The sequence below is a fragment of the Hyaena hyaena genome, unplaced genomic scaffold (assembly GCF_003009895.1).
Source record: "Hyaena hyaena isolate Hyena2069 unplaced genomic scaffold, ASM300989v1 scaffold_1681, whole genome shotgun sequence".
NCBI lineage: Eukaryota > Metazoa > Chordata > Mammalia > Carnivora > Hyaenidae > Hyaena > Hyaena hyaena.
Window position 1 is genome coordinate 118529 of NW_024082309.1, and position 69766 is coordinate 188294.

A 69766-nucleotide genomic window follows, 5' to 3' on the forward strand; every position below is an offset into this window, starting at 1 on the left:
CTGGTAGACTGGAAGCCATGGGGGTACAAGAGGTACCTAGGGCAGCTAGTGCGGAGCAAGAGGGAGGAGACCCAGGATAGAACTTTGGGAAGCAGCAGCTGGAGAAACTCCGGGAAGAAGGAGGAAAATCGGAAAAGAATGGAGTGCCAGGGGCCAAGGCCAGAGAGGACCAAGAACAAGCTCTGGGTCACCAGTCCAGGGACTCAAAGAGGAAGATGTGCAGTCACAAGGTCACAGAGGCTCTGGCATGAACGGGCGAGTCAAGGCAGTGGCCAGATCCATGGATCGGGAAGTGTCTGAGGGATGCAAAAGCGGTTTTGAAGAAGAGGCAGGTCCATGAGAGATCCCAGCAGACCTCAGGAGGAATTTGCTTGCTGATGGAGGGGCGTCAGGAGTAGGCAGAAGGGTGAGCCCTGGAGAGCCTCAGTCCAAAGGGAGGGAGACAGAGGGGGAGCCTCTATTCTCTCCATGTACGCTGTCCTCACTACCCCAGAGCTGAGTAAGCAGGGAGATTTCCAGAGGCAGCTATCAGCTCCAGTGGTGCTTCCCCAATGTCTGGCCCCTACCCTAAGTCACTCCCATCTCCTCTCGGGGCTGGTATTCACACTCCTTAATGGACATGGCCAGAGCTCCAGGTAGTTAAGTTGCATGAGATCTCTGCTGGGCCAGGCACTGAGCCTCTGTCTGCTGGGCGTTGGCGGTATCTGGGGGGTCCCAAAGGAGAGGATGAGTGGCGCAGAGATGCTCAGGGCAGCGATTGGGAGTTACCAGTTGTGCGGAAAAAATGTTTTAAGTTTATTTATTTAGTTTGAGGGGGGAAGGGGCAGAGAGAGGGAGAGAGAGAATCTCAAGTTCAACCTGGGAGCTCAAACTCACGAACTGTGAGATCATGACCTGAGCCGAAACCAAGGGTTGGATGCTTAAGCAACTGAGACACATAGGTGCCCAGCTGTGGAGTAATTTTTGTCATTCTCTGGGACGTAAAGGCAGGACTCGGGTCAGGTTGCTCACCGTCATCTCCCCTGTGCCTAGCAATGTCTGGCACTTAGTAGGTGCTTGGTAAATATTGGCTGAGTGGTAGTGATTGGGAGGGCAGCTGGGGGACTCCTGAAGTCCTCTACCTTCTCTGTAGAAGCTCCCAGGGGGGAGCTGGTACCTGACCTCTTGGGAAACAGCAGAGCCACAGTGGGCACACCTTGAGCCAGGGTCTGTGGGGAGATGCCAAGGAGGGAGGGCTGAAGCACCTGGGTGCCACTCAGTCTTCCCTCTAGAGGGCCTCACTCCCTCCACTTGTGTCTGGGGACACTGAGACCCAGAGAGGGGCAGAAACATCCCTAGGGCCTCATGGTGAGGCAGGAGGTGAGCCTGGATATTAGAGGCCTTCCTGTGCCTTGGTTTTCTTATCTGTAAAATGGGCTGATAGCACAGCTGCTCACTCCACAGGCTTGTTGTGAGGATAAAATGAGGTAAGATGCATAAAATGCCTGGTGTTTAGGGTGAAAGCTTGGAAATGTTAGCATTTGGGCTAAGCCTCTGTCTCCATGCATTTTCACCGTAGGAGACTCACCTACTTTTGTGGCTTTACCTCCTAGAAGCCAATGGTTACCAAATGTGTAGCTCTAATGCAGACGTTTTTTCCAGAGCTCTCGACCCATATATCCAACGGCCCAGAGTCTTTCTCCTTACACTCATGTGCCAAGATCTAGAGGGGTGGTGTGCTGGGCCTTCCCAGAGCCGCCCCCAGGCTCTCTGTGCCAAGGACCACATCCACAGGGCTCCCAGCCCAGATGTCAAGCGTCCCCATCAGCACTTTCCTGCTTGCTGTTCCATCCTGAGAACCATCTGAGCCTCCTTGCCTCACCCCTTCCCTGACCCCTGCTCGTCCCAGGCCCTTCCTGTCCTCCCCTTGCCCTCCTCCCCTGCTCCCTGGGGACCTATCAGTGCTCACTCCCCACCTCCACAGCTGCTGCCACAGCTGGTCGCTGACGGAATGCGCAGCTGCTGGGAGCCACATGTGCAGAACATGCAGTCCGCAGCTACCCCTGGGGCCAAGCGGGGGTGGGGGTGGGACCATCTGTCTGTGTCTGTTCATCCATCTACACCGAGCGTGCCCATGCGCGCGGGTGTGCCCTCATACACACGCACACATGCACGCACGCACGCACACACACACACACGCACACACACGCGCACACACGCACGAGTCCTGACCTTCTCCAGGGAAGTTGGCGGACAGTATCGGTTTGGACCCCTTCTCTGTCCCTGGGCTACAGAGTCCCTGCTCATTCTTACAGGAATCCAGTGGTCCCAGCTTGGGGTCCCCGAGGGCAGACTGGCTGGGCTGGTCCAGTTTTCTTGTGCCTGTATCATCCTGCCCCTGTGTGTAAGCAGCACTCCCCACCCATCCCCCCTCCCCACCCCTGCACGCAGAGACTGCCAAGGACCAGAATGGCGGCCTGGGTGATCAGAGCCTCCCTTGCTTTTCCAGACCCGGGGGGAGGGGTGGGAGTGGGGTGGGAGTGGGGGTTGGCCCGCAATGGAGGAAGCCAGAGGCCTCAGACACATTCCAGAGCCCCCTGGGCAGCGCCTGAGGCTCCAGAGGAGTCTCAGCCCTGGGGCAGCGCCAGCGGCATCTGCCCTGGTTCCCACACTCTGGCCTCTGGAATCTCTGCGCATTTCTCTTCCATGTGTGCGTGATGTCAGCAGGACAAGGACACTGGGGTGGGGGTGGGGAGACTGAGGACACTTTGCTCCCTGAAGTCAGATGGCTGTGGAGAGTGGGAATGGAGGTGAGTCGTCCTCACCCAATAAAGAGAGGACGACTTGGCCTCTGGCTCCCAAGCTTGACTGGGTCCTGACACTGCCCGGCACATTCCCCTCAGAGCCCCCTGCCATCTCTGGGGCCTCAGTTTCCTCATCTGTAAAACAGAAACAAGACTAGCAGCTGCCTCCCAAATGTAATACGAAGCCTGTCGAATCTTGACCCTTGTGGGATGTGCTTCACGGTCTGGGTGCAGCTCACTCTCTCACCACTTCCCTGACCTCTGCCCCAGCCCTGCCATTTGTCATATGTTTTAGAACACACAACATAGGTTCATACTTCTGAGTCTGTATTCTGTCCATCTTGAAAGCTTTTCTCTTTATCTGGAAAATTCCTACTCAGCCTTCAGAACCCAGCACATGAGACCCTCTCCAGGAAGCCTGTCCAGCCTCCCTTGGGCACTGGTACTACTGCCTCTGCGTACTTCTTTGGTGCCCTCTATGGTAGCCTGATCTTCCTGTACTGCTACTGGCTGTTTACCTCCCCTGACCATGGCCCTCAGGACGCTGTCCCTCCTGGGGCTGATGGCCACTCTCAAGAGCCCAGGCTCAGCCCCCACAACGTGTGGGTGTCATGGACACATGACACTCGCATATAGGACACTCGATGCATGCCTGGCCCTCACCCCGATGCTACCAGGTAGAGCTTCCCACACATCTCCACTGGTCTGGTCTTCACAGGAAGAGGAAGCAGCATAGCCCTTACCAGCTGCCAAAGCCCTTCTTAAACCCAGAAAACAGCCACTGTTTCCATCCCCCCACCCAGGCCAGCCAAGTCAAAATCCCACTGTTCAGATGGGGAAAATTGAAGCCCAGAGAAGAGACATTAGTAGTAAAGACTGGATTAGAACTCAGGGCTCCTACCCTAGTCTAAGGCCCTTCGGCCCTTTTCCACCCCTAACTCCCTCTTGGAGTTTGGGGCTGGGAAGTGATAATGGGGTCAAGGCAGGGCCCTGTTGGTTTGAGCGGGAACCCTGGACTAGGGAAGCCCTGTCCCTCACCTCTGGCTACGGCTGGAATTTGGTTCTACCGTGCTCCTGGTATTGACAAGGAAACCCCACTCTATTGCACCAGTAGTAGTGATGGGGAACTTTAAGACCATCTGGCACAAGCTATCCCGGGGGCCAATGGGTGTGGGCCCTAGGGCCCAGAGAAGGTGTGTCTGCCCAGGTCTTCTAGGAGATATACCCTATGGTGAATTAGAGGTGCAAGAGATTTACTGGGGCAACCACTTGTAAGGATAAAGGGCGAGAACAGGAATACGCAGGAAGATCCTTTTGAGCATGATGGGGGCCTGACACCTGTGAAGCACAGGGAGCAGGAAGGAAGACGGGTAGGAAGAACCTCACCCTTCAGTACAGCTCTGACAAGGTCTCAGCCAGGCCTGGAGTAGGGATTCCCCATAAGGGGAGTCCCAACTAGCCTGATTCTAGTTTCTCCATTGTGCCCAGTCGCTGACTGGGGGCAGTCCAGGGAGGCCATGCTGTCTGCTTCCTGAAGGTCACAGCGGATCCGAAGTTACAGCAGCTGGAGGCTGTTCACTAAAATGACAGTCCTTGCCGCCACTTCTCTTGAAGGCACAGACACGTGATGTACCCTTCTGGCAGCGGCAGAGGGTCCGTGCTTTGCAAGGTCGCCTGGCCCAGTGAGCAGGTGACAAGTTCACGCTCCTGGGATGTGGCTGCACTGTCCTCAGCCTTATACGGAGTTGAGCTTGAAACCGCTTGGATCTTCGCAAGGGGACACTTTGCCAGAGGCATGAAAGAATGACAATTCAGAGGAAGTCAGGTGAAAACATGGTGTTTCAAAGGGAATAGCACTGAATCTAGAGCAGCGGCCTGGCATGAAATGTCCTTTCTGCATCTACTGGTGTCTGTCCTCAGACAAGTCCCTTCTCCTTTCTAACACTTGGCTTTCACCTTTGCAAGACAATGAGATTATCTCACTCATGTCTCCCCTGCCCAGATCCAGAACAGTAGGGAGAAAGGAACAAGTATTTTTGTCTCTGTAAATAAGGGTCTGCTCCTTACAGAGGTGCCCATTAAAGACCACTCCTCAGTGCTCGCTTCGGCAGCACATATACTAAAATTGGAACGATACAGAGAAGATTAGCATGGAGCTGTGCTTTTGTTTTTGATTTGTAATATTTGCCCTCTCTGCTATTCTGGTAGCATAAGGTCACATATGTGATTTTGGTTTGTGTTTTCCCTTCCATCTCCTTATATCAAAGGCTTCCTTATTATAACTCCTAATGGACTAAAAACTCTCAGCTTCACGGGGTACCCGGCTGGCTCATTCAGTTGAGCATCCGAGTTCAGCTCAGGTCATAATCTCACAGTTCATATGTTTGAGCCCCACGTCAGCCCCCTGTCAGCAAAGAGCATGCTTTAGATCCTCTGTCCCCCTCTCTCTGCCCCTCCCCCGCTTGCACCTCCAAAAAATAAATATTTTTTTTAAAAAAAAAAAAATAAATAAATAAAGACCACTCCTCAAACGTTCCCCCTGGAGTAACCCAAATGGCAGAATATTATTTGTACCACCTCTGAGGTTCAAGAGGACATATCTCAAACTAACAATGAAAGCTTAAAATTTTTTAAAAAATGTTTATTTATGGGGTGTCTGGGTGGCTTAGTCGGTTAAGCGTCTGACTTTCGCTTAGGTCATGATCTCACGGTTTGTGGGTTCGAGCCCCGCGTCGGGCTCTGTGCTGACTGCCGGCTCAGAGCCTGGAGCCTGCTTCGGAGTCTGTGTCTCCCTCTCTCTCTGACCCTCCCCTGCTCACGCTGTCTCTCTCTCTCTCTCTCCTAAAAATAAATAAACCATTAAAAAAATTTTTTTTAATGGTTTATTTATTTTTGAGAGAGAGAGGGAAACAGCACGAGCAGGGGAGGGCAGAGAGAGAGAGAATCTCAAGCAGGCTCCACACAGTCAGTGCAAAGCCTGAGGTGGGGATCGATCCTACAAACCGTGAGGTCATGACCTGAGCTGACATCAAGAGTTGGACGTTTAACCGACTGAGCCACCCAGGTGCCCCAAAAGCTCAAATTTTCTTGTGTGTGTTTTATCCTAAAAGTATACAGGAGAGAGTCAGTATAGTGTAGCACTTAAGATACAGACAACTTGAGTTTAAATCAAGCTCTGTGAATTACTGGCTATGGGCTTTGGGTGAGTTACTCTACCTCTCTGAGCCTTAGTTTCCTCCTTTATAAAAAAGGATAATTATTAGTACCTACTTCATAAGGTTATTGTGAAGATCAAATGAATCTATTTATATGAAGTGCATAGAACATCTATTCTATTTACTGTTATGATGTGAATTTGTCATTTATTCCTCGAGTTACCTGTTCATAAAAAATTTTTTAATGACTTACTGGCAAGTAAAACTGACCACCAATAAGGAAAAGGAAAGACAGGCAGGGAAAGAGAGCACTTAGCTCTCAGGTCTCAGCCTTCAGGTCTTTCAGCTTTGCAGGTTGAAGAGTGAGGCACAACAGAGGAGATACAATTATGTCCCTGATTTCTCCATCCCATTGTTCCAAGGCATAGTCACACCTCTTCCACGTTGTGGGGAGTTCACTCCCAAATCCAGTCCAAGATGGCGTTAGAAAGTAGAGGGTTGAGTTATGGCACCAGAGAGTTGAGTCTGTTTGCTCAAGACCTGGGCAGGTGGAGGTGTTGGACCACCAGCTCTCCCACCACCCCTCTGAACCCTGCCCTCTCCCTCACCTTAGACACGGCCCGTCAATGACAACCAGTATAAAGAGCTCTTGGTACCACTGGCCTTACGGACATTATAAAAACCTCACAGTGAGACTGAGATATTTCAGAACACAAAATTTCCATGACGTTCCCAAGTAGGTGACCTCAGGACCCCTCAAGGAATCTGCTGGATGGGAGGTGTGAGGAAGGAAGTGGTTGAGGAGTCACATTTCCCCTTATCCTTGGTGACTGGCTGGAGAACTTCAGGCTGGAGAATCAAGGAGGTACAGTCAGGTCTAGTCTTGCTTGGAGACAGAGGCATGGCTAAGATAAATTTGGAGATCCCTAGTTATACCAGGCTGATGGGACTATAATGGTATGTGGGAGTCAACCTCCAAGATGGCCCCCGCTTATCTCCACTTACTGGTGTTGACACCCTTGTGTCAACCCTCCCACACTGTATCAGGTTGGTCTGGGTGATCAATAGCAGATGGCAAAAGTGATGATATGTCACTTCTGAGGTTGGGTCTTAAAAGACAGTCTTTTGAAGTAAGTTTGCCTTGCTCTCTCTTGGATTACTCTGGGGGAAGCCATAGCTGTATCATGAGGACACTTGGGAACCCCATGGCGGGTAACTAAGACCAGAGCCATGTGAGTGAGCCCCCTTAGAAGCAGACCCTCCAGCCCTTGACAAGTCTTCAGGTGACTTCAGCCCCAGCCAACAGCATGACTACAACCGCCTGAGACACTCTAAGCAAGAACCACCCAGCTAAGCTGCTCCTAGATTCTGGCCCCAGAGACCATGAGATAATAAAGGTTTTTTGCTTCAATCTGCTAAGTTAATTGGAATAATTTATTATAAAGCAATAGATAACTAATGTGTCATAAGACTCCTGTGCCTTCGGTTTCCTACCCAGATGGGTGATCCTTTGGTGATCTTTTTAGAAGGGATATTCAAAATTTTACAACCAGTTCGGAAATGACCTTGGCTGCAAACAGCTGGCCCAGTCCTGTAACAGCCCTGAATTTGACTATTCAGTTATAGGCACATATGTTGACACCCATTTAGGGCTGGGGGACCCCAAAATGAAGCAGGAGATTCTCCTTTGGGCTATGGAGGAAAGAACCACGGGCCTAAATAGGATGCAAGGGAGAAAGTGATCTATCCCTTATGATATCCTGAGTTTTGAGAGAGCCTAGTTGAGGAGGCTGTATTTGAGATAAGTCTTGACAGGGCCTCAGCAGAGGGGAAGTCGAGGGCCAGCAGAAATGAGGGTGGTGGACAGAATGGTATAGAGGCATCGGCCCCCTGTCAGGCGGGCTGTGGAGGGCGCTGAGGTGCAGGAGGGAAGAAATGTGAAGGCTGAGGCTACAGTCTGAGTCATGCCCTTCCTCCTCCATCTCACACCCTCTCTTATCTCCTCTTCTTCCCCCGACTCCATCCCACCCTCCCTTGGTAGTCCCACATGGGAACACTGAGTCCATTGAGCCAAGAGCACTGTTGGGAGAAGCTTGCCTTCTGAGGGGTTCAGGCTGCAGAATCTCCCCTCAGGGTGGTCTTCAGGTGAGGGAGGGTCTACAGAGACACACTGGTACCCACAGATGGAACTGATGTCAGGCCTGCTCATGACATGAAATGTCACTGGCATTTCTTGAGAGGACCAGTCAGTGAATACAATTGTGAGGAAGGAAAAGAAGACAATAGAGATTTATTTTGAAAGTCGTCTATTTATTTGAATGGCTTTTAAGAGGCAGAAGCTCACGTGGTAAAATTCAGGTATAGGACAAGCATGAGGAAAGAGAGGGAACTACACTGTATCATGTGACTGGGTAAATGCTGTGAGCCAGACAGAGCTGGGGCCTGGGGAGGGCTGAGGGCAGACCGAGGAGGGGCAGAGCTGAACGCGTATGAGCTGCCTCACCCCCTCCTCAGACGAGGGAACTCACATAGATAACAAAGCGCATGCTCCAACCGCTTAAGGAGGCACTTAGGAGGTTTACCATAAAAAACCCCAAGGAGATTAGGTTGTAAGGAAGACCAGGGCAGCCCATGTTTCCAAAAGGTATAAATAGACCCATAAAGATATAAATAGGGCTTCAGTCAGGTAGATACAAGCACACTATGTATAAGGCTTCACTTTAAATCTTGTTCTATATTATGGGGAGCGGGGGCTGAGATGCTTTTAAGTAGAGACCAGAAGCTAAAGATACACATGCTAATAAAGAACTTGATGTGCACACAGTTTAAAACACACAGGGGTGAACTAGGTTATCTCCGAGGTCTCTTAAAGATCCTAAACTCTGGGAGCCTGAGGGAAAGACCCCTATGCACTCAGTCGGTTCCGAAGAACCCAGTCACTGGGCCTGGGCCAGAGGGTGCAGACAGGAGACTCCAGGGCTGGCTTGAGCCTGCAAGATGTGTTTTGTTTGGCCTGTGCCGTGCTTTCCAAATTCAAGACAGTTGCCAACATTTAAAAGTCCAGATTTTTAGCTTGTCTTGAAAAATGGGGCGGGAAGATCTGGCAACAGCAGCACACTTCCCACGGGGCAGCAATCGCGTCAGACAGCAGCACGTACACGTGCCATTTCACTAAAGACCCTGCCTCTCTTCTCTCATCTGTGCCTCCTGCCCGGCCCATGGAGGCCCTTGTGACCAGGCCCAGGCATCCTGTCTGTGGTGACCTCATGATTTTCTACTTGGTGGCAGCAACAAGCTCAGCCTGGAGGCCTTTACCCTGATTCCACGGCAGACCCATCTGAACAGTGGACCCATGAAGGCATTTTCACCCACAAGCCAGGAGTACGGGAGGCAGTAACCCCAGTCTGTAGAACTTCCGTCTGGCTTACAGGGACCTCTAATCCTATGAAGATGAGTAACTGAAAAGTTGCCAGCCATACGGCACTTTCATAAATTCAATCCCAAAGGCATTGGGGAGATACTTCCTGATCAAGGCCAAGGGTTAGTCACTTCTGGGCCAGACTAGAACACCCAAGCAGAGAAAGAAATCCCAGCCTAGAGCAGGCTGGGCCAGGGGAGCAGGGAAGAAGGCAGCTTTTCTGGTCATGACCATAAGATGACCAAGACAGCTGTGTGACGTTGGCAGGTTTTGCAGGTGTTTAGAAAACTCCACTCGTGTCATAGTGTGAATGACACCCTCTGGATTTGTGCAGTATACAATCTGCCCAACTGCACATGTTGACCCTGGGACTATTAGGGGGAAAAGAGAAACAAGTAGAAACGGTGAGGCAAATGCAGTCAAAAGGGGTGTCCTAGCACAGATTTTATCATTTCTTTCCCAAGGCTGCAGGGTGTAGGGCTGGGAGGCAGAGAGTTAGGAGCCAAGACCTTGTTGGCCAGAGTCTGGAAGCTGGAAAGAAAGATAAGTAGCCCCTATGCCGCACATGTGCAAATGCCCATGAGATGATGGGAATGGCCAGAAGCAGTCCCAGGAAACAGGGCTGGTCATAAGTATGGGGGCCCCAGGATCCCTAGTTAACAGAGATAACCGTCATGTCCACTGTGCGCACATACACACACATACACACACACACACACACACACACACACACACACACACACACAGTTGTCAACAGAGATATCTGACCCAATACACAACCGCATAAACATACATACATGCAGTTTTTAGCCTGTGGCACACACTCAGATGAATGTGTCCATACACACAATCACAGTGGTTGCTGATAAGAGCAATCAGCTTGTCACACAGGAAATGTTAGGTCCTTTCCTGCAGGAGTCTAGCACAGCACCAAGTAACACGGGAGAGGAAATCAACCAGTGAATAAAACCACCAACGCTGGCCAGCAGCAGAGTACTGGCCTGTAGTGCCATCTACTGGCCGCAGGGGGTGTTGTACTTTGCCTCAAAATGGTGAAACCCAGTCAGACAGCACAGTCTCCCAGGCACGGGGTCCAGGGAAGCCGCCAGCCCCAGGATGCCATCCCCCCTCCTCTTTGTGTTCTGCCTGAGTGGGGTGAGACCCCAGCCTCCTGAGTTGTACTACGGCATCAGAGAATGAACAGTCAGGGCCTTGCACGCCCTCTGGAAAGCAATGCCCAACACCAACAGGGATTTCAAAATGGTGTTTCATCTTGCATGCCAACTCCAGCTCCCTGGTAGGGGCCGCCGGAAGGCTGGGTTGCGAAGGCTTCTGACACCAAGTCTGGGCTTATGGGAGAAGGTATCATGATGGAACAGTGATGTCTACAGGTAGGACCACTTCCACACTTGTCGTTCTTGCAGCGGATCCCGCAACAGCGGTCAATTCCTAAACCTGCAGGGTCCTGGATTTCTTGTGATCCACAAGTCCACTGTGAAGGTACGTGTGTGTGCTGCTCACACCCGGATGGCACAAGACTATTGTGTGCTGACTTTTGCTGGAGTTTTATCTCTTGCTTGATCAGTAAGTACCGTTTGCGCCGCCTAAAGTCCTTGCTGAAACCCTCTTCGCGAAGAACTTGTTGCCTCCACAGAGCATATGGGTGACTTGTTAGATCAGAGTGCTGAAGTCAACACTGGGCACTTCATGTTATCCAAAACTAGTATTTAGCAAAACCCATCCATCCTCCAGCACTTATCACTTCCTGACAGGCCCCGTGAGGACAATGACACACTTAAAACAAGAAACCACGTTGGGCAGGTGCTGGACAGCCATCTGGACTCAGCCCTAGCCAGGGGTCCCGCCCCCTGGTCCTCACCGGTGAGTTTAGGAGGGCACACTCAAGTCCAATTTATGCCTCAACAACACTTCAAATCACAACAGGCCATGGGAGACTTGAAAATAGTCAAAACTTGAAATCTAAAATCCTCAAGTGCCAAGGGTCGGTTGCGCTCAACTTCAAGGTACTTAGCTGGGGCCTGCAATTTTCGGCAACCCTAATGATGCCCACTGATGGACACGGAGCCCCCACATGCTGCCCCTTTTGGCAGTGAAACCAGCGTCTGCCTCCACTGCGTAGGTGGAGGTGAGCTGGTCTCTCCCACTATGGGGCAGACTGGTGATGTCTGCCTTAGCCCAGGATCAAATAAATATTTCCAGCTCCTTGGTCTCTGTTGAAACGAGTCAACTCTGCTGTTGTGTGCAAAAGCAGCCATAGACATATGTGAACCAATGGGCATGGCTGTGTTCCAATAAAAGTTTCTTTACAAGAACAGGTGGTGAGCTAGGCTTGGCCCATAATTTGCCAAACCCTGCATTAGCCCAATACAAGGGTCTTCACGCTGGGTTCCAGGGAACTGGGCATTGGTGGGGGGGGATGTCTGGAGGTGCTTCAGGAGTTCTACAGATGTTTGGCTCTAATTTAAATTCCTTTTAGCTATTTAGGAAACCACACCAAACGTGTACCTACTCCTGTGTATCACAGTATTTTAACATGAGGGAGGTCAAGATGTTGACTGTTGGGTGAGCTCCTTTGTCATGAAGCTTCTCCGGTCACCTCTATGCTGTCTGGGCTGGACGGCAGAATGGCTAAGAGCCTGGGTCCCAACAGACAGATATGAGCTTGAGCACCAGTGCGGCCACTTACTAGCTGTGTGACTTTGGGCAAGTTACTCTCTCTAAATAGAGTGGATGATGGCCATTGTGCCGGGGCAGCCTCCTGGACGCCCCTTTGGCTGGACTGTGGGAAGACGGCGTTGTCACAGTGGAGGGGCCAGGGCAGCCGAGGCCACGGAGGGGCACTCAGAGAGGCTCAGGCCAGTGCTATCTACTGTTACTTCTTAATCACCAGTTTGGCGTACTGGTGCACACCAGTTACCCCAGTTGAATATCATTATAATGCCTGATCCACCTTGGGTTTGAACTTCTTGCTGGTTTTGATTTTTTCCTGGGATTTTCTGCTGCATAGCCACCACTCTGACTGGGCACTCAGGAAAAGGAGAGAGTAGCTCTGCAGTGATCGTAGCAGTCTCAGTGCACGGCCACAGGGCTTCTGTTTTTCTGTTAAAGTGGCAGTTTCCCCTGGGTCTGGGACTCGGGTTGGCAAGCATTTCCAGGGAAGTGTTCCACAGGACTTGTCAGGGAGCGGTTCTTTTGGCTACAGGGGTCCAGCATTTCAGGAGCTATGGCTCCTCTGCCTTAGTGCTGCAGTCTGGGGGTGGGCTTTGACGCTCAGCTGTCGTTTCAATTTGCTGGGTGAGACAATCGGCAATGCTGCTTGCCCTGGGGCTCCTCTTTGCCACTTGAAACAGTCAGACGGTGTGTCCGGCTGCCGCTTCGCCTGCCTCCAGGATTCTGGCCTTTTACTCTAGCCACTGAAGGCCATTTTCCAGGCCTGAGATGCTCATTTACGGTTTTAGTAATAGAATTGAGCCCTCATGTTGCTCACTGCCCAGGGCTGTCTATGTCTATTACTGGTGGCTCCAGTGAAAGCCACAGCTTTTACTGCACCTTATCGTTCTGCTTCCAGCATCGTATTTTTCTGCTTCCTGAGAGACCTAGAAGAATCAGGGTTGTTTATCACTAGGTCCTGGAGGCAGGACCTTTTGGTCCCCAGAATCCCTGGGGTTTATCTTAATTAGGCGCCATCTGGTACCTAATATACGTGTCTGCCCTGGTCACACAGCCTAGTACTGTCCCATGAACCTTGGCTGTGCCCAGCTGTGCAGGATGCTTATGGCTGCGGCTGGCTCTGTGAGCCCTAGAGGCTCATCCAAGGGGGCGACTCTGACTGGGGAGGACAGGGGGCCTTTTGTGGTCCAGCCAAGATCAAAGATGACTCCCTCTCTCACTTTCTTTCCTGCAGGCCATTCTTAGGTCTCACTGTCTCTGGCCAGGCTTGGAGCAGAGGGAGGAGCTCAAAAACCAGGCCCTCTGCCCTGAGGCCTCCTCTGTTGGCCAGAAGAATCCTGCCTGTCCTGTGATAAGGGGGTCCGGGGGTCTGCCCCAGGCACTTAGCAGAGTCTAGGCCTACTCCCCACCCTCAACTCCCCTGCAGCCTCCAACACCGAGTGAAAACCAGGCCCAGCACGTCTCTTCTGGCCCCAACTGTTGCACATTTTGAGAACCACCTCTGTCTTCTCACTTTTCTCTCCATCCTGGATTATCTTTCGCAACTACTACCCTGCCCTACACAGCCCAGAACCTTTACACATTCAGACCCTGAGCTGAGTCCTCAAAATGACAAAGGTCAGAAGGGCAGGCCCCACATGGCCCTTCCTCCCCTTTGCCCACCCTCATAAGCCATCCAGCTCTCCTGCACACACCTCCAGGTTCCTGTCCCTGTGGTGGCTCCTTAGGCTTTCTTTACAACGTGTCTGCTCACAGCGGGGATTCTTCTGCGAGCTAGACAACGAGTGGCTCACACAGATGGCTGCTCACCCTTTCTGGGTCTTCCTGAGGGACCAGCTCTCAGTGTCCCCACCCTCTTTTCATAGAGAAAGCCAGGCTCGTCAGCAAAGGAAGAGGCTGACTCTTCAAGGAGTGAGAGTTCTCCCCTGGAAGTGGTGACAAAGGCGCTGCAGAGGCTCCTGCAAGGGTCGAGGGTCCACCGGTGTGCTGCAGGGGGGCGGGGGGGGCGGTCACTGCAACCTGGAGTCCCTCACACAGCGTCCCAGGGACGGAGAGCTCTCCTAGTGCACACATCAGCTCCTTCCTGTCTAACAGGCCACTGTCTCAGACCCAACCTTCCCACGTTTCCCTGGGGGCAGGGTGGGGAGTGGGGGGGGGGTAGGGTGCCTTCCCTCCTGCGCAGGCAGGACTACCTCCCGTTTCAGCCCCTGAGCTCTCTGCCTCTGCATTTGGGTCCACAACAGTGAACCCCAAGCCCCACCTCGTTCCCCCACTGGCGGAGCTGCTTGCCAGGACAGAGGATGAGGTCATTGAGGGACTGAGGGCTGAGCTGAGGGGGGTGGGCAGGCAGGAACAATGGAAATTTGGCTGAAAGCAAAAGCAAAGGGAGCTAGCAGGCTGCCACTACAGCTCCCCCAAGGGAGAGCTTGCAGTGTCCCCTGCTGGTGGAAGGAGAGTTTGCGTGCAGGCTAAATTGGCTCCTCTCTCCTTCAAAAAACCTTCCCTCCCCCCTCCCGCAGTGGACCCCTGGTGGATGACTCGGAGTAGAGGGTCACAGGGAGCAGATGGGTCATCTTGTCCAGTGGTTTCCAAATGCACGGAATTAGAGGTAGGGTTGATGCAGACAACTGTGGAGTTGACCCATCTGACAAAGGCGAAGAGCCAGTGGGGGCTGAAAAAACAGGCTACATGCGCAGAGCAGGCCAAGTACCCCTGTGTGGGTCTGGGCCAGCCCAGAGGAAATTCATTCTAGAGACAGTGCTTTTCTCTAACTGCACAAATATACGATATGGACTAGCTGCGGCCCTGGCACAGAGCAATCTTACTAAACCAAGTTTCTTTAGTTAAAGGAGACTTTGAAAACCACCTGCAAGATGGGGGAACTGAGGGCTGTGGAAGGGAGGGACTTACCCAAAGCCAGACAGCTAAGGCCAGGTTGGAGCTTAGAAGCCGGATGCCTTCTCTCTCAAAGCCATGTTCCTTGCATTGCACTGAGCTGGTTTTTACCCCAGGCCCCTTCCCTTCTGACCTGGCCCCTCTGACCTGCCACCCTCATTCCCTCAGCTTTCTCTGCAGCCCAGCTACTCTGTAGTCTTCCTCTCCTTAGCTGGGATCATGACACAGTGTTTGCCCGAAACTGGGGGGCTGGTGAGAAGGCCGGCTCAGTCTGCACAATTCCCAGCAAGTCCCTCACTCGTGGGGACGTGGGGACGGGAGCCGTCGCACAGGACAGAGTGGTGACGAACTAGAAAGGTCTGCTGGACGACACAGTGAAGTAGGACAGGGAGCTGTGCCTGGAGCTGGCGGCTCGGCTACTGTGCGGATGGGGCCTGCTTCGCAGGTGCAGCCTGCTGGCGTGTCTGTGCCACCCCGTAAGGCACATGGGCGGCCACCGTGCCCATCTCCTGAGCCCCAGCCACATGGAACATCTGGTCATCAAAGAAGATGTGCGGGCGGATCTTCTCCAGGAGGGGGCCCTTGGGCGCTCCCGCAAGGAACAGGGCCTCATCCGTCTCCAGGCCCCAGCTGCGCAGGGTCTTGAGAGCCCGGGCCCCCGAACTGGCTGCGCTGCGTGCCGTCACCAAGTACGTGCGGATCGGACACTCCAGCCGCAGGCCCTTGGAGTAGAACTTCTTCTGCAGCCTACCCAGCGCCTCTAGAAAGCCCTTCAAGGGGCCCTACAAGAAAGCAAGGGAACACCGTGAGCTCATCTGTCTCCCAAAAATTTGCCGCCCTCCCTCCCAACCTCCTCCGCCAGCGGGGCTCCTCCTAAAGCACAAGTGTCTTGTTGTTTGGGACGGGAAAGCTTCTCAAGATCCCTAAATCTCCCAGTTCTGCTGGACCTGCTGGGACACTGTGTGTACCTTATCGGTCTGGTGTCCACACTGCTGTGATTGGGGATGTCTGTGTCAGAATAACCATACCAGAGCACCTGTTCCGCCCTATGTCCATCCACGTGCCCACCAGGTACACGGGTGTCTGTCCTGCAGCTGCGGAAGCGCAGCCTTCTGTGCTCATCAGCGGGGAGGATGTTCAAAATGTCCAGTAACTGTGGCATGGGCACCCTCCCATCAGAATGGACTCCAGCCGCAAAGCACTGGGACAGACAGACCAATGTGCACCTGCTCAATATCGACCCTGCCCCTTGGGCACAGGGGGCTCAGGGTGTCGCGTTCCAGCCCTGTGGGGTCAGGGAACAGATTTACTCTCCACTGTGCCTAGAACAGCAAAGCTGAATGAGGATGTGTGAATAAAGAGCCAGATGCTGATGCAGGGGAAAATCACAACAGCAGCTGGAGGTAAGGGCAGGTGGGCTTCTGATCTTGGAGACCCCTCGCCGGGTTGGACGAGGCTGTGAAACAGCGGTCGCTGGCAAGTAGTGTTCTCCTGGACCTCTGCCTACCACTTAGTGGTAAAACCATCCTGCCTTGGATTCCCAGGGGTTTCAGAGGGACCCCACAAGAATGCAAGTCAGATGAATATGCAAGGGCCACAACTCCAGAAACCTGTTGAGTTCTTGGAGAAAGAGATTCTGGGAGGACTGAGTAACCAGAGTTGTGTTAAAAGCACAAATAGGACCTCCCAGGAGGTCCGAAAATCCCAACACCTCTAACCTCAGGGGATTTTCACCAGGCTCCAGGCCATACTCTGCTCTCCAGGAGACTTCAAGCAGTATAAGGGGCCCTGAGCCTCCTGGCCAAGGGATGGACAGCAGGAGGTGGGAGGGCTGGTGTGGCCCAAAGCAGGGACGCCGCTCCAGACCCCACACTCGGCTCGGTCTCCTGCCCCCTGAGGAGCCATCCAGCTCTTTCTTTTCTTCAGTGAGGTAAACAGGGGCTTCTTGAGGACCTGGGAGACGACTCAGAGGGATGAGGGAATCTCAGAGAAGGGGCAAGGGCCCCAGAGAGAAGATGGCAGCTCTGGAGAGAGAGTGAAGCCTTTGGCAAAGGGAAGGAAGCTTCAGAGAGGGCAGGAGAGCTAAGAGAGAGAATGGGGGCTTCCAAAGGTGGGGGGGGGAACTGCACTCAGGTGGATGGGATTCATTGAAGAGGTAGAAGCTCATTAGGGGGAGCCAGGGGTCAGGGGAGAGGGATGAAGGCTGGAGGCCTGGTGAGGAGACCCGGCTGGATTCTGGGCTGAACTTGGGGTTTGGTTCTGGGCTCGGAGTTCCATCCAAGGGCAAGTTCTGGGGACCCGCCTTGCCCCTCTCAGGGGTTCTGGGGAGTGTGTGGAGCACCTGAGCCAAAGGTTTGTTCTCGTGGGCCTTCTCATGCTCGAAGAACCTGTCCAGCCCGTGGGCCTTGACGATGCGCTCTGACTCATCGGAGAAGAGCACAGCATCCCCATCGAAGGCCACGCGCAGCTGACTCTGGGACACAGCCACGTCCCTGCTGGGGCTGAAGATGGTGGCGGCTGCGATCCCTGGGCAGAGAGAGGCAAGGGTTGTCTGCTTTCATCTAGGCTACAGGGGCCCCTGACACCTGCCTTAGCTGCTTGGGGCCAAGAGACAGCTATCTGAGGTTATCCTAGCCCCACTGGCCTCATCCAGGACTCAGAGCAAGGCTAATGAGGGTTCGTTTTCAGAACATTTAAAAACTGGCCAATAAGAATAGACAGTGGCTTTTGCTCTGAGAAGGGCTTTGAGGGCCCTGGCCCATGTCAGGGTTTCCTTTTAGTTACTTCTTTGTGGGAAGGTCTGGGGAGGCCCCAGGAAACAGGGGTCATTCAGAGGACTCAGGGAAGCAACTATTTACCAATCAGTATGGAGAACTTTCAATTCTTTAATATCTAGTAAGGTCATGCTGGTATGGACCAGCTGAATGTCAGTCTTGACAGGAAGGAAGGGCCCCCCAGGTCACTACTGTCCTAGGTGCTCCTTACAGGCACCTGATGTTGACTTACTAGTGGCTGGGAAGGAGCCCCAATGCGGGCTTGGCCTCAGTTACTCCCTACTGTTGATTCCGGTGAGTCTCTCACCTTCTCTGGACCAAGGTAAAATTAAGGGTGTTTGAGCTCTGTCTGGAGCTAAGACCCCAGGCTGAAACCTATGGGCACCTCCAGTTCACTGCCACAGTGGCCACCAGGTATGCCCCACTCAGGCTCCCTCAAGGCAACATGGGTAACCATCAATGGCAGTCCCAATGCCATCCGATTGTGCACACAGACTCTCTGCAAGCCTGGCCTCTAGGGGTGAAGGATGCCTGTGGGAGCCCTGGCCCCAGACCAGAGCTGCACTGGACAGCAGGCAGCCAGCGCCAGGAGGCTGGGGGGGCCTGGGGCTCTGTGCTCTAGTGGCCATCTCTCCAAAGGCTGCTTCAGCCCTGCTCTTGGGGATCTACGCTCACAGAGGCTGGGCTAAGGCAGAGCTCCGGGAGAAGAGAGCAGTGCCAGGCCCCTTTCAGCAGCCTGAGGATGCTCTAAGTAGGACCAGGCCCTGGGGATCAGGCCAGGCACCTTCTCAGCGCCCACAACATGGGAGCCAAGATGAACCAGGACCACCCGACTCTGGGAAGGGCCTCCCTCCCGACCATCCCCTGCTTGCTAGCCTGAGCTCAAATTACAGACATACAGAGACACACATGCAGGTCAGGGCCAAGGCCCCAACCAGAGGGTGCGACATCTGCCTAGGGAAATCGCTTCTGGGTTCTGGTTAAAGGAAGCCTCTTGGAGCCCAAAGCAACTCAGAGGAGTGAGGCATCAGTGGGAAAGAAGCCAGGCTTCTAGGCAAAAGACAGCATGAAAGAAGAGAAAAGTGGATATATTGTTGGTTGATGGAGAAACCCAACGGTAGTGTTCAGGCTGAGGAGCCGTCTCAGGCAGGGGGACAGTCCCCCCTCCCCTGTGGGTCTATTTTCTTCCATGAGCAATAGGGATATGCACCCTGTCAGGAGGACCGAGACCGTGGAGGCCACCCAAAACTGCCGCTTGGAGAGAGACATGTGGAAGGAAAGTCTCTTCGGCAGTACTTGCCGCTGAGTCTCCTAACTTCACCTCAGCACCGGCCAGGCCAGCTACTGGAATGCCAACCACTTCCCAGACCCCAGTGCTCAGGATGTTCTAGACACTGACCTTCTTCCCACTGGCCCTGAGAGGCGGGGAGGCTGCTCATGGTCACACAGGACTCAGAACTACTGATCTGGAGGATTCTTAGAAGGAAGTAGCTTTCTGGGAGGTAAAGAGGGTTTCCATGGAAAGGGAAGGCTGAGTGATGCTGATGAGTAAAAGCACCCTTACCACGGTAGGGTAGGAGGTGGGAGAGTGGAATAGATGGCCAATCCGTGGAACAGGTGGGGCCTTATTCTCAGAGTTTACAGGCCAGGTCATAGGAATTAAGGAAGGTACTCCCTTTCCAGTTACCATGGAAACCTTTAGCACTTGCTCAGAGCTTTAGGACCAGGCCCCACACCCCTGGAACCCTTCTGTCGGACTCCCCCATATTCTCCCTTCCCAGTTTGACTCACCTTCATCAATGGCTTCCCGTACTTTTTCCGCATCTGCCGACAGGTAGAGGTTGGTGTGATAGGCCTTGAGGTAGCAGATGGGGCTATTCCCACCTGTCATGCAGAACCGCTCAACGAACAGGTCTGGGGAGGAGGTAGAGAACACCCAGGTGATGCCCAAGTCAACCCTCAGGGCCTCAGAGTGGTCCCTTGGGGTCCAGTGGATGCCATATTGGTTCTGACTGGTGGTGGGGCAGCAGACGGATTATCTGAGTGATTTTAGGCCACCATTCCCCTCTCTGAGCCCCTCCATCCTTCATTCACGAAACATGGATGGGCACCCAGGAGTGACTGCCTGGCTCAGGGTAGTATATTTTTGGCAGGTAATCACAGCACTACAAAAGGTGTGTCCCCAGCCTAGCCTGGCCCCCCTGGCCATAGCTGATTGGATAGGGGCGGACACCTGATTGAAGATGGGCCAATCAGATCCTCCCAGGCTGATGGTGACCTCCTGCCCCTGTGGGAGGAGGCTGTGAAAGATTTGGTGGTTGGTGAAGAGGCTGTGGCTCTGAGTTACTGAGTTACCCCATCACTACCCCAGTCCTGGTTCCACAATGGAACGGCTAATGCCCGGTGCAAAAGGGGCCCGTGAGGGCCCTGCTCCAGTACCGTAGATGGTGTTTCCTAATTACTAGGTGCCTATGTCTTAGGGTAGTTAAATATTTTGAACATCATCGCTCCCAGCAATTTGAAGTTAGGATTTTTAAAACGCCGCAGAAGTGCTGTTCGTTGCTTAAAACAAGAACTGTTAAACTTACAAATTTGGGCCATATTCAGGAAAAGCAGAGAAACTGAGTTTGGGAAGAGAGGTGTGGGGGAGGGAGGATGGAGACAGACTTTCCGAGAGAAGCAGAAATAAGACCCAGAGAGAAAAAGCCCCAGAGAAACTTCCAGTACTTGGATTCAGCGTCCTGTGGGCCCAATTTTACTTCCTGCGCTGTGGTTCTAAGAGACACCCCTTTAACCGAATAAGAAAGTGTCATACCCTCCTCAGCTTAGGCTGCTTCATGAGGGTCTATTACTTCCAATTCAGAGTTTGGACTGAGACACAAAGTCCCTTCACTCTGACAACCGCACCTAGTCCTCCTAGCAGCCTTGTGAGGCCTGTGAGCCCCATTGCAGACAGAGAAACTGAGGCATGGAGGCAGCAAGGGCCCTGCCCAATGCATAGGCAGGGGGCCCTGTGCAGTGGTGTGCTGGAAGCCGGCTTGTACTGGCTTATGAGAGCCTAATGTTTCACATTCAGGGATTTTTTTTTTTTTTTTTTTTTTTGAGGCAGTTAGATTGTTCTCTGTTGGCAATTTAAAATCAGCCATGGTGGGGATATTTATACCCTAAGACAGCAATGCTACAGTCAGGGTTTTTATTTGTCTGTTTTGTTTTCTTAAAGGGCCAGCCTACCAGCATACCCCAGGGTCCAGATTCCAGTTGGTATCAACTCCCTCCTGCAGCAGTGTGACCCTATCCCCCAGCGTCTAGTAAGGGTGTCCCATGGCCAAGCCCCTGATGCTCACCGTAGTGGTTGATACTGTTGATGAGACGGACGCCCACTTGAGCGTGGTTGTTGGTCACGAGGACGATGTCAAAGATGTCCTCGCTATCGGGGTACAGCTCCCGCAGCCGCCTGTTCACAGCCTCCAGAGCCTGATGGGAGAGGGGACCTTCTTGCTCAGAACCCCGGGACTGATATCTGGAGTTGGTAGCCAGGACTGGGGAGGAGGAGGGTGAGCTGGGATCTAATGGGTGTGGGGGGAGGGGGAGAGGGGTGGTCAGAGACTGGCCAGGGGTGAGATCAGTGGACGTGGACTGTCTCATCCCAACCTCAGCCATCGTGCTGGTTGACGGCTGCACAGGGGCGCCTCGCTGAAAGGGTGAGTGGAGGCTGAAATCCAGTCCGGCTCCACCCAGCAAGCTAGTTACCTGGAGTGGGGCAGCTGCATTAGCGCAGGGGATGGGGCAGTTTCTTCTTCCCACGATGGCTCCGACCCCTTGCCACGCTAAGTTCCTGCAGGCTGGCGTCTGCCCAGAGGGGCCCCCTTTCCTTACTCAAACACCTAGAGGTGCTATCTCTGATCCCCAGAAAGGCACTGGGTGGCACCCACCTTCACGAAGGGGAAGGCCGGCCCGGGGCTGAAGGGCTCATTCTCATGTTCCAGCTGGTAGCGCACATACTCCTCCACGCCCTGCTCTGTGTAGATGCGCTGCTCTTCGTCCATGCGGAACAGGGCTCGGGAGGACACAGCGATGGTGACGGCGTTCTGAGGCTTGGGCTGGGCAGGTGCGGGAGGAGGGCTGTTACTCACACTCCCTGAGGCAGGTTGCACGTGCCAGCTTCTCTGGGTTCTAGGGTCAGGGAGAAGACCCAGGCCCGGTCTCTGCCCTAAGGAGGCTCAGCCTTGAGCAGGGGCAGACCTGGGTCAGGACCCCCTCCAGCCAGGAACTGAGGGAGATCATGGCTCCCTACAAAGGGGCATGATATGGTGGGTGGGGTATGCCCTTGGGCAGTCGGCAGTCTAGTCAACCATTTGGACACAACGGAAAAATGAATACAGTGTATGTAGCCGGAGTACGTCTGATGCTCAAGACGGTCTCCAGATGGCTTCCATTACAAGATGAGAGCTATATGCCCCTTAGGAAGAAATAGTGCCCAGAAACATAGCAGTTATATAAGAAAATGTATCTCCAGCCCAGATCTTTCTGCTAGGCTCCAGACTTATACATCTAACTGCCCCAGTTGACTAACAGACACTCAAACTCAACATGCCCGAAGTTGAATTTCCACCATCCCCTGTACTTCCAAACCCGATCCCCCACCCCCTCCTCATCTCAATGCTCAGCACCACCATGGACCTAACACTAAGGCCAGAGCCCAGATGTCAACCTCAAATCCTCCCCATTCCTCAATTCCTCTCCCCCACCAATCAGTCCATCAACCAGTCAATCACCAAAACCTGTCAACTGTATAGAATTCATCTACCTCTTTGTGCCTTCCCTGCCAAAGTCCAGTCCATCACCATCTCCCACCACAGGTCATCCATATTGTTGTCAGGGGATGTTTTTCAAGTTCACATCTGATGATGCCCCTCCCCCTTTCCGTGTACCCACTCTTCTCAAATTCTGTTCCATAGCCTTGAGTATGGAGTAGGAAGCTCTTTGAGACAGACCTCTACCTCTCTCCACCGTCACCTTCCTGTTATCCCACTTTGTTCAATATGACCTTTCTCATGTTTGAGCATACCTTTCTGTCTGTCTCCAAGCCTTTGCACATGATGTCCCTTTTGCCTGATCTGCATTTTCCTTGACTCCATCTAGCTAACTTCTTTTTTAATGTTTGTTTATTTTTGAAAGAGAGAGAGAGAACATGAGAGGGGGAGGGACAGAAAGAGAGGGAGACACAGAATCTGAAGCAGGCTCCATGCTCCAAGCTATCAGCACAGAGCTTGCAAAACCCATGTGATCATGACCTGAGCCAAAGTTGAATGCTTAAACCAACTAAGTCACCCCGTTGCCCCTCCATCTAGCTAATTTCTACCCAAACTGCAGGTCTCAGACTACATGTCACCTGCAGAAAGCCATTCCTCGCTCCTAGTTTGCTACCTCTCCCATAGAGTTCCTTTTTTAGTTAAATCTAGCACAGCCCTTATTTAACCATTTCTAAACATTTCTAGACAGATCTGGGGAGGAAGCAAGAACCATGCTTAAGTTCTGAGGGAGAAAGAACCAGGGCTATCTTGTTTATTTATTGTATCTCTAGTACTTAAAACTGTGCCTAGCACATAGCAGGTGCTCAGCAAATCTGTAATGCCTCTGAACTCGTAAGTAATCTGTTTCAATGAGAAACAGTATTTGCCATAAGAAACTTAATATGAACTGGTAACTCCAGTGTGGTACCCTGATCTGTTCAGACTGCTTGACATATAGGAGGTGCTCAGAGAATACTTTTTTGGTTGATGCAAATTTTACAAACACATACTGGTCCTTTGTGCCAGGTCCCTGGGCTCTGCCTGGGAGTAGCCCTGGTAATGACTTGGCTCCTGCCCCTCAGAGTCACGGGCTGGTAGGGAAGAAAGGCAGGTAAACAGAGGCGCAAAAGGGGTTGGAATGAGTAACAGAACACAGGTGAAAGCAGAGTTTTGATGACAGGGTCCACAGTAGGCTGTCATAGGAGAGGAGGCATTTGCGTGGAGCCCAGAAGATGGAGTCCCGTGAAGGGAAGCATGAGGAGGTGAGCACGTGCACAGAGCATTCACAAAGGTGAGCAGAGACCAGGGCAGGTGTGGGTGGAGAGGAGCCCAGAAGAGTAGGCAGGGCCTAGAAGGCCACTGTCAGGGCCTGGAAGGGCCTCAGGGCTCCTTCACCACCTGCAGTGGAGTGGGGAGAGGGTGTGCCACCGCAGACACTATCTGGACCCTTCATAATCCGTGGGGAGGATTAGAATGTGGGTGCTTGTTGCAAAGGAAACAATCAACAAAACTATTACGCAACCGATGAAATGGGAAAAGATATTTGCAAATGACATATCAGATAAAGGGCTGGTATCCAAAATCTATAAGGAACTCACCAAACTCCACCCCCGAAAAACAAATAATCCAGTGAAGAAATGGGCAGAAGACATGAACAGACACTTCTCCAAAGAGGACATCCAGATGGCCAACAGACACATGAAATGATGCTCAGCATCCCTCATCATCAGGGAAACACAAATCAAAAGCACACTTAGATACCACCTCATGCCATTCAGAGTGGCTAAAATGAACAAATCAGGAGACTCTAGATGCTGGCGATGATGTGGAGAAACGGGCACCCTCCTACACTGTTGGTGGGAATGTAAACTGGTGCAGCCCCTCTGGAAAACAGTATGGAGGTTGCTCAAAAAATTAACGACAGAACTCCCCTATGGCCCAGCAATAGCACTGCTAGGAATTTACCCAAGGGATACAGGAGTGCTGGTGCATATGGGCACATGGATCCCAATGTTCACAGAATGTGGGTGTGTGCCTCTGGGTGCACAGGCAGCCAGAGTCCCAACACATCCATGTGACCTGAGCATTCCTGGAACTGTAATTCCCATTTTATAGATGAGGAAACTGAGGCATAAGGTGGGGGTTAACACTCATAAATGGACTCAGAGTCTGGCTGCTGCTGCCAGCACTGTGGGCCACGTACTCAACTCCACTGCTTCTCTCTGGAGTCAAGCCTGGGTCCCCATCAGTTGATGACACTGAGTGATTACCACGTGACAGGCATGATCCCCGCTCCCATGGAGCTTATGATCAACCCCCAAGGCAGAGATCTGTGCCACCCTTTAGAACAGCATTGTCCAGTGGAACTTTCAGTGATAACAGACACGTTCAGTGCTATCTGTGTGCATACGTGTGGCCACTGAGCAACTTGAAATGTGGCTAGTGAGACTGAAGAACTGGGATTTTAACCGCACCGGGTTTTAATCAATTTAAAGTTAAGTGGCTACGAATGGCTAGTGGCTAATGGAGCTTTAAACCTCAAAGGAGTAACAGAAGACCAAAGAGTTCCCCAAGCTCACGCGGTAAATCTCAGTTTGCATTTGACTTTTACCCCAACCAGGATGGTGTGTGTGGCCAGCAGGGCCAGGGAAAGGCAGTGCCCGGACAGGTGCCTCTTCTCTGGGGCTCACCAAGCACCTCTCCCAGTTGCCAAGCACCCTCGTTTGCGTGATCACGGGTTGGGTACCTCGCAATCCCCTTGGCAACTGTGAGCTTTCGAGGAAAAAAGGTAAGGTTAAAAGACCGAAAGGAAAGGGGTGATAGAGGCCTGGCCAGGGGTGGTAAGGGTGGGATAGGGGTGGTGGGAAGACCACTCTCATGAACCCAGGGAGGCTGCTGGCCTTCAGGATGGGGGCTGGGCTTGCTCACCCCCTGGGCTTACTGCCCCCAGGGACAGGCCCATCACTCCTTCAAGGACAGAGAGCCAGCTGCCCTCCCAGCCCCTTCAGGCAGGTTCCCAAGTCAGCCGCTCCAGCCCAGGCAGCCAGCCAAGGTCTCGCTCCTCACTTGCTGTCCCACAGTCCCTGCCAGACTACTGCATTCTGGGTCCCCCTGGCTGAGCTATTCAGACCCCATCCCATCCCACCTCTGGCCATCATGGGAAAAACATCCCAGTTCCCTTTCTTCTTCTATAAATGGGGAAATAGACTCAGAGAGGGGCAGAGTATTACCCTAGGTCACACAGCAAAATCAAGGCAGAGCCAGGTATGTAAGATCTCAAGTCTCCGACCTCTAACTTGGCCTCTGTCCACACAGCAGCACCTCCCTCCGTAAGCCCCTCCTTGATTGCTCCCAGATGACCCCAATCCCTTCCATTTCAGCCACTTCCTTGGGACCCTTGCCCCACACAGACTTCCCCTTACAGATTTGAGAGAAACAATGAGGGAAAGCCATGTCCTAAGACTGAGGGCAGGGCTCTCTTTCTCCTCGGAACGGAGGTCCCCAGGGCAGGACCCTTCTGCCAGCTCCATCTGCTCTCACACTGTACAAGTGGGATGGGTTCTTGGGGCCCAGAGGGCCTGAACTGCTATGAGAGATACAGAGAGGGTGGCCTCTCCATGCTCCAGGCAGAGCCGAAGGGACAGGTGAAGGGCTGGCCAGAGCTGGGGGAAAGCCAAGCACTTGGAGAGGCCCCAGGACCTGGTTGCAGAGGGAGGCCACCGCTTCATGTGTTGTCAGGCATACCTGGAACGGCTCCTCCAGAACGCAGAAAGGAAGTCCAGATTCCAGACTGGGAACTGGGTCAGGGAGACCCTTGCCCCACACCAGGGACTCAGCCTGAGAACACTGGGCTCCTGGGAGCCACGGTCCAGCCAGCTCTCTCTGCCTTCCACTGGTGCTGGGGGGCGGTGCAGGGGACAACGGAGGAGAGGCGGCCCTGCCCAGCCCGCCTGAGGAGCTCTCATTTAGACTGACTAGACTCTGCCTGTTGGGCCCAAGAGAGGAACGCAGCCAAAAGCTGTTATTTCTAAAAAGTCAAACTGGGAGAAGAGCTGCTGGAAGAGAGAGTGACAAGCTAGGTCTGGACTGAGGAGTCCCCTGACCCCATGAGGTGAGGGGCTCCTATGGGCTTTCAGGGCTTAAATATTTCACTCAAGCTTCTGGGAATGAGAATATGCTCTGATGGGGCCCAGGAGGCCTAAAGCCCCCAAAATAGCCTGTGGGAGGAGGGGCTGCTACAGGAAGGAGTGGGGCGTCCCAGAGGACCATGAGGCGTCAGGGGTCATGACAGACAACTGGACCTGAGCTCCCTGGTCCCATGAAGGAGATACATTGGTGAGTCCTGCACACAACCCCAGTCCCAGTCTCCATCCCCTGGGCCATGACCTTGACATTAGTCAAGCTTCCTCTTCAGGCAGGGACCAGCCTCCTCACTGGGCCACCTGCTGCCAGACTCAGCCTCTCCCATCCATCCCACACAGCCCCAGAACAATCTGCTAAAATGAAATGGGACCAAGTTAATCCCCTGCTGAAAAATCCTACAACAGCATTCTAATGGTCTTCACACTTTTTAAAAAGATTAACCTTTTACTTCGATGAACTCCAGGGCAAAACCCTAATATGTAAAAAAGATATTACTAGAGTTTATTACTATAAATCTTTTTTACTAATTTACTATTTGATTCAAATGTATTACATGTACATAATATATTATAATGTCAACAGGATATATTATAACAGAAGCGGCACAGTTGTATAGGTGATAAATTTGAAACTGGGGGTTAGGCTGCCAGTGCGGCCTAAATTTCATCATCTAGTTAATTTGTTTCTGTGTTTGTTGGTTTTTGCACAGTATTGAGAAAGTCCTGAGTCACACCAATAGGTGGTTGCAAATGGTAAAAAAAAAAAAAAAAAAAAAAATTGTATTGTTTAAACTACAAGCCTCAAGATACTCAGGGACAATAATTGCCAGCAATTCCAAGATAATCTTCTATTAAGCAGTTCACAGGGAAAGATTTATTCTGAGTTTTGCTTTAAAAAAATCAACTTGTAGCACTGTAGCATAAATTAGTATGTTGGGGGTATCCAAGGTGCTAAGACGTCCACATAGCACATTTGAGTGAATTGAGCTTTATTACACATTTTTAATCGGTTAAGAGGTAGTTGGAAGGAAAATGAAAATAAATTTGATCCACATATGTGCAGAGCCCCCAGAAACATGGGGTCCCAGTGGAACCTATTTTAAAACCCCTGACGCATTGAAGACCCAGCATCCTTAATATGGCACTCAAGGCCCTATGTGGGTCTCTGGCATTGTTCTGATGCATCTCGCAAAGATCCTGCCCTCTCCCGCTCTAAGACATCCCCAAGCCTTTGCCCATCCTGCTTCCCTGTCTGCCTGGGAAAAGCTGCCTACTCAGGCTTTACGGTGAGCTCAGATGCCACCTCTACAAAGCCTTCCTTGGTGGGCAGTCACTTGCTCCCCTATGCTCCCAGGGCACCATGGAAGGAGGGTCTTTCCTCTGAGCACTCACTATGTCCAGGGTCTCCCTCGGTGCACTCGGTGCACTGTGAGCTCCTGAGGCAGGGACTCAACCCAGTTCACCTCTCAGTCCCCACTGCTGAGCAGGGAGGGCCTAGCGGTGCTGCAGGGAATGACTGTTGACAGGGTGGGCCTCCCGGGGGAGGGTCCGTGGAGGGAAGCAGCAGGATGCTTTAAGGTCAGGCTGGTGCTGTTTGGAGGACGCCTGTGGGCCAACCTCCGTCAGGCCCCTTCCCACGCTGTGAGATCTGGGAAGCAGGGATGAGCAATGCCAAGGCGAATCTGTCCGAAGGGGAAAGGAGCTCTCTCCTCTGTGTGAGTATCAGAGGGCTGAGACCACCACGGGGGTCACGGGGATGTTAATGACCACTGCGATGGGAGCAGAGCCCGGAGCTGTGCCGCGGCGTCCAGCGTCGGGAGCCCTGAACACAGAGCTAAGATCCCAGTGCAGCTTAGGACGCGGCAGCGCAGTACCGGGAGCCCAGGGCGCAGGGCCTTGAGCCAGAGCCCGAATGCAGGCGCTGGGGGGCCGAAGCCCGATGCCCAGAGGGCAGGGACCTGAGCGCACAGCGGGGAGCCGGGTTTCCAGTGTCAGGTTACCCGAGCCCGGGGCGCTTCCGTAGGCGCCGCTGACCCGTTTTGCCAACAAGTGTGCTGTCCGCGCGCCCCTGGCCGCCCGCTCTCGGAGGAGCTGGGCCCTGATGACAGCATGGGGGAGGGGGTCCTGGCGTGGAACCCGAGCCCCGGTTAAAAAAAAACAACAACACGGGCGCAGAGCTCCCAAAATAAACGTGAGCTGGCGCCAACGGCCCGGCGCATTCTGGTGCTGAGGAGCTGCCTCCCCTCCCGGAGGGCCGCCACGGGTCCCTCTCCAGGGGGCTTACGACCCTCCCCCGGTGACCCTTCCCCTGCCCTCCTCCGTCCCCAGGCCCTGATGTTACCGATTTGGGTTTCTTCTTGGGCGCGAGATTGTCGTAGAAAGTCTTGGTTTCCTCCCATCGCGGGGCCGCCGCGGTCTCTGCCCCTGGCTTGGGCTCCCGGGGCTCGCGGGGCTCCGCGGGGTCCATGATCCGGCTGCGCCCCGGCCCGCGGGAGCAGGCGGCGGCGGGGACGCGGCGCTGGCGGGGCTGGACTGCAGCAGGGAGGCGCGTCCCGGGCGTGAGAAGGGGGCGGGCCGCGGCGGGGAGTGTGCGCGCACTAGCCCGCGAGCAGGGGGTGGGGCGGGAGGGGTGCTAAATTCGCCCTCCTCGCTGGCCTCGTGTTGCTCTTTGCCGGGTGTGTGCTGGGCGCCAGCAGAGTCCAGAAATGAGTGGCGGGGAGAGGGGGCACTAGGGAAGGTTTGGCCTCTCGGGCTTCCTGGAGGAGGGGACCTGAAGCTGGGCTTGCGGGCTGCCGCGGGTTCCGGCTTTCGGGGATCGTGTTTTTCTCTGGTGCTCAAGGGCACCGAGAGAGGAGAGGCCTGGCAACTTTTCTTTCCTAGGATGGTGATCCCCAAAGGAGAAAATGAAAAGCTAGTCTCACCCCTTCCGTTCCGCCAAAAGCTAACTCGCCTCTTTCCCCTCTGGTGCCAGGACCCTGGGGATCCGATTGGCCTTCCTTCTCCCAGACCCCAGTCCCTTCGGCGGAGGCAGAGCAGGTGGTGGTGGATCGACAGCCCCGTCCCTGAGCAGGACGCTGCTCCTAGCCGGGCACACAATAAAGGGCGCAGCTGGACAGCTATTCCCCACCAAGGTGAAAGGGCCTTTACAGTGCCTGGTGAGATAGGTCCCCTCATCCTGGTGGGGGACCCAGACCCGGAGACACCCCAGACTCTGAACCCAGCTTCTTGCTGGCCCCTTGAGGGCCACCAGAGGGCGCGTGCTCACAGGTTCCACGAGCAGAGGTTGGAGTGGTTAGTCACAGGCTGTGAAGCGACTGAATAGAGAGAGGGTAGAAAAGGAGCTTGGGAACCAAAGACTATTTGGACCACCACCCTGGAGTTCCAGGGCACTGTCTCCCCTTGGTGCAGAGCCTGGGGTGCAGCCACTAATGGCACCTATCCCAAGGTACAGGTCAGGAAGCAGACAAGGGGCATCTCTGTGTGAGCCTAGAGGTCTGCACAGGTGTGGGGGAGCGGGAGAACATACTGGCTTAGCCTGGAGAGCGTCTGGCTGAAAGGGGGCACAAAATGGAGGGATATGCCCAGCCTCTGCCATGTCCTGGGGGCAGCCAACCAAACCCTGTGTGGGAGGAAGGGAGAAGTAATAAAAGCTTTTAGGATTGGGGTAAGTACTTTAGCTTGCCCTTCTCCAGACTTGATAGACTGTTTCCATGGATGGCCCCGGACTCCCTCCAGTCTGACTGCCCTTTGGCAGAGTGACTTCGACACAGAGACCTGGGTCAGCCTTACCAAGCTGCAGCTATGTGCCACATAAAGCTAAGTGGGGGGTAGAAACTCTAAGCAGAATGAGCCGATCAGCAGATAAAGATGGGGAAAAGGTGTGCAGAGGGCAGCAGAGACCCCATGAAAGAGAAACCCACGCTGCCCTGACAGGGAGCTGCCACTGATCTAGACAGTGTCCCAAGTCCCAAATGAGGCCATACAATACTGTCCATCTCTACACCTCCGTAAGAGTCCCCACCTCCCTTCAACAAATGCCCCTCAAAAGCTGGCGGCTATTGGTTTTGTCTGAATGGCAACCTTTCCCACCTTCTTCTACAGTTCACACTTGCAAAACATGAGTATGAAGTGCATGAGTCCACTTGAATGCAGATTTTTTTTTTCAATAAATATATGTTGGGTACTGTAAATGTGCTTTCTCCTCTTTATGATTTTTTAAAACATTTTTTCTCTAGCTTTACTGTAGAATACAGTGTATAACACATACAACATACAAAATATGTGTCAATTGGCTGTTTATATTATCAGTGAGGCTTCCAGTCAGCAGTAGGCTATTAGTAGTTAAGTTTTTGAGGAGTCAAAAGTTATACGCTTATAGTCGAATGATGGGTGGTAGAGGGGTGGTCAGTGCCCTTAAACCCGCATTATTCAAGGGTCAATTGTGCTAACAGGCCCTACCCCCCTGCCTCCCTGGTCACAGGAGTAAGTACGTGAGCGAGACCTGACCAATCGGAAAGCCCTGTTTCCCTGGACACAGTGATTGAACAAAGAATGGGCATGCGACTGCAGCTGAGCCACTCTCCTGCACTCTTATAGAGGGCTGCTGGGAGATTTGGCTCTTTGTTCTCTGGGGCTATTAATTTGCGACGGTGTGAGCTAGGAACCCATCTTTCCCTGAGGCAGGTGAAAGAACACGAGAGAAGCCCATCTGGAGTGGACAGTGAGGTCACAGAGACAGAGAAGCAAGTGCAGAGAGGGAGAGAGGGCACAACATTGAGCCTCTGGATCTATCAGTGCCTGAATTATCAGTTACAGGAGCCAACAAGCCTCCCTTTATGCTTTAGCTTGTTTGAATCGGCTTCTGATCCCTTGAAACCAAAAGCAATCCAGTCCTCTTACTCACACTGACACGAGTAGGGCTCTAAGGATCCTGTCTGACTCCGGGTTCAGTTCCCTTAAGAACTTTCCCTAGATCCCTCTTGGGAAGGGTTAGAACTCAATCTTAGATTCTTCTTTCCACTCTTTAGGCTTCTGGCCATCGTCTCTGTCTTCCCTGTCACACCCTGACCACTGGCTTCAAGCAGGGATTCCCCGGCTCTCTGCATTCCTGCACTTTCTGCATTCCTGCACTTTGGCCGGCACTTCCTCTCAGGGCTCAGCTCTTCTGCAGATGGATAAACTGGGAACACACCCCTCTGCACGTGAATCCAGGATCCCCGCACCTGAACTGCTGTCCTGGGCAGCCTTGACCCAGCATGCCTGGTCTGGTTGGCTGGTCTTTAGTGAGACCTGGGGCAAGAGGCCACCTACTCCATGAAGTCTTCCTTCAGCCTTCTCCCGCCCCCACCCCCAACAGATCTGAAGCACAATAAACAGTAACCCTGATGTTAGAAGACCTGAGTTCATGTTGCAGCCTTACCATTCCCTGAGCCTTCATTTCCTTGCCTTTAAAAATAAATAAAATGGAGACTTAAACATGTGCTTGGCTCAGCTGACAGGGAATCAAACAGGGAAGCAGTTTGGTCAAGTAGGATGGACTGTGTCCACATGAGAGGTCAATTGTTTGAGGCTTGGGAGGGCTTCACTGAGAAAGACATCACTGAGTCAGGGAATGGGTGGCTCAGGGAGAGGCAATGGCTTGTGTACAAGCACAGAAACATGAGAGATGCCTTAAAGAAATGGAGGGCAATATGGGGTGGCTCAAATTCAGGGTGAAGGGAGTGTGAGGGGGAAAATAGGCTTTGGTGGTCAGCAGGTGGCAGGCAGATCATGCGGGGGAGGGGCCTTGAGGGACTTTTAAGGAGCTTATCACACTGAGGGAAGAGGGGAGATTTTGAAGAATTGACATGGTCAGACTTGCACTTTAGGAAGAACATTCTGGTTTCTTAGGGACAGCTGGATGGCACAGAGGGTAAGCCTGAAAGCAGGAGGTAGATTACCAGGGTCACAGAGGTGAAGGCCAGAGCGGGGAAGTTTTTAAGAGATGGTAACCCAGGAACTGTGCACCCCAAAATAGGCAGGTAATACGACTCCCCATCCCCCCAGCGAGGCTTCAGCTCCAGGTTCTCAGGCTCCTGAGTCACCTCCTAAAGTTCATGGCTGCCCTGAGGCCAGGTCAGCCTCCTTCCTCTGTCCTAATTGCTTCCTGCCAAGGAAACCGACCCCCTCCAAGCGTCCTTGAGAAAATCCTTGTGAATGCAATTGAGTGTTTCAGGAAAAGCAGGCACCTCCAGCTGCCACTGCCCCCAACTACCTGTGACAAACAGTGCCTCTCTGGCCATTACAGGTCAGGGGAGGGGGTGAGGGAGGGGAAATTCTAAGAAAAACACATCAACACTAACTGCATCCCGGGGAGGTCTCAGGGTCTGGGCTGGGCTCCTGTGGATGGTGGAAAAGGTTACACACTACACAACACCCTTGACCAGCAGAGCAGGTGAGACTGAAATCCAGGATTTGTTCCACTTGCCAAGCTGTGCACCATAGCATGAGAAGGCTGTATTTGTTCAGAAGAAGGGGTATACTTTTCTCATTAGGCCAAAGGTGCCATCCACTGGCCCAGCTGCATACTTACACTCAGAAGGGGTGGCTTTTCCTAATTTGCTCAAAGGGCACCATATGGCCTAATTATAATCTTGGCTCCTGGCTTTTCTTCTCACTCCCCACTATCCACTCATTTGGGCTCAATGATGCTTTTCACTGGACAGAGGGAGAAATAAAGCCCATTGCTGGCTGCCATTAGCTCCCTTCTGGGGAAACTGCTCGGCACACAGGCCCACATATCAGCACCTGGTCTGGCCACTGATGAATGGACCACGGGCTCCCACTATAAGACAAGCTGAGCCCATCAGATCCTTTTGCTTGAGAACTGCAACTAAGGGATGCAGAGTGTTGTCAGCTATTGGAGGTCTTGATAGAGTGTTGGAGATGCAGCCACTCTTGCAGGGAAACTGAGGACATCTGAAGAGAAACCGAGGAAAAGAACACAGATGCAAATATTGCCAAGAGGAGGAGAGCCTCTTAGGCCCAGAGAGAAGGGAGAGACTTGTTGCCAGTTTCAGTTCTTTGGAGGCCCAGCCATTCTTGATTTTCCATCTTGAGGGTCCCTTGTAATATGCTCGCCCCTTTCTTTGAACTAGCTCAAGAGGGTCTCTGTTCCACATAACCAGAGTCCTTGCTAAAATAAGGACCTCAGCCCCCAGAGGGTTGCTGAGGCTCCCCCACCGATGAGCTCCCCCCGGCCCTCTTCTCCCCCATCCCTCACCCCAGCCCTAGCTTAGCTCAGAGAAGAATAAGAGCCCTCAGCATGGTCATACCTTTTATTCACTGTCAGTGAAAAAACACACCACACAGCACAGGGTTGAATAGTGAGGACAGTCACTGTGGGGACAGTCAGGAGCAGCACATGTGGAGAGGACAGGGGGCCACACTAGAGAATGAGTTGGGATGCCCCCCTCTACCACCCAGCTCCCCCATTTTCCCAGGTCTCCACATGCCCACAGCCTCCACCAAGCAGGAAGGGCCATACACCCTGGGAGGCCGGGTCCTGCCCCACCTTCCAGCAAAGGTAAAAGAAAACCTTGAAATTTTCAGAAAGAAAATTCCATGTTTTTCTGAGACTTTTCACTGCAGGATTTGAAGGGTTTTTTTTTCCCCCCCAGAAATGATAAATAAAATATGTAAGAAATGTATCCTTGCTTCCACAGTGATCTCTAAAGTCAGAACAAAACCTCACCCAGGGTGGATCTTCAGGAAAATGTGTTGCTTTTGTAAATTTTCATGTAAAGACATTTACAGTGTCAGCTTAGTACCCTCTGTAGAAACCCCCCAGGTTATTCTCTCATTCTTTCTCTTTCCTTTATCTTCTCTCCCTTCCTTCTCTCTCTCTCTCTCTCTCTCTCTCTCTCTCCAGCACAATGAATTTCTACCTCTATAAATTGTCAGGAGAAGATTCAGTGCCTTTGCTTATGGTCTTCCTTTTTCTTAACTTTTGATTTGAAGGTAAGTTATATAATCCTGATTACAGCTCAAAGGACCGGAGTGGGAATCTGAAGTAGACCACTGATGATTTTTGGAGATAAGAAATAAGGGGCTCATCAATCAGCCCAAAAGGATGAAGGAGGACAGAATGCAGTTAGAAGGTAGATGCTGGAAACTTGCAATTCAGACTTGCTGCAAAAAGAGACAAAACTTCAAAAGGAGAGTTTGAATATACTCTATAGATTGTTTTCACTGTCTATACATTGTTGTGTCTCTGCAAGTCATACTTCAATCTCTGCTAACCTTGAGCTCTATGGCAAGTCCCTCATACTGGCACAGGGATTGGAGGCCTGCCTCTCTTCTCAGGGCACGGCCAATGCTCTACCACAGAAGCTCCTGAGCACACAGCCCTTAGGACATCCAGGAGCACGTGGGAGCAAGACTTGGCCCACCTGTGCTCCTCTCATCAGCAAGATGGCGTTCCCAGTTCCTAGCCTGGTTTTATGTGTTCACATCACTGGGCCTGACTGGCAAATGTCACCCACAGGATATGTCGAGCAGCATGGAGTGATCAAACATGCTCTCATGGGTAGGACTTGCCCACCAGCTGGAGAAAAACAAAGACAGTTCTCTTAGGGAGGAATATGATAGTAAAGACAGTGCAAAGACAGAGCCAGATGCTTCCAGGGTTCTGAGTCAGAGGCTTCCCAAGACAGCACTGACCTGTTAACAGAGCTGCCCTGGGGTGCCTGGGTGGCTCAGTCAGTTAAGCGTCCGACCTTGGCTCAGGTTGTGATCTCATGGTTCGTGGGTTCGAGCCCCACGTTGGGCTCTGTGCTGACAACTAGCTCAGAGCCTGGAGCCTGTTTCGGATTCTGCATCTCCCTCTCTCTGACCCTCCCCTGCTCACGCTGTCACTGTCTCTATCTCTCTCAGAAGTAAATAAAAAAATTTTTTTAAATTTTTTTAAAAACAGAGCTGCCCAGAAGCAGACAGCAAGATACTTAAAAATGTCAGGAGTTCAACCAAGCTCCTGTTTCTTTTTGGAAGACCACCACCTCAGAAACTTCTTAGCAGGAAGCTTGTACAAGACTTGTACTGACTTAGCTTGCCCCACAGTTGACTTTGCATGACTCAGATTCAGACAGAGGAGGAGGGAGAGACCCTGAGGGAAGAAACCCTGGTAGAGCCTTGGATTCGAATCTTAGCACTGTGCCAACTCCTGACCGTGTGCTCTTGCACAAGGGATTCCCCCCTTTCTGTGCCTCACTTCCCAAGTCTGGAGAAAGAGAACGAAAATATCCTAGGCTGGAGGATAGAAAGAGATGGAGTAGATGGCAAGCCTCTGAAAGTCATGAAGTTCTGTGCGATTGTGAGTTAGGTTAGATTCAGTGTTTGGGGGATGGGAACCCCACTTTGTAAAAAGCCTTCCACTGGAAGTCTCAGCTAAGCCAGGCTGTTGAATATCTATGTATCTGCGGTGCTGAATGGTAGCACAAGATACACCTAATGACCAGCTCCTCAGAGCAATGGAACATTCCTTGAGGGATAAAAACTTGCTGGTTACTGCCCGAGGATGTGAATTCCCAGCCTCACCACATGGCTGGTCATAGGCAGAAGACAGAGAGTGGCAGCTAAGTGGCCTTGCTACCTCCAAGGGTAACAAGAAGGAAGGTCCAGTAGAGTCTGGTACCAAAGGTCAGCATCCTCAAGCAACTTGCAGAGAAGGGAGGGCAGGTGAGCACTCAGAACAGGCATGCCTCATCTCTTTCCTGGAGATACAATCCCATACTTCTGACTCGGCAATCACTCCCTGCTCCTGCCCTGGGCTGACAGCACCTGTGTACAAGACTGTTGTCACCAGCAGTTCAAGAGGAAATCTGTCACGGCACATCAAAGCTAATTTCTGATCACAAGTACAGTAGAAAATAAAGGGAAAGGCTTGAAGGAGCAAGATTAATTTTCTGGCAGTCAAAGCATGCAGCTGTATAGCTCATGAATCCAAAATCGGAAAGCAGACATTGGAAAGCAAAGCCAGTACACCTGGAAGATGACAAATTACCTGGCAGACTGAGGATTTGGGGTTAGAAAAAGCCTTTCAAATGGAGCACGTCCCCAGCACTTTTTAGGCATTTTGGTCCATAAGTGCGGTCTGGCAACCCAAACAGTGGCCAGGTGGTCCCCTTCTTCTAGGTCCTTCTGTTTCTGTAGCAGTGAAAAAAAAGCCCATCTTTGAAATCCAGAAAGGAACTACCAAGATGTGGAAGATACACGAGTCTGACTCGCAGCAAACCTTGTCTTTTCTGTTTCTGAAGTCAGCATCCAACCAGAGCAAGTGCCCAATAGAGATCTGCTCACTGATTTGAAAAGGGTCATTAAAAAGGAAGTAGCAGAGGCTGCTGATGGTGACACCTCAGGACTTGATCTGATAAGAAAAAGTGTTATTTGGTAAGTTTGCTCGTATTTTCCCTCTTTTTTCTCGGCTCTCCCTCCCCCCCTTTGCAAAATTAGCATTTTCTATATTCATTTAATCATTTTACAAGAAACCAAGTAATAGAAAGTATGTTTTAATATCCTAAACTAATAAAATGACTTTAGCTCTTTTAAAGGGTTCTAAAAAAATAAGTATTACATAAATATCAGTGTTTCTTAAAACTTCCACTCATATGGTTCCTAGACTTCCGAACACTTTTCATTCCATCTCTCTGCAGCTCTGGGTGGAGCTGAGCTGAAAGATTTCATAGTTTCTTTCAAACTAGCTAGCCTTTCCATGCCATCTGCTCCACCGTGTGCAGCGTTCCCATATGAGACCCTGACCACTGGAGGTTTGCCTCACCCTCTTGTATGAGCTTCCAAAGGGCATGGAATGTGTCTTGTAAACTACCATAACCTTAGCACCTAGAGGTGCCTGGCATTGAACAGGTGCTCAATAAACGTTAGGTCAAGAAAGGATTGAATGAACGCTCCAAAGGCTGGGGCTGGAGGGGCCAGGTAGAGTCAAGGCGGGCAGGGCAGAGACCACCTTTAAGGAATTTACATCCTCAGCAAAGGACAGGCCCACTGTGACCCTTTAACTGGGATCTGTGGGAACACATCCTGTAAAGCATAATCCCAGGAAGAATAGAATTTCAAAGCAGACCCACAGCCCCCTCCTCAACCCTGCCTCTTGGGGCAAAAGCCAACTCTCTGTGCCCAGTGGAGGTGGTTTTGGGCCAAGACTGGGGGTGGGGCTAGACCACAGAATACCTGAGGATCTGTCTCCTTTCCAGGGTGAGGTGGTCCCTCAAGGATCTTGACTGAGGGGAGCAAGGGCTTGGGCAGAGGGGTGGGTGAGCCAGAGAGTGAGGCTAGCGTACCCCTCCCCCTGAGAGGTCATTGGGTTGGGAGGTGGCCACAGCCCTCCTGGCCAGGGGCCCTGCCCCTCACCACCCTCTACTTCTGCATGTCACACTGCAGCAGTAGCACAATGGATGGGTCACTCTTAGCCGCCTCCTTGAACTCCTCCAGTGTAATCTGGTCATCCTTATCCTGGTCCATCTTCTTGAAGATCTTGTCCACACGCTGCTGGGGCGTGAGCCCATCCTGGTTCATACGCATCATGATCACAGTGCCCACCATCTTGTAGATAGCCTGGCAGGGGTGGGGGGAAGGAAGGGACTGTGAACACCCACAGTGAGCAGGAATAATGGGGGGGGGGCGCGAATGAAGGAGGTCAAGGGTGGGCAGACAGAACACTGGGAGATGGGGAGGATACTGGAAGGTGACGTATGGTCACTAAGACTGAATATTTAATGGTTATCTTGTAACCAAAGATGTCTAAAACTGGGGGAAGAGCATTCCCTTTCTCAGTAAAGAGCAAATTCATCCTTTCAGGTGTTCAGACCAAAAACCTTGACAACGTTCTTGACTCTCCCTCAAGTCCAATGCTTCTGCAAATCTTGTCAGCCCAGATTTTGCATGAGGTCCCATATCCAACCACTTGCACTGCTCCTCCAGGGTTGCTGTCTCCATCAGCTCCTGACTGGCCTGCAGTGGAAGGCTCCTAACTGGTCTCCCTGCCCCTGCTCCCTTCCCATGCCCTTCGTCTGTTCTCCACACAGAACAGAGAGCTCTAAATGGCTTCTCATCTCGCTCAGGATAAAGTCAAGCCTCTACCCCAGACTGTGAGACTGGGCTCCTGGCTGCCTTTCTGACCACTTCCACTCTCCCCTCTCTCACTTCTCTCATTTCACTGTGCTCTCCTGGCTACTCCTTGAACACTGCAAACAATCTCACCTCAGAGTCTTTGCATTTACTGTTCCCACTGCACAGAATACTCCCCCTGCCCCAAGACTAATCTACATGATTAGCTCCCTCACCTTATTCAGGTTGCTGCTCACATTTCACCCTATTTACATCTTCTCCGTCGCTAGAGCTCCCCTTACTTTGCTTTTCTTATCTTCTAACAGTTACTGCTTGACATAACCCAGGGTTTTTTGTCTTTTTGTTTTAAAATATTCTCACTATAGAAGGAATGTTCCTCCCCACGCCTCCCCCCCAAAAAACAGGAACTTTGAACAGTGCCTGGCATACTTGTTGAAAAAATAACGAGTTAGACACTTAGGCTCTGGAGTCGGATTCCCTGGATTTGAATCATGAACCACCATTTGCTATGCTTCCACATCTGTAAAATGGGGTTTCTGTCAGTACCTACTCCATATGGTTGTTGGGTAAAGCACTTAGCATAAGGCCTGTCCTTACACTGCACGCCCAAACAATGCTAGTTAGCCACTGGGTCCGGGAGGCGGGGACAGTGGAGTGCAGCGGGGATGTTCCTGAGGTCCCACAGTAGGGTGACTGGAGAGGGCTGGAGAGCACGTGCCTCGAAGACAGGGGCGCGTCACCCGAGCGCATCCTGGCCTCCCGGATCCCCCAAAGCGCACCTCGATGATCTCCAGCATCTCCAGGCGCGTGATGCGCCCGTCGCCGTCCAGGTCGTACATCTCAAAGGCCCAGTTGAGTTTCTGCTCGAAGCTCCCGCGGGAGGTGACCGAAAGGGCGCAGATGAACTCCCGGAAATCGATGGTGCCGTCGCCGTTCTTGTCAAAGGTGCGGAAAGCGTGCTGCGCAAACTTGGAGGCGTCGCCGTACGGGAAGAACTGAGGCGCGGATGCGGGGTTGTGGTGAAGCGGCAGTCTTGCTGTCTCCGCGCGCCCGCGGCCATCCGGTCCGCCCCCTGGGGTTGTCTGGCTCCGCCCCCTAAGGTTGCCTGGTCACGCCCCCGGCCGTCCGGCCTGCCCCCCGGGGGTTGCCTGGCCCCACCCCCAACCGTTTGGTCCTCCCCCTGGGGGTTGCCTGGCCCCGCCCGCTGCCACCCGGTCCGCCCCCCTGGGGTTGTCTGGCCACGGCCCCGGCCATCTGGTCCGCCCCTGGCCTTGCCTGGCCCCGCCCCCAGCCGTCCGGCCCACCCCCTGGGGTTGCCTGGCCCCGCCCACTTCCACCCGGTCCGGCCCCCTGGCCTTGCCTGGCCCCGCCCCCAGCCGTCCGGCCCGCCCCCTGAGGTTGCCTGGCCCCGCCCACTGCCACCCGGTCCGGCCCCCTGGCCTTGCCTGGCCCCGCCCCCAGCCGTCTGGCCCGCCCCCTGGGGTTGCCTGGCCCCGCCCACCTTGATGTAGAGCTGCTGGAATTCCTCCAGGTTGAGGATGCCGCTGGGGCAATCCTTCAGGAAGCCCTTGTACCACTGCTTCAGCTCCTGCTCGCTGAATTCAGTGTTCTGAACCAGGTCCTCCAGCACCTCTGGGGCCAGCTTGCTGTTGGTCTTCCCCATGGCAGGGCCTAGAGGACAGGGGCTCCCTCAGTTTGGTTCAGGGCAAGGCCACCTCAGCAGCGGTCCCCACGTCCCCAGAGGACAGGTTCTCTTTCTCCACAACAACCCCTCCCATAACAAGTCCAACATTCCCACAGCCAGAATTACTCCTTCCACAGCAGGATGAGTCCCCTGCCCTCACCTCCACCCAGAATGACCACCCCAGGGTCTCAGCTCCCGGCCTTCTCACTGACCGGCGCTGATGCCACAGTCTTCATCCTCCCCTCTCCTGTTTACACCTGACATAGCCCCACACACCCCTAGGGTCTTAATCCTTTCCTTGTTATTTAGAGCTTTCCACACTTGGCCCCTTCCCGCCTCTGCAGGCTCTTCTCAGGGAACTAAAGAAGGTTCCTCGTATGTCCCCCGGCACCGTCTCCCAAGTTCTTTCTCAAGATTTTCTGGGCCACCCCAGCAGGAAGCTTGTCCCTCTCCTTCCTCCGTACAAATAGAAGTCCTAGCTGAGAGCACTGATGACCCTGACTAATCCTGCTTTTCATTAGTCACTCATTCCCTAAGCATTTATTGAGGCTGGCTGTGCTAGGTCCCGTGCCAGTGATGGGGATAAAGTAGATACGGGCCAACCTTCAATAGCTCATAATTGGGTCAAAGAGGTAGCTGGCCGGTTGTCAAGGGCCTTCAATTCATGCCAAGGAGTTTGGCTTTTACCCATAGGGGTTTTAAAGCAAGGGCTGGGAAGATAGCATTCAGCCCATAAACACAGAATGCTTACAAATGGCAGGTCCTGAAGCAGGTGCTGGGATAAGAGAGTAGGAATGTGTTTTAGAATTTTTCCTTTGGCTCCAGTGTGCAAGGTGGCCTGGGTAGGGGAAGGTAGAGAGGGGCCTGCTGCATGGTTCAGGTGAGAGATGGTGACACCGAGCAGAGGCCGTGGAGTGACATGGATGGACTGTGACATGCTAGGTGGGACTTGGGTGACTGAATGGGGGGATGAGAGCAACACAGAAGTTGAGGCAGAGGCTCAGATTTGGGGCTGAATGAATGCAGGTGGTGTTGCTGAGAAGCAGGTTTGGGGAGGATGAAGAGTCGGTCCCCGGCTGGAACAGGAGCCCCTCACGTAGCCTGTGACCGAGGAGTTTTCGCAGAGGAGGTTCAGGCCCTCCCCAGGGTGTATCAGGAGCGAGGCCTTGCCAGGCCCTGAAGGCTAGGTGGACATTCTTGGCTGACCTCCATGGGAGGAATGTCCCTCCAGGAACTCCGTTTCCTAGGACTTGGCCCTGGAGGTAAGCTTGACCTGCCTGGATGTCCCTCTCTTTGGAAGGGCACCAGGCTCCGACCCCAGGGTAGCCTGTCACGAAGATACCCTGGAAAAGGAAGCTGTCGGACTAGCAGAAGAAATTCCTCTCCCATTGTCCACTGCATGCCAGTGTGGCTTCTAATCCTTACTGCTAGGGGTGCCCTGAAGAACCAGGTTTGAGACTGGTCTGCTCCATGCCCCCTCCCTTGCTATGTGGCTTCAGGTTAGTTACAGGATATCTCTGGGCCTCACATTCCTCCACTGTGACATGAGGAAGATCAAGCAGCAGCAGGGGTAGCAACATCCTCCCCCGCCGACCACCCCCAGAGGATGAGGAATCCTCTGTGCTCTCAGGAGAAGCCAGGGAGGGGGAGGCATGCCATCCTCAGGAACCTTGAATGTGGGGTCCAAAGCAGCTGCAAGGGGCACAAGGATGCTTCTAGAACACCTATGGGCAGAAGAAGGAGGCTACATCCCCTGCTGACCCCTCCCCAAGTCCAAAGTGCACTGCAGGTTCAGGGTGTAGTCAAGCAAGCTAGAGAACCCGGCGGGGGGTGGGGGGCGGTGTCCCACAGGAGAGGTGGGGCCTCTCCTGCGTTCTTCTGGGGGGTGCGCCTGAGTGTCTGTGTAAGGGGCTGGGTGTGGGTGGGAGCATGTCAATGTCTGAGACCGCAAATCTGTAGAGCACATGTGTGTGTCATGATGTCTGTGTGGCTCTGGCCTTCTGTTCCTTTACTGCTTCCTGTCTTGTGCTCCCTTCCCACAATTCTTTATCTCTTCGGGTCACATCTGTCCCCAGCCCCAGTTTGGTCCCAGGCCTACTATGCCTCCTCCTTCATTTCTCTTCATTTCCTCTATTGTTCTTAGATCAAAGCTGGCAGACCCCGTAAGATATTCCTTTATTTGGGGGCACCTGGGTGGCGCAGTCAGGTAAGCATCAGACTCTTGATCTCGGCTCAGGTCACGATCTCAGTTTGTGAGTTCAAGCCCCGCATCTGGCTTTGTGCTGATGGTGCAAAGCCTGCTGGAGATTCTGGATCTCCTTCTCTCTGCCCCTCCCCTGCTTGTACTAGCTCTTTCTCTTTCTCTTTCTCTGTCTCTCTCAAAATAAATAAGTAAGCTTAAGAAAAAAAGATATCCCCTTATTTTAGTGAAAACTGGAACCCAGAGAAAGGAGACAACTGGCTCAGAGTTATGTAGCAGGTCAGTGGAAGGATCCATATGAGCACCCAGGCTGAATCCATGCCACCTGCCTGGACTAGTGTCTTCAATTTATAATTCCTCTTGTCCAGCACAGACCTTCCCCACTCCTGCCTGCCTTCTGGGAAAACCTTAGCTCTGATCTCCCTATTGGCCTCAGTGGGTCTATCTTCCTGAGCTCCAGGCCACTGTATCTGACATCTAGAAAATATCCACCCCTCGGGGTGGCCCAACAGCTCCTCTGACTCCCTCATCTACAACCAGACACCCTCCACCTCTTCCCTCTCCATCGGCCCTTCCTCCCTTTCCTCCTACATCTCAGGGTGGAAATGCGATGTTAGTTACCTTTACTTCCCCTCTTTCTTTTCCCTAGGTCCAACTTGCACCAAGTCCTGTCGTTTTCTCTTTTGACGCTCTCCTGGAAACTTCACCATGTCCTCTCTCTCCCCATAGTCAGGGCCAGAGGCACAGCTAAAGGGGCTGAGACTGCATGCGAAGCCATGCCCAAGGGCTCAGCTGCCTCAGAGGAAGTGCCTTTCTTCTGATTTCTCTGTTCTGAGGCAACACCATCTCTGGTTTGGCCCAGAAGTATACGATACAAGTATACCAGAAATATACCGCTGTTGCACACCGGTCCTGCTCTGCCCTGTGGCTGCGCAGAACTGCCGGCAGAGACCCAAAGGCCATGTCTGGCACACAGAGCTGTCCAATGAATGCCCCTTGGTGGATTACATGAGAGGGGCAGAACCCCCCTCTTCCTCCTTGAAATGGCGTCAGGCTCTTTGGTTTATCCATGTTCCCCTGCCATGGCACCCACTTCAGAGACAGTGGAACCCAAACCTGGTGAAAGGAAGGATTCACCCAAGGCCACCTACAGCCCGGCAGCAGCAAGGCAAAGGCCTCGGGGGCATGTTCTGTTGGAACTGTGGCCCTGCTGAACATGGGCAGGCTCTCCTGCTACCTCCTGAGGGTTGCCCTCTGGCTATCAAGGAACTGGCACTGCCCCATACACAAAGCTGCTGCCCCTCTGCGCTCATGGGCTTCTTCTGGAAGGAAGAACTCCGGATTGTGGGCTTCAAATGGGGAGGTGGCAGCGAGGGTAGGAGGGATTGAGGGAGGCAATAATCCCACACCCTCACCCAGCTTCAGAGAAGCTGGTGCTGAGACGGTTGCCATGGTGACAACAGCTCCCTGGTCAGGAGATTTTTCTCTTTCCTCTCCTCCCTTTGCTCTTCTCCAAGCAGCAGCCATAGCGGCGGCAGTCAGGTCTTCTCCCTCTCCTCCTTAATGAGGGGCAGGGAGTGATAAACAAAGCAGGGGCCCTGGTGATCAACTCCACCTTGGAACTGTCCGTGCCACATGGGCTGGTGGTCTGGCAGGGACTCCTGACAGCTGAGAAGGGGCCTGGGCATGGAGTGTGTGTGGGAAGGGGAGGACTGGGTAAGAAGCAATGTCCCCTGGGTGAGCACTAAATGCCCCCTCTCCAGGCCTCCTCTCTGAAATGCCCTAAGGGTTCAGGGCAAGAGTGAAATAATCCCATCTGCTCAGAAATTAGCCACAGAACCAGAGCGTGTCAGTGCTGGAAAGCCGTTCAAGACCATCTCATCAAGTCCACCCTCTGTCCTGCCCCCTTCCCCACTTCATGAAGGATCAGAGAGGGAAGTGACTTGGTCAAAGGCAAACAGCATGTGAGGCAAAGGGAAGATTGAACTCAGCTCTTCTGCCCTCCAGATTCAGGCCACCTTAGGGAAACGAGGGACACAGTCCACGTGGAGTTTTGGCAGGTCCTTGCGGGGCAGCAGGAAGATAGGAGAGAGGGAGTGACTGGGTGCAAGAAGGCCAGAAAAGATCCAAGTTAGAGATGTTTGAGAGGCAGAATAAGAGGACTCAGTGCCTGTGAAGGGTGGGGGGAAAGAAGGCTGGGACCTTGACAGCAGTGACAGATAGGTATGGGTGGTCATTTGGGGTCTGGTGCCCCTGGTTCATCCTCCAGCCAGGATGAAAGAGGCCAAACAAGGGCCTGTGCCTGGCCCTGGGACCATGGAGGGTGGCGGTGCTGTTGAGGGAGTGTGAGAAGGAGAATTGGAGGGGGGGTCTTCCCTCCCCCAGGTGTGCTGTGAGTTCTGTCAGCTTGAGGGGTGGGAGGTGGGGACAGTCTGAGGGGACAACGTGAGGTGGGAGTAGGCTCTCTGTGGAGGTGGAGCTGTCTTCGGGGACAGGGGCCTTGTGGTGTGAAGTGCACAGGGTGCTGCTGGGGGGCCGGGTGGCGTGGGTGGGGGCTATCTGTGGAGGTGGGAGGTTGCCATGGTGCTGGGCAACTGACTACCCATATGCAAAGGGGAAGGGTGATTGGTGCCTCCTGGAGCACCAGCAACACCACACCCCCAGGGTGTGTGTGTGTGTGTGTGTGTGTGTGTGTGTGTGTGTGTGTTGGGGGGCCAGAGCAATGGGTGTTCTTACCTGAGCTGAGAGTAAGAAGGCGGCTCTGCCTCCCTCCCTGAGACCCATGGGGCCTGGATTAGGGTGGGAGTCCCTTGCCCAGGGGCAGCCCTCCAGATGCTGCCGCCTAAGGAGGACCCAGGGGTCAAGGAGATGAATGAGGGGAACAAGAGAGGAGAATGGGAATGGAGAGTGGAGGGGGAGGGGACAAGGGCCTGTGCCCGGCCCCGCCCGCATTACCTGAGGCCGCTCGCCGGGTCGCTGGATGGCTCTGAGCCTCGGCGGGCCGCGGGGAACGAGACTGGCTCGCGGGCTGGAGGCCAGGCTCTCCGAGGTCCGCACCGGAGCCGCCTCCCCAGCTCTTGTATCACTATGTCTCTCGGAGGCGACACGATTTGCATAAGCCCCGCCTCATCCCGGGAAGATCGCGCGTTGGTTGGCTGCGCTGGAGCGGAGTGGCAGGCGGGGTTTCAGGTGGGGACGGGATGGCCAGAGAGGCCCGGCTGCCGGAGCGCGCCCCGCCCGCCCGCGCTGACCTTCTCGTAGTCGCGAGGAAGGGGGAAGGGCTCTGCCCTCATCTGTACCCCGCCCTAGGGTTCAGACCCCGGACCTAAGTCGGCGGCCAAAGGTGATGATTGAAGAGAATTCGCGCAAACACCGCATGGTTGCCGTGGAAACGGGAAAGCCACAGTCGAGTCTCTAAGCCTTCCCTTCCAGGGCCCCAGACGGGGGTGGGGATGGAAGAGGGAATGAGTCACAAGATGCGACCCCCTCCAAGTCCCACCCGAAATTGGAGGAGGGCGACGGGGAGCTGCAGAGTAGCTGACTGGTGGAGGGAAGAGCTGGGGTGGTCGCCGCCCACGCCTTCGCCTCGCCCCCACAACACACCCCTTGCGCTGCCGGCGAGGAACTGAGCGGAGGGTGGGCGGGCGCGGATGGCGAGGCGCCCAGCCTCTATCTGGACCCACGCTGGTCGTGGGCTCCCTACAGCCCCTGATTCCGATCCGCTCCACACAGGCCTTCCTTAATTGCTCACGGACCCCCAAGAAGCCTCTCGGGATCTCCCCGAGAAGGTCCCTCTGCCTACCCCATGGACCCTCCATTCCGCACCCTCCCATCCTCCCGTCCCGCAGACGGAGCCGGTCCCCAGCCGCCGCCAGTCTCCCAGTCTCCGGCCTCGGATGTTGACACAAACTCGAGGTGGTTTACACTGAGTGAGTCTGGAAGGTTTCAGGGCCCCGGGAACACCTCTTCCCCTCACTTAGGGGTCTCCCCAAAGCCCGGTCGGGCTGTCCTGGCTGCACTGGCAGCTAAGAGCTCCCCACCCAAGGCGGTGGGAAGAAACCTTTTTCTTCCAAACTGGGAGGGGGCTGGCCGGGAGGGGAGCAGGTATCGCTCCCTCTGGGCCACGTGCGGGGGCGGGACTTCCAGGCATCTGTCAAAAGCGGGGCAGGGCGTCTGGGGATTGGTCGAATGGGAGCGGGGATGCTGAAGAGCAGCGTGGGAGGAGGGAAGGGGCGACGCTTCTGCCGAAAGAGCAGAAGTTGAGGTGCGGCGATAGGGGATCAGGACAGGCCAGCCAAGAGTGCAGGCGAGGTTTCAACGACTGGTCCCGAAAATTCCCGGGCCAGGCTCCCAGGGGTGGAACCAACGGACGGCTCTTTGTAGGACCCCGAATCATTCCCTGTGAAACCCCCGTTTTGCTGTCCCATTCTCCCGGCTGCAAGCTGTCTTCTCTCTGGAGCCCTAATAGAATGGACAGCACTATCTGGGCCTCCAGTTAGCTGGCACATCCCTGGCGCCTTGATTGATGATTCACAGGGACAGGTGTTTGAAAGCCCTGTCACTGTCACTTCCTGAGCACCTTCTCTGCTATGGGCCCTGGGGACCCGGAGATAGGCAAGAACTCACCCCTGTTCACAGATAACCATAATCCAACGGATGAGGAAGTGGGAAGAAGCAGCATGCGTTGCTGGAAGCGGTATCTGAAACTCTAAAATGGGGCCCTTCCTTTTCCAATGATGCCACGTATGCCCAGAGTCAAGACCTTTCTCTCTCTGACCTCAGTCTATAAAATGTGGGAGCTGGTGCCAGAGGCTCAGTGGAGCAGGGGAAGAATTTCAAGTAGAAGAGTGAAGACAGACTGTTTGCAACCCTGGGCAGAATTATGTGGGCATGACTCTGTTCCACTACACTTGTGAGCTCCTTAACAACTAACATCCTGATGAGAGCTTACTTTGTGCTAGGCATTGGCTCTATATAAGTATGAGATACATACTTTATATGTATTACCTAATTTGTTCCTCACAAGAACTCTATGAGGCAGGTTCTATTATGACTCCATTTAACAGATGAGGAATTTGAGGCTCAGAGCACTTAAGGGACTAGCCCAAGCTCACAAAGGTAGTAAAGCTGCAGAGCTGGGATTTGAACCCAAGCAGTCTGGCTCCAGAACCTACACTCCTAGCCAGAAGAAAAATACTGCCTCTCTTTAACATCTTTCAAGTCCTTAATGGCAGGGACCCGGGATTGGAATCTTCTTTTTCTGATCCTCCAAGGCATGAGAAAGGCGAACAAAGCCCAGCCTCCTGGGAACAGCTTCTCAGACTCTGAGGTAGTCGAGACATGGGGTTCCAACAGTAGCTGTAATAGTAGAGCCAGGAATAGAATAAACAAAAAGAAGCTCTCCTGAACTACAAGAAGGCAGCATGTGGCGGCTCCTGACTTCCCCATCCCCCACCCTGGAATCAGCATGGGATCCAAGAACCCCAGGTAAGCAGAGAAAGGAAGGCAAAGGGCAGCTGGTGAAACAGGATATGTTGGTCCTTCTCTGGTTATTGAAACCAGGCAGGACCACTCATGCAGCCTCGCCCATGAATCTGGGACTGTTCCTGACCCGCCAGTCATAACCCATCTTCGCCTGCTTATAACACTTGAGATCCTGATCTTGATCCTGTCTCTGCCTTTAGGTTTGGTGTTTAAAGCCATAACAGTGAATGTTACTGAGTTGCTTCACTATGTACTAAACTCTGCCAAGTCCTTTATCTGCATCATCTCACTTAATCCCACAGATTACCACTGCCATTAAAAATATCTAACAATCCATGCAGACATGAGCATCGCCAATCAAAATGGATGCTGACCTTAGTGCTAGACCAAAGACTTAGTAGGTCTTCATTCTGCCAAAAGTTAACACTTTAGTTGCTGGACCAAAGGGAATAGTCAGGAGGGAAGCTAGGGATGGGGTGGGGGGAGGCCTATGGTTACCTAGCAATTCGGAAGTATTTTGAAGTTTTAACAACCAGTTCAGCTGTACCAGGCATGGGGACTGAATTTCAGCCCTACCATCATTACTTAATTTCATGGCAGTGGATGGAGGCTCGGAAAGGTTAGACAACTTGCCCATTGTAAGACAGCTCATTAGCGACAGAGAGGACTCCAATCTGACTTGAGAGAGTCAAGTCACTCTTAACACTGACTGACCTGTGTTCCTCCGAAGAGATCGTTGGAGTTCCCACTTTCTGCAGCTAAAGGCTGAGCCAGAGGAATGTGGTTTAACTTCTGGGACTTTGTTGCAGCCTTGCTATTCTCAGGCTTGGAGCCTTGACAACACATCCTCCATGTTGTTCAAAGAGCAGGCCCTACGCCCGCACAACGAGGAGGACAGAGCAGGCTGTATGGGACAGCGTGTGTGTGTGTGTGTGTGTGTGTGTGTGTGTGTGTGTGTGAGGCCCCAAGAGCGGGCACAGAGGGAAACCCCAATAGGTTTGATGAGGGCAGAGGTCTGCAGGCAGGGGCCACTTCAATTTGCTTCACCAAAGTGCTAGCATTCCTCACGCTGGGTACCAGCGATGACTTTATGATGGATAACACTGTCCTCGCTCCCTGGGTTTCCTCAGACTTGGGTCCTGCACTCTGGTGACAGCTAGAATTCCCCCTGGGTCTTAGATAGTTCAGTCCTTTTTGTGCCTGGGAGAGAGTGAGATCACCAGCTTTGGGCTCCTTCCTCTCTCCCTTATTGGCTAAGCAGGGCTTTTTTTTTTTTTTTTTTTTTCCAAAACAGAAATCTATTATCTTTTTTCTTTTCCTGTTAATACATGGTGGCTAAACAAATGATAGAGAGAGAATGGAAATCCACCCTCCCCTCCCTCCTGGATTCCTCCCTTGAGCATTTCCTTGCAGGGGACTTTGGAGATGCCCTATAGTGCAGTGGGTTAGATAGATGTGTAGACTCCAGAGCCAGGCTTCCCAGGTTTTCATCCCAGCTCTACCATTTACCAGCTGTGTGACCACAGGCAAGTTACTTAACCTCTCTGTGTGCCAATTTCCTCATCTGTAAAAAAGGGATAACAATAACAATACCTATGTCAAAGGGCTACTCTGAGTATTAAAGTAAGTTAGTATATGCAAAGTGCTTCGAACAGATTTTGCTTTGGGGAATTACACAGCCCCAACTGAGTACAGTCTTGGTGGAATTATCAGTCCAGGTGCCCTGCCTTCCTGTGGACAAAGGTTGGGCATGAGACTCCAGTAGGGTGAAATGGATACCTCCTACCCCCACCCAAGCTAATCTGAATCTTGAGTAAAGTGACTCAAGGACACTAGACGGTTACTGCTCTTTTATTCCATGGCAGTGCTCTGATGACTGTCCACTCATTCCTGCCATTTGAATCCCCGGAAGTGACTCTGGTACACGTCCACATACAAGACCTACTTCTGCTTTTCTTTTGGTTCTATGGGCCACTCTACATCCTTCCCCTCTCTTTCTTATTCTCTTTCTTTCTCTCTTTCTTTCTTTCTTTCCTTCCTTCATCATCTAGAGGAGATTTCTGCTTTCTTGCAGAAAACATATATCAGCTTGGCATATTTCTCTATCAGTTATGACTCATGGTTGTAAGTGACAGAGAACCCAACCCACAATGGGTTAAGCAAAAAGAAATGTAGAAAACCCAAGCGTAGGCTGGACTTTGGGGATGGCTTGATTCAGGGGCTTATACAGTGTCATTAATATCTGACCCCTTTCCAGGGCTTGGCTTTGCTCTCCCATGTTGACTTCATTCTTGAGGTCCACATAGGCAAGATATCTGCCAACATCTCTGGGCCAGCATACCCTCAGGTTGGAGGGCCACAGAGAAGAAGAGAGCTTCTCTTCCCTCGGTGCAGACAGCCAGCATCCTAGGCTGGTTCTCGCTGGCTGGTTTGGGATCCATGCTAAGCTCAGAAGAGTAGAGTCACTGAATATAGGAGATACAGTGCACTGATTGGCCAGGGCTGAGTCACTTGCCTACCCTTAGATAAGGCCAACTCCTCCCAAAGAGTATGTACCCAGAGAAAGGACAGGTGGGTGTTCTTACCAAGGACAGCAGAAGTTGCTAGATTATAAAAACATGTACAAGCTCTACTATCAGAGTACTGACAGGAAACAGTTGGCACTCAAAGAGATGGCTGAAGATAGGTCAGTGAGGGAACTATGTGCACAGATATGGGCAGGGTTGAGAGAAATCAACAAGGGATTATCCAACACTGGGACTAGCACCCTTAGAGAGCCATTACCACCTCCAGACCTCAAGGGGCAAGGAGAGGGAGCAGAGCTGTTGTTGTAGAAGGGGGTCTTCCAAGGGAAGCTGTGGTCTTTGGTAAGGGAACACAGCACTGCCAGCACATGGCTTGGTAGGGAGAGACTGAGGGTGGGTGGAATAAGCACCTTGACTTCCTTCTATTCCTGCGTCCCAGAAGTCTCCTACTTATGTCTCCCATTGACCAAACTCGACTGGAAGCCAGAGATTCTGGAAGCCACTTCTTCCAGGCAAAGAAGCCCCACTGAGGCAGTCCCCACAGCAGCCTCCTGGAGCGGCACACAGAAGGCAGAGAGTGGAGACAAGCAGAAAACAAACCTAATGGGAACAGATGATGTCTATATCTGTATCTCTGTATATACAGATATATATATATCTGTATACACACATTATGTATTTGTATGTAAACTATCTCTATCTATCCAAGTGCTTTCAAGTTAGCCAGCCCTTGGACAAGTTACTTCGCTCCTCTGCAAGTCACTTTCCTAGTCTGTAAATGGGAATAATAAGAAGAACTACTTGCTGTGTGAGGGTACAGTGAAGATAGAGTGCTTAACGAAGCACTTGACATTCACATAAATATACACACGATGGCTGTGAAAGTGCTATATTAGTTGCAGCAAAGGCTAAGCTGCTGTAACAAATAGACACCAACATACAATAACTCAAAGAGAAGTCTCTTTCTTGTTTACATGGAGTCTAGGGTCGCTGTCGTCTGGCTCTCCTTCTGGTAGGGATTTGGGACTGAGGCTCCCTCTACCGTGGTTCCACCATTCCCTGGGGGCTCCAGCCAGCGGAAAGAGAAAGAGAGAATGGAGGAAGCAGACAGTGAGGTTGCCCAGAGCGTTCTAATTGGAGGAGGCCACTACCCGCCCCTCTAAGCTGGAGGAGCAGAAGGGAAAATGATGCTAGCCAGAGCCCATGCTCACTGCACCTGCTGCTGCCATCACCAGAGCCGACACTGCTGCTGTCCTGCAGGAAGCCAGGAGCTCACCCTCTTGTGGATGCTACAGTCTGGAAGTCTGAAGTCACCAGCTGTTGCTGTTGGACACTAAAAGCACAGCAACCGATGAGTGGTTACTCGTGCAGGGGAGTAGCGGTTATGACCCACAGGAAGAGGCCTCCCCCAACTCGCTCTGGGCAGTCACATGAGAACCCATCTTTCCCTTTTTCACTCCACCTTAAAACCCACACCAGAGAAGCAATCACAAGGAAGGGGGTGAGTGCCTAAGTGCTCCCACCTGCTCCAGCTGCTGGAGCCTTGAGTCTGCCCTTCATGGGGCGGGGCTGAGAAAGAGCTTTGAGTCAAATGTGAAACAGAAACTTTAATTGAAATTCAAGAACCAAAGGCGATTGAGATGATGGGCTCAGGATTGGAGTAGGGATGAGTGGAAGGGTGAAAGGAATCAACTTCCTTGGTCTGGTGCTGATCTTCTTAGCGACCTCCTTCTCCTCTCTGCCATTGCCAGGCCCTGGCACCGCTCCTTCCTTACCCTTGCTCTGGTTTGCGTAGCCACTGAGCCCAGGGAATGTCTGATCCTCTGGCAACCTGCGCGCACACACACACACACACACACACACACACACACCGCACGCCTGGCCAGCTCTTAAGACTTCCAAGGGCCTTTGGGAATACAGGAGCGGATCAAGGTATTCACAGGCCAGCCTGGCCATTAGAGGAGGTAGAACCACCATAGCCTCAGTCTGTACTTGTGGAAAAGGCTTGGCTCAAGTTAGGCCAGTCAGATGGTCTCCTGGGAATTTTGAATTTTGAATGGAGAGGCACAGAAACCTCCATTACAGCAGGGTCATTACAGCAGAAGCACATTGATCAAAGTGCTCTAGGAGAAAAGTCCCATGGTTTCCTGCTGGGGGCGCGTGACGCCTGCCCTTCTGTGAATTGCTTTGGTTGTTCAATCCTGTCTTGGAATCCATGCGCTGCTCCATGACCCTTCTCATGTTCATCCCATGCTCTCCTCACTCACCCGACACACCCACCTTTTTAAGTTAGCCAGAGCTGGTTTCTATGGCTTTCAGCCAAATGGCTCAACTAATAAAAGGCCAGTTAAGGTCAGAGACGGGAGGTGCAGTGAGAGGCAGATGCCAGCAGAGGACACTGTGAGCTCACTTAGTGAGGCCCCAAAGGTTCTGGAAGCCTTTGAAGGGAAGACGAGTGGAGGAGCCAGGCAGTGGGGAGAAGGCTTTATCCTAGCAAGTGTAGGGAGGGCACACAAGGAGATGATGAGATGGAAAGTCGGGACCTTTGTTGCAACTGCATCTATGTCATTCACCTCACTTACTGTGTGACCTTGGGCAAGTCACGTAACCTCTTTGGCTTCCTCGTTTGTAAAACTGGGATAAGACTAGAACCTCTTTGATGAGGTTGTTGTGAGGATTAAATACAACAGTCCCTCTTCAGTGCTTAGAACATTGTCTGGCAAAGACACTGTTAATACATTTTAGCTATTACTATTATTACTCTCATTTCACTGAGCGCATAATCAAAGGGCCAGAGACAGAGCCAGAAAATGACAAGGGGCACACAAAAAAAGGACAGTAGTCACAGACTTCAGATGTTTCCAGAGAACAAGGATGTTATCAGGAGGTCCTTGGTGCAGAGGAGGAGGAGGAGGAGAAGTGATGGAAGGATGTTGGTGGAATGATCTGGAAAAGGGAAATGGGAGCACTTTCTCCTTTGAGGTGAGAGGAAAGGAAATCAGGAGAAACACTGGAAAAACTGGGGACAGATTTGGAAGTCAAGGGGCTTCCTCCCCTTATATAGGCCTCTAGTCTTTGTGAAGCATGTGCCATGTGCTTGGGAGTGGGGGATGGGGTGGGGAGGAGACTCCGCTTTCTCCACCTTCGCAGCCCTGGGCTTCAGAGCCCTGGGACTTTTTTCTCATGTGAGGCCTACTTTGTCTTCTTTTAGCTTTTATCATTCATCCATTAATCACATACTTATTGGATGCCTATTAAGTACCAAGCTCTGGAAAGATAAATATAAACGAGTCTCTATTAGCCTGGGTTCTCAAGAGAAACAGAACCAAAAGAAGATGATAGGTAGATGATTGATAGATAGATAGATAGATAGATAGATAGATAGATAGATAGAAAGACAGATAAGGAGAAATGGTTTACGCAGTTATGGAAGCTGAGAAATCCCAAGATCTGCAGTCAGCCAGCTGGGACTCAGGAAAGCCCATATTCTAAGTTCTGGTCTTCATCCACATCTGAAGGCAGGAGACCAGTGTCCTAACTCAGTGATAGGCAGGCAGAGAGAGAGCAAATACTCCCTCAGCTTTTCATTCTATGTAGGCCTGAATGGATTGGATTCTGCCTACCCACATTGGGAAGGGCAGTCTGCTTTACTGAATCTACTGATCCAAATGCTACTCTCATTCAGAAACACCCTCCCAGGCACACCCAGAATAATGTCTGGGCACCCCATGGCCCAGTCGAGCTGACCTGTGAAACTTACCATCATAAAGGCCAAGATGGCAACTCCTCTCACGCAGTTTATGGTCAAACAGGAGCACCAGACACAACAAGTAGAACAATGAGAGAGAGATGAACAGGGTCTGTGATCAAATAAGGGGGTGTGGAATGGAATGCAGATTGGAGGTTCAGGGGAGCATCTGCAAGAAGATGACATGTTAAGGATTGGATGTGGACAGCCCGGGGAAAGAGGAAGAATGTTCTGGTGAAGGGAAGTGTGGCTTGCCACGTGAGCTCAGAGAAGACCTTTGTGGTGGAAAGAGAAGTGAGTTTGCTGAGAGAAGTGAGTTTGCTGGATTTTATCCTAAGTACCATCAGACTGTTTTGTAGCTGGGGATGGGTTATGCAAGTGGTCTGAACTGCATTGTTCAGGGTTACTCAAGTTTCTAGGTAGAGACTGGCTGGGGGGAGGGTGGTGGCTGCAAGTGGAAGTGGGAGAACTGGAGTGGTGGAGGGCTGGGATCTGGGCTAGGGCGCCAGCTGTCTGATGGAGAGGGGTGACAGGTAAAACTTGGGGCAGAGTCTGCAGGCCTGCTCCCACGGCCTCCCATGCCAATAACGTGGAAGGTAACTGGGAGCTTGACTCCCTGTTCTGGATACTGGGAGCATCTTGGGTGCTGGGTGGGAGGGTGCCTTTGTATCAGGGTGCTGGGGGGGGACCCCGATGGCAGTCAACCCACGGAGAGGGAAGCACTAACCTTATTCCTTTCTTCCTGGTAGACAATGGCTAGCTAGACTGAATTCTGGGGTCGATTCCAGATCTGAGTTCTAGCTTCTGCTCTTGGGTGTGCATGTAGGAAGGCAAAGAGCAGGGCTAAAGACAAATCTGATTCGAATCCCAACTCTGCCCTGTACTCCCTGCTGGGACTTCCCTTTCACTGATGTGTGGTGTCCTCCTCTCTGAAGCAGGATCAATAATGGTCCTGGGCTCATAGGATTTGTTGTCAACATTAAATGAGGCAATGCGTGAAAAAATACATCGCACAGTGTCGGGCACATAGCAGGGATTCAACAATGGAAACTGCTTCCCTGTGCCTTAAAGAAAGTTCTAGTTTCTGGCTGAGACTAGCAGTCCCTGATCTGGGACCAGGTTGTATGACCTGGGCGGCTCTGCAGCCTCATTCACCTTCTTTCTGCAGACAGAGCTTGGTCATGTGGGGCTGGAGAATCTGCCTCTGGATCTGGAAGGTGGGGAGGTAGCGGGGGCGGGGGGGGGGCGCGGGGAGCAGAAAAAGGCAGAGTTCTAAGTGATCCGGAAAATATCACACGGTGTCAAAATTGGAAACTCTGGGGTGACTCGCGGGAATCTGCGTTTTCTGTACCCTGAAGTTTGAGGACTACTGGCCTGTCTTATCTATTTTCGATTCAGGAAGACTCAAGGCCAAAGAGGGAGAAGTAAAAACGGCAGAAGAGTGCATGCACTTGGGTGAGGAGCACTGGATGGGAAAGAAAGGGCCCCTACAATAAATGAGGCGTACAAAGGGTGAGGACCCAGGTGTTGACTGCATTAGGGAAATGTTTTTCCCGTTCGTTTAAAAAGAACAAACAAAACACTTCTGTGATTTGAATTCTGAAAGGAGAGTTTGCAAGCGGGGAGTGATTTCTAAGTAAATCGCCCAGTTCCGCCCCACCTCCAGCCCGCACGGTGGCAGGCACTGTGCTAACCAGGGCTGGCCAGCAAGTGCACACCCTTACAACTAGGACAGTAGATTAAATATTGCCGACTAAACATACTAGTTGGCAAGAGGTACACGGTAACTGCACTGAATAGTAAATTCTTTATAAATATAAGTTATAATACAGATTCATTAGTTCATTGGATACCATCATGAATATTGGTAAACGGTCCTCCTAAAATAGTCACTTCTGTGAAACCCCCGTGGCTTTCTCTGCTACTTCGCCCACGTCTCTGCAGACGGCACACACTGCGTTGCTCATTCTTTACGAAGCTCTCTGTGCGCTAGAGGAATCATCAGTTTATCTTTATCCTCAAATTACTCACATGCTAGAGCTTCTAAATAGTTTACCCTTTCCACTGGCTTTACTGTTGGTGCATTATACTTGGATAACTAGTAAGTGGGCAGGATTTTAAGATTTTCTTAGAAGATCCAGAGCTTACAGAAAAAAAAATTTTTTTATTTTAATTTTAATTTATTTTGAGGGAGAGAGAGACAGCACAAGCAGGGAAGGGGCAGAGAGAGGGGAAGAGAGAGAGAATCCCAAGTAGGCTCCACACTACCAGTGCAGAGCCTGATGCAGGGCTCAAAGGCACAAACTGAGATCACGGCCTGAGCCAAAATCAAGAGGCGGGTGTTTAACCGACTAAGCCACCCAGGCACCCCACAGGAAAATTTTAAAGATGAACATCTAGAAGAAGGAGACAGTGGTGTTTGGGTAAATGTTTCTTTTATTTATTTAAAAGTTTTTTAAACGTTTATTTTTTGAGAGACAGAGAGAGACAGAGCATGAGCTGGGGAGGGGCAGAGAGAGAGAGGGAGTCACAGAATCTAAAGCAGGCTCCAGGCTCTGAGCTGCCAGCACAGAGCCTGATCTGAGACTTCAACTCATGAACCACGAGATCATGACCTGAGCCAAAGTCAGAAGCTTAACTGACTGAGCCACCCAGGCGCCCCTTATTTTTTTTTTATGCTTATTTATTTATTTTTGAGAGACAGAGGAAGAGAGAGAGCGGAGAAGGGACAGAGAGAGGGGGAGACAGAGGATCTGAAGAGCACTCTATGCTGACAGCAGAGAGCCTGATGCAGGGCTCGAACTCATGAACCACGAGATCATGACCTGAGCTGAAGCCAGATACTTAGCTGACTGAGCCAACCAGGCGCCCCAAGGATAAATGTTTCTTTTAAGTATCAGAAAGAAAAGTCTTCTGAATCTGAGGGAGAAATATTTTTAAAGACATTAATAATTGCTAGTAATATAAATGTTGGATCAAAAAGTACCCCAATTTTGTTAGAAGTTAAAGGCGCTCAACTTCTTTGGCACTTGTACCATTCAGAATGGCAAGCACGTTCAGCCAAAGTTCATGGTTTGTATCAGTCAAGCTCGGAACAGAGAAGCAGAAACAGTATGAATAATATAGAAAAAGGAATTCATCAAGGGATTAGAGTTTATACAATTGTAGGGTTTCCTTAAGGTTGAGGGGGGTGGCTTCTCTCTGCTCCTCAAAGTCTGGGGCCTCAATGGGGAAAATCTGACACTGAGGGCTAACATCATCTGCAGCTATCGTCACACATACATCAGGTGCTTGATCCTGGTGTCAGTGGGAACCTCAGCTGGGGCTGTTGTGTAGACATGAGACGGAGATCTGGCAGATGGAATGTGAGCGGAAACGATGCTATCTCCTCTAGGCCTGGCCCACACAAACTTCCTATAGGACCCTTTCTCTTTTCCATCTATCAGCTGCGTGCATCGGACTTCAAAGACCTAAAAGGAGGTAAAATCCAAAGGTGGAAGAAATCTGGGCTTCTGAGAGACCGTGTAGAGCAAAGCCCGCACCACCCTGCACTGGACAGTGACATGAATGAGAAATTACTTCCTATTAAGCCATCTACAGTTAGGAGCTGCGTGTTACAGCAGCTAACATTCATTACCCTGACTAATAACCATCTCTGCTCATTGACTGAAGTTACAGATGACATTTTCATCCAGTGAGATCTGGTGAGCTGCAAACATTTCTGGTGCTTGAGGTCGGCATCTCCACTATTACAAGAGCCCTTGGCATTGTCACCATGTCGAGTGATGATGTTGTAGCTCCTATCAGCTAATATGTGTTTGATGGAATTTTGATGATCCCATATGCCTCTTTCTGACAATGGTACAACTCATGAGTTCATTTTGTTGGCATTTTGTTAGGGAAAGGGGCAATCTCCACTGTCTTCCATCACTAAGTTTATAAAAGAGCTCATATCTGGATCCATCTCTTCTGTGCTCATGAACATGGAGAAGTGTTCACCTCCTATCTAAAGGCAGTCCAGGGTGCAAATGTATTCCCCCTTGCTGAACCCAACAGTAATTCTATGCTGTTGCCCCTCTTAATCCCCTCAACAATGAAGTTGAACAAACTCCTCCTTGAAACACTTTCTTCATGTGCCTCCTATGACACACCTTTCCTATAACCTGCTGGCTTCACCATGGCCTCCTTCTCTCTTCGGTGGCATCTAATAGGCATCTCAAATCAAACAAGCCCAAATTAGAAACTCTTGATTAACCCCTCCAGATCCAGGCCACCCACCTGCACCTAGTGGTCAGGCCAGTCACCCAGGAATCACTGCTTTTTGCCTCCCTCTCATGCCCCCGCGCTCTAATCAATAAACAAATCCTACCAACTCTAGCTTCAAGTGATATACACCGGGATCAATCAACTTCTCACAGCCTCTGCTTTTACTATTCTAGTTCCAACCACCATCATCTTTTGCCAGGATGACGGAAGAGCCTTGGAATTGGTTTACCTCCTCCACCCTTCTTCCTACATTGTTTCTTCTCCACAAAGAAACCAGAATGATCTTTTAAAAGCAAAAACTGTCATTTCGGTTCCCTACACATACTAAATTCTTTCCTACCTCAGGGCCTTTGCACTTGGGGGCCTCTTTTCCTGGAACATCCTTCTCATTGAATGGCTATTTCTTATGCTTCAGGTCCAAACCTACATGTCATATCCCGAGAGAGCACTTATCACCCTGTATCAGGCTCTCCCTCTTGCTGTTCTCTGTCATGGCACCCTGTTCCTTTTTCAATAGGACTCATAATTATATTTCTGTTCAAGTGTTTATACTGTTGAATTGTCAACCTTCGTGAGATGATATTCTCCATAAGGGCATGTGCTATGGACTGAATCGTGTCCCCTCCTACCAAAACTCATAAGTCGCTCTAACCCCCAATGTATTTGGAGATATAGTCTTTAGGACGTAATTAAGATGAAACGAAGGACGGGGTGCAAATCTAATAGGACCGGTGGACTTAGAAGGGAAAGATCTCTCTCTCTCTCAATCACTGTCTCTCTCAGGACATCTGGGTGGCTCAGTCAGTTAAGCGTCTGACTTCAGCTCAGGTCATAATCTCATGACTTGTGGACCTGATCTCATGACTTGTAAGTTCGAGCTCCACATTGGGCTCTGTGCTGACAGCTTTCTCCCCACTTCCTACACCCCAAGCGTACATACAGAGGAAAGGCCGTGGAAGGTCATAGTGAGAATGGGTCTGTCTACAAGCCAGGAAGAGGGCCCTCACTAGCAACTGCACTGGTGGACCTTTAATCTTAGACTTCCCAGCCTGCAGAACTGTGAGAAAACACATTTCTGTTGAAGCCACCAGTGTGTGACATTTTGCTATGGTGGCCCCACCTGACTGGGGCTGGTGGCCCCATCTGACTAAGATAGCAGAGTTACAGAACCTGCTCATTTCCACTTTTTATCCCTTACACTGAGCGTCATGACTGGCACACAGTAGGCCTGGGAAAATTATTTGCTGAATAAATGAATAGACTCCACACAAGCTACTTGTACGACTGCTTCGGCCCTATATCCCACCCTTGTGCCGATCCTTAAGCACCCTACATGGTAGGCCCGTGTCACAGGAATTTAGAGAACAGCTTTTCCTTTCTCCTGCCCCTTTACTGATTACTGGAAACATCGCTGATAGATTACTACCGCGCTTCCCCCTCGTTAAGACCCTCTACCCAGAGGGGCGCCTGGGTGGCTTAGTCGGTTAAGCGTCCGACTTTCGCTTAGGTCATGATCTCGCGGTTCGTGGGTTCGAGCCCCGCGTCGGGCTCTGTGCTGACTGCCAGCTCAGAGCCTGGAGCCTATTTCAGAGTCTGTGACTCCCTCTCTCTCTGACCCTCCCCTGCTCACTCTGTCTCTCTCTCTCTCTCTCTCCTAGAAATAAATAAAACATTAAAAAAAATTAAAAAAAAAAAAAAAAAGACCCTCTACCCAGAACTTAACTAAAGGATTGGCACTTGAGGTGAAACCCGTGTGCCTTCCCTGGACTAACTGTAACCAGCTCTGGTGAGAGAATGAGGCCCGTCCACTCGGTGCTCACTCAAGGCTGCGTTAATGGGTAACCAGGTTTGGGTTTTTCCAGGCTTGTCCCTGTTTTCTGTGGAAACTGTGATCTGCAGTGGGAGGACCCAGTGCAGAGAACAGCGTGGAAGAGGTGCGGGTGTTACCCGCCCATCCCCGGCTGGGACCGGCGTGGGGAGCTACAGCAGGCTCCAGGACACAGCCTTCGGTGAGGTGCGAAGGGGAGCACACAGGCCTGAGTCCCAGGCGGAGCAGCTGGCCTCCCTGTGTGGTCGCGGGCCAGGCGGCTCCAAGCTCTGAGGTTCTCAGCTCAAGCCCCCAAAGCCCAGATGGAGGCGCCCAAGGGCCAAATCTCTAAGAGATACCTGTGCACTCTCTCCATTAGCTCCCCCAGGCTCTCACCTCCCCGCCAGGCCCCTGCTCCGCCCGTGCCCCTCAGTCCATTCTCCTCACAGCAGTCAGGGCAGCTTTGAACACACAAGTCAGGTGAGGCCACCCTTTTGCTCAGCACCCTCTGATGACTCCCCGGCCCATGGAAAGGCCACAGCCCTCCCCGCGTGCACACGGCCCCACACCCTCAGCTCCCCACTACACATCTCACCCCGGGCCCATTGCACAGACCTCTCCCTGTCGCCCCCTCTCTCGTGCTGCCCTGGCCTGCATTCGTCAGATTATTTCGGATAAACAGAATCAATAGGATGCACGTTATAGACTTGGAGAGAGATTTGAGGAATTGGCTCCCATCACACGGGGGCAGGAAGTCTGAAATCTACAGCGCAGGCCAGCAGGCTGGAAATTCAGGCAAGGGCTGATGCAGTCATGAGTCTGAAGGCTGGAGGCTCACGCAGAATTTCTGCGTTGCCGCGTGGGGGCAGCACCGCCTTCTCCCTCGGGAGGACCTCGGTCTTTGCTCATAAAGCCTTACCTAATTGCATGAGGCCCACCCACATCGTAGAGGGTAACCTGCTTCACTCAAGGTCCGCTGACGGAAGTAGCGATCGCAGTCAGAAAGTGCCTTCACAGCAACAGCGAGAAGGTGTTTGACCCGAGAACCGGGCACGAGGGTCTTGCCAGGTTGACACGTAAAACCAACATCGCGCGGCGTCTGCCATTCTTCGAAGGCGGGCGTCTTCCTGTCTCAGGGCCTTAACCCTCAATCTTGTCTCTGCCAGAATGTTCTGCTCCGGGATATCCCCAGGACTCCTGGGTATCTGGAGGTTCCTCCCTCCTCTCCTATGGCTTTTGCTGAATGTCCCTACAGTGACCCCTCCTCTGACAGCCCAGCGCTCCCAGGTGCCCTGTGCTGGCCTTCCCGGTGTGGACGTCTCAGGTGAAGCATGTCACAAAGGCACAGCTGGACTAGAAACCCCTTAATGAAAGGACCTTATCTAAGTTGACCAGTGGCCAGCGCGTTGGCTGTAATCCCTCTGCTTCAAACCCCACCCCCCTTCTCTACTGGGCTTTGTGAGGCCGAGCTGGGACTCCGAAGCCCACACTCTGCTTTGCCAGCTGGCCCCCGTTGGGGTCTGCCAACGAGGCTGCTACAGACGGCCCTAAGGGGACCTGGGGTGTGTTTTATCCGACGTGGTGGGACACGCACACACAGAAAGGGCTGCCATGAAGGAGGATGCTTAGTCACGGCCCCTAGAAACAGGAAGACAGGTCACACCATGCAGGGCCGGGTGGGGAAGCACCAGGGTGGGTCAGGAGGGAGAGGGAGTACGGGAGAAATGTGGGAAGAGTACTGACTGATTGTGGGTTTCATTGGAAGGGATGGGCAAGGCAAGGTAAGTGGGTCTAGAATCGGCTAGTTTGAATAATCTCAGTGGGCTCCGGAGTACTGGGGCTGCCTTCAGTTGTCCGGTACCTGGCCCTGCGGCCATTAGAGCAGGTGCAGAGTGAACAGTGGCCCCGAGGGTGAGCGCCCACTAGGGGAGGTGGGGGGGGTGGCGGGGTCCAAAGCTCCGGACTCGTGGCTGGTTCTCATATGAAAGGCATGGTCTAGGGCAAACTGTGTGCTGTCTGTAAAGGCTGCGTGAGTTAGCCCGGAGGGGAGCAGTCCCTCCAGAGTCAGTAAGGTCCCCAAATGCTGAAGCATCGAATCAAAGAAAATAAAAAGGCATGATTATAGAGGCATAGCTCGTCTTAGTGTTCTTTACTTTATTGTGCTCCACTGTGAGGCGCCTGGGTGGCTCAGTTGATTAAGCGTTCAACTCTACCTCAGGTCATGATCTCACGGTTCCTGGGTTCCTGGGTTTGAGCCCCGCCTCAGGCTCTGTGCTGGCTGCCAGCTCAGAGCCTGGAGCCTGCTTCAGATTCTGTGTCTCCCTCTCTCTCTGACCCTCCCCTGCTCACGCTGTCTCTCTCTCTCAGAAATAAATAAAACATTAAAAAAATATATTGTGCTCCACAGATACTGTGTTTTTGTTTTTTGTTTAAAAATGTGGCAACCCTGCATCAACAAAATCTGTTGGCACCATTTTTCCAACAGCATGTGCTCACTTTACCTCTCTGTGTCACATTTTGGTCATTCTCACGATATTTTAAACTTTTTCATTATTATAATATTTGTGATGATGATCTGTGATAAGTGATTATGACTTCCTGAAAGGTAAATGATGGTTAGCAGTTTTTAGCCATGAGGTATTTTTTTAAAGCTTATTTATTTATTTTGAGAGAGAGAGCGTGCACACACAAGCGGGGGAGGGACAGAGAGAGAGGAGAGAGAGTGAGAATCCCAAGCAGGCTATGAACTGTCAGTGCAGAGCCAGATGTGGGACTCAAACCCATGAACCGTGAAAACATGACCCGAGCCAAAGTCAAGAGCTGGACACTTAACTGACTGAGTTACCCAGGTGCCCTAGCAATTAAGTATTTTTAATTAAGGTACTAAAAAAGTATTTCTTAAACTACTGTACAGTATAAACTAACTATTTTAAAAAACTTTTTAATGTTTATTTTTGATAGAGCATGAGCAGGGGAGGGGCAGAGAGAGGGGGAGACAGAGGACCTGAAACAGGTTCCACGCTGTCAGTGCAAAGCCCTATGTGGGGCTCGAACTCACAAACTGTGAGATCATGACCTGAGCTGAAGTAGGACAGTGAACCGACTGAGCTACCCAGGTGCCCCCTAAACTAACTTTTATGTGCACTGGGAAGCCAACAAATTCCTTTAACTCGCTTTATTATACTACTCGCTTTACTGCCGTGGTCTGGAACCGAATCAGCACCGTGTCCAAGGTGTGCCTGTATGTGGAGGGGGTGTGCAACCATGGGGGGGGGGGGGGGGAGAAACTCCCTTGCTTGTGCCCTGTGAACTCGGTGTGGGCTCTCCCGATGGCTTCCACTTCCTGCACCACTGCAGCCATGCTCTGACTCCCCAGTAATGGCAGTGCCTTCTTGCAGCAGCAGCTGCGTCCACTTCACAGTTTCCTAGACCGTGCAAAGCCAGCCCCATTGTGCCGTGTCAGAGACCCCAGCACCAGCGAGCCGGTGCCCCGGGCCTCAAGGGGTCTGGGCCTCAGCCCCGTGGAGCCCTCTTCCAGATTCCGAGATGCCTGCATCCTCCTGGTATGCCCACCCTTTGAGACCTGCCTTGCAACTCCCCGGTGACTTCCTCCAGACTCACACACATCTTCTCTGAGCTCCTTCAGCCCTGGGGGTGGCTGCTGCTTCCTGCAACTGCTACCTCTACGCTTCCTTGGTGGTTTTTTAACTGCTCCTTTTGTGACTTCATTAACAACTTTATACCTAGTTAGCAGTTATTTATATTCAGTTCTCCCTGTTCAGATAATTGGTGGGTTCCATCTCCTGATTGGCCTCTGGCTAACTGAGAAAATGTGCCAGAAGGGTAATTTTTTTTTTTTGTGGCATTGCTTTGGTTGTGTTCTTGGATTGGGCTCCGTGCTGACCTCCTCACCCATGGACAATGCAATCTGTGGCAAGCGAGGAGTTCACCGTTATACAAACTATCACCCATGGTCGACTGTGAGGAAGTGCCTATTGGAAGTGCCAGCGGGGCACCCGGGTGGCTCCGTTGGTTAAAAGTCTGACTCTGGATTTTGGCTCAGGTCATGATCTCATGGTTTGTGAGTTTGAGCCCAGCGGTGGGCTCTGCACTGACAGTGTGGAGCCTGCTTGGGATTCTGTCTCTCCTCTTCTCTCTGCCCCTCCCCCATCCATTCTCTCTCTCTCTCTCTTTCTCTCAATAAATAAATAAGCAAACAAACTTTAAAAAAAGAGAAAGTACCAGGAGACAAAGTGGCTGTTTCACTTGGTCATTATAGCAATAATGATAACCACAAGGACCATGCTTTAGGAGGAATTCTTTTTTTTTTTTAATTTTTTAATGTTTATTCTTGAGTGAGAGAGAGAGAGAGAGGTCATGAGCCAGGGAGGGGGAGAGAGAGAGGGATACACAGGATCTGAAGCAGACTCCAGGCTCTGAGCTATCAGCACAGAGCCTGATGTGGGGCTCAAACTCACGAGCTGTGAGATCATGACCCAAGCCGAAGTAGGACACCCAACTAACTGAGCCACCCAGGCGTCCCCAAAGAATTCTTTTGAATGCACCAGAGTGCTTACAGAAAGAAGATGATGAGCTCACATGAATATTCAGCTGGAATTATGACTGCATTTGAAGAGTAATTACCATATCTTAGAAACGGATGTGTGACTATCTCAAAAATGGATACGACCATTACTGCAACTTTGCATCTCCTCATTTCAGGGAGAAGATTAGATGCCTCCGTCTGTATGAAAGACACTTATTTTGCTAGGTAGAGAGAGTTGCTTTTATTGTATCATAGGAAGTTCAAATACATGAAGCTGTGTGCGTAGGGATGCTGAACAGCCAAAAGGAGGGACGGTGCCGTTCTTTAAGCTCTTGTCTAGTAACTCCACCCCACCCTTCCTCACTCCACACTGTGATGACAGGGCCCAGACCCTGCCAAACCCGTCTCTGCTCTGCCGAAAGCAGGCTCCCCATGGGCTCTGTCGGTAGGTGGTACAAGGGTCAGCGAGGTTGGAGGGAGAAGGAACTGGCTTCTCCCCCTACATGGCCCGAACTTGTATCATCCAGCAAACTTCTTCACCACAGCCACGGCAGATCCCGTGTGGGCTTGCGAATCCAGTGCTTCACTCAGAAACTCCAACCACAGCTGACTAGTACCCCTTCTCAGAGATCGGAGTTTCAGCTCTGCCCATCCTCTCCACTAAGCTTGAGTTTTAAATTAAAAAAAAAAATGTTTTAATGTTTACTTATTTTTGAGAGAGAGAGAGAGAAAGAGCAGGGGAGGAACAGAGATGGGGGAGACGCAGAATCGGAAGCAGGCTTCAGGCTGTCAGCACAGAGCCCAACGCGGGGCTCAAACTCACAAACCATGAGATCATGACCTGAGCCGAAGTTGGATGCTTATTAGACTGAGCCACCTCAGTGCCCCTTGAGTTTAAAAATTTTAAATACCTTCCCTGCGCTCTCCCAGCCCAGAAGGTGGTATTGCTTCCAATAATTGCTAACTCCAAGATACCCCCTTCTATTTGTGCCCTGTCAGCTAACTGGTTAACAACTTTATACATAGCTGACAGTCCTTTAGATGAAATTCTCTCTGCTCAAATAGCGTGGTTTCTGTCTCCTGATCAGACCCTTCCCGATACACATACCTTAGAATGTGACATCGTAGCACTGAAAAATATATTTGTTGAACTAATAGCAATAACACTTATTGGGTTCTTACAGCCTCAGGCTTTAAGTGCCCTACAGGCATTATCTCATTTCATCATCAAAGTGATCTTATGAGATAGGAACTGTTATTCCTAATAGTATCCATGGTTTGAAAGGAAAAATCAATACTGATATGTAGTGAATGTTCAATGTAATGTACTGCCAGGTAAAGCAGGGCAACTTGATCAAATACAGAAGTTATGCCGTGTGAGGGGAAGCTGGGGTGGCTCAGTTGGTGAAATGTCCAACTCTTAATTTTGGTTCAAGTCATGGTCTCACTGTTGGTGGGATCGAGGCCTCCCAACAGTGGAGAGGAGAGGCCTCTCCACTGACAGTGCGGACCCTGCTTGGGATTCTTTCTCCCTCTCTTTCTCTGCCTCTCCCCTGCTCAGGTGCACTCTCTCTTTCTCTCTCTTTCTCAAAATTAATAAATAAAATTAAAAAAAAAAGAAGCTAGGCCGTGTGAGATTGTATCTTCAGACTAAGTGTTAGCAAACAACTCAGGAAGCAGGAAAGGTTTACTTTGGGGTAGGAAATATACAAGGGCTTAACAGGTCCTGTGAAAACTGACTCCATTCAAAGGTAAAGGTGAGTTTCCATGGATGACAGCCCCAGTTTCAGCAGGAAAGGTGATTGGTTGGTTTAAATAAGTCTTTAGCTTGTCAGCACAAGATTGTTTGGTCCCTAATGGATCTGAGCCCCAATTCCATTTGTGACTTGTTGGAATTTTACTGACCCAAAAAGTCATCAGTAGAGTTGAGACACAGATCACACGCATGGCAAGTTCATCACCAGGCTCTTCTTTTTGCTGATTCTGATTAGTTTTCCAAGAAGCAGTTGCTTTGAGCCCTGACCAGTGCTTTCTTGCCTTTTATTAGCAATATAGTCTCAGAGTCATGGAGTAGGATAGCCTATCTGCAGATGCTCAAGACTCAGCAAACATTTCCTTATCATCTCATTTTTATCATGAGGAACTTGAGCTACAGAGCAGGAAAGTAGCCTCCCTTTGGTCACACGGCTAGTCAGTGATGAAGCCAGACATTGGTAGGTAGGTGGCTTATTTTCCACAGGAATCAATTTCCTGATGCCATTTTTCCCTGCAGGTACTCATTATGGACCAAGCCTTCCTGGTCAGACAGGTTGACCTCAGAATTGATGCATTTAACCACTTTGTTATACTGTTTCTAAGGGAAAGAGAGGGGAGAGAGAAAGAAACCGAGAATATAGTATGGTTAAGAGCATGGACTCTAGTCCTAGATCTACGTTAAAATCCCCGATTTGCCTTATGCCACTTACAACTTCTATGAACTAAGTAAGTTACTTAGCTTTTTTAAGGCTCAGTTTCCTCATTTGTAAAGTGAGGAAAAATAATACATTCCTAAAAGGGCACTCAGTTTAATTTTTTTAAGCCTACCAATTTATGATCCATGACTGCCCCCTAGAGGTAAAATTTAAATTTGAACTCTATAATTCTGCTAAATACAATTCCTGAAAAGCCCTTTTCTTCCCAAACTGTCCAGCAAAAAAAAGCCAGTAGTGTCTGCAAATCAAATGGCCCAATAACCACTGGTCTGATCTCCTTGAATTGCAATATCAGGCTTCTCCAAATGTAATCAGTAAGGCTTGTTGGGGCGCCTGGGTGGCTCAGTCAGTTAAGAGTCAGACTTTTGGATTCAGTTCAGGTTGTGATCTTAGTTTCATGAGTTCAAACCCCACGTATGGCTCTGTGCTGGCAGCGTGGAGCCTGCTTGGGATTCTCTTTCTTCCTCTCTCTCTCTGCCCGTCCCCTGCTCACGCTGCCTCTGTCTCTCTCAAAATAAATACATAAACTTAAAAAGAACAACAATAAAAATGGAATCAGCAAGGCTTGGCCCAATTGGGTACTGCAGGGCACCATAGCACGAGAGAAATGTGACTCCCATGAAAAGTAAGTTACTCACTATCAACAATAACAGCACACATAGGACATGAAACCCAGATACCTTTACAAATGAGTTTCCCATATTTCAAAAAAAAGGAAATTCTCCCCACCATACACAAACTACTTCAAATAATAATGGAAGGAAGGCAGGAAGGGAGGGAGGGAGGGAGGAAGGAAGAAAGAGACACCTGAATGGCTTAGTTGGTTAAGTGGCAACTCTTGGTTTCAGCTCAGGTCATCATTTCATGGTTTGTCAGTTCGAGCCCCGAGTTGGTCTCCATCCTAATAGTGCAGAGCCTGCTTGGGATTTTCTCTCTCTCTCTGCCCTTCCCACACTCATTCACTCACACTCTCTTTCAAGTTAAATAAATTAAAAAAAAAAAAAGAGAAGAAAGCTGACCAATTCATTTTATTAGGTTAAACTTTGTCCACAATCCTTTATCTTAATTTCTTTGGGGTTTGGGAACTTAGAAAGATAATGCAATGTGTAAGTTATGTATAACATCCCAACAAAGTTTGGACCAGCTCCCACAATCAAATATATTGACATTTTTGCAGTATAACGTATTAAGTGGGATAAATAAACACTATAAATAGGCTCGCATCAATTCTGATCAGGCTTTGCTGCCAAGAGTTTGCTGCAAAAATACTTCCTATAAAAAGACACCTGTTGTTAATTCTCAGAGCTTTTTGAATTTTAGAATTGCAGATAAGGATTGTGGGCCTACTAATGAATGGATGCCAAACAAATCTAGGATGCTAGTATGAGAAAATAAAATTTAGCTCAAACTTGTTAATATATTTGCAACCCTCCTGAAATAAAATGCCAGCATATAGAATCCTACGCAGTGCATACAACAAACGCGTATAGTATGACTCCTCTCTCTCACACTCTTTGCCATCTACTTTCAAAGTATATCCAGGGGCACCTGGGTGGCTCAGTCAGTTGAGGGTCCGACCTGGGCTCAGGTCATGATCTCACGGTTCATGAGTTTGAGCCCCATGTCAGGCTCTGCTGACAGCTCAGAACTGGAGCCTGCTTCAGATTCTGTGTCTCCCTCTCTCTCTCTGCTCCTCCCTCACTCGCTCTCTCTGTCTCTCCCTCTCTCAAAAATAAAGATACATTAAAAAAAAGAAAAAAAACAAAAAGCCCAAATATATCCAGAATCCCTCCACTCTTCATCATCCCCACTGCCATTCCCCCTGGTCTACACCACCATCTCTCAACTGAATAGCCTGCTCCCTGACCTCACTCTCCACCGAAGCCAGAATGGTGCCACTAAAACCCATCAGTTCCTATCACCCCTCCAAGCAAACCTGGGGCATCTTCCCACTTTATTCAGGATAGAAGTCAAGATTCTTACAATCACCTACGAGGCCCTACATGATCTGACCTCCCAGCGGTCTTTCCGGCCTCACCTCCTACTGCTGTCTCTCGGCTCACTCCACTTGAGCCACCATGGCCTTGGAGTTCCTTGAACTGGAGGGGAAACAGGGAGTCGTGAGAGCAAGCCCCAGGCAAAACACCGCAGGTTCCCACTGCTCTTACCTGCAGTTCACCCGTTTGTCATGAATAATCACTTCTCAGTTTGTTACGTAGCTGAGGTGCAGGGGTGCAAGACCAAACGTGCCAGGTATTAGAAAC

The 69766-nt window shown here is 51.6% G+C and overlaps 2 protein-coding genes and 1 pseudogene across 2 annotated transcripts; 1 reads left to right on the forward strand and 2 right to left on the reverse strand.

Moving 5' to 3' along the window:
- Positions 1 to 4878: 4878 nt before the first annotated feature.
- Positions 4879 to 4937, forward strand: LOC120226400 (annotated as a pseudogene).
- Positions 4938 to 15097: 10160 nt separating this feature from the next.
- Positions 15098 to 29118, reverse strand: NT5C1A (5'-nucleotidase, cytosolic IA). The gene is made up of 6 exons (XM_039224591.1): positions 28993 to 29118; positions 21649 to 21816; positions 21061 to 21190; positions 19508 to 19630; positions 17284 to 17468; positions 15098 to 15724 (listed from the first exon to the last, which is right to left on the reverse strand). Exons 1-6 carry the CDS (start codon positions 29116 to 29118, stop codon positions 15359 to 15361), a joined length of 1098 nt encoding a protein of 365 aa, XP_039080522.1. The 3' UTR covers positions 15098 to 15358.
- A 6443-nt stretch (positions 29119 to 35561) lies between these two features.
- On the reverse strand, positions 35562 to 45714 carry HPCAL4 (hippocalcin like 4). The gene is made up of 4 exons (XM_039224588.1): positions 45611 to 45714; positions 40273 to 40442; positions 39551 to 39766; positions 35562 to 38258 (listed from the first exon to the last, which is right to left on the reverse strand). The coding sequence occupies exons 2-4, from the start codon at positions 40432 to 40434 to the stop codon at positions 38061 to 38063; spliced, it is 576 nt and encodes a 191-aa protein (XP_039080519.1). The 5' UTR covers positions 40435 to 40442; positions 45611 to 45714; the 3' UTR covers positions 35562 to 38060.
- Between the last annotated feature and the right edge of the window lie 24052 nt (positions 45715 to 69766).

Coding starts and splice junctions, on each gene's coding strand:
- HPCAL4 (XM_039224588.1), bottom strand. CDS start 40,434: ATGGGGAAGACCAACAGCAAGCTGGCCCCAGAGGTGCTGGAGGACCTG. Junction 39,767..40,272: donor TCCAGCAGCTCTACATCAAG/GTGGGCGGGGCC, acceptor TCCGCGCCTCAG/TTCTTCCCGTACGGCGACGC. Junction 38,259..39,550: donor AGATGCTGGAGATCATCGAG/GTGCGCTTTGGG, acceptor CACCCCTGCCAG/GCTATCTACAAGATGGTGGG.
- NT5C1A (XM_039224591.1), bottom strand. CDS start 29,118: ATGGACCCCGCGGAGCCCCGCGAGCCCCGGGAGCCCAAGCCAGGGGCA. Junction 19,631..21,060: donor CAACAGTATCAACCACTACG/GTGAGCATCAGG, acceptor CCTCCTCCCCAG/ACCTGTTCGTTGAGCGGTTC. Junction 17,469..19,507: donor ACGGGAAGCCATTGATGAAG/GTGAGTCAAACT, acceptor CTCTCTGCCCAG/GGATCGCAGCCGCCACCATC.